Raw genomic sequence first — 69,412 nt, 5'->3', positions numbered from 1 at the left:
CAGACGTTATGAAAGTTTGGCTAGCTCAATATGATGACTACTTGATAGTTTAAGTGCACCATGCTTAACGGCTTAGAATCGGGACTTCAAAGACGTTTTGAACGTCATGGACCATATGAGATGTTCCAGGAGTTGAAGTTAATATTTCAAGCAAATACCCGAGTTGAGAGATATGAAATCTCCAACAAGTTCTATAGCTAAAAGATGGAGGAGAATCGCTCAACTAGTGAGCATGTGCTTAGATTGTCTGGGTACTACAATCGCTTGAATCAAGTGGGAGTTAATCTTCCAGATAAGATAGTGATTGACAGAATTCTCTAGTCACCATCACCAAGTTAGTAGAACTTCGTGATGAACTATAATATGCAAAGGGATAACGGAAACAACTCCCAAGCTCTTCGTGATGCTGAAATCAATGAAGGTAGAAATCAAGAAAAACATCAAGTGTTGATGGTTGACAAGATCACTAGTTTCAAGAAAAGGGCAGAGGGAAGAAGGGGAACTTCAAGAAGAACAGCAAGCAAGTTGCTGCTTAAGTGAAGAAGCCCAAGTCTGGTCCTAAGCCTGAGACTAAGTGCTTCTACTGCAAAGGGACTGGTCACTAGAAGCGGATCTACCCCAAGTGATTGGCGGATAAAAAGGATGGCAAAGTGAACATAAGTATATTTGATATACATGTTATTGATGTGTACTTTACTAGTGTTTATAGCAAACCCTCAGTATTTGATACTAGTTCAGTTGCTAAGATTAGTAACTCGAAACGGGAGTTGCAAAATAAACAGAGACTAGTTAAGGGTGAAGTGACGATGTGTGTTGGAAGTGGTTCCAAGATTGATATGATCATCATCGCACACTCCCTATAATTTCGGGATTAGTGTTGAACCTAAATAAGTGTTATTTGGTGTTTGCGTTGAGCATGAATATGATTTGATCATGTTTATTGTAATACGGTTATTCATTTAAGTAAGTGAATAAATTGTTGTTCTGCTTACATGAATAAAACCTTGTATGGTTACACACCCAATGAAAATAGTTCGTTGGATCTTGATCGTAGTGATACACATAATCATAATATTGAAACCAAAAGATGCAAAGTTAATAATGATAGTGCAACTTATTTGTAGCACTGGCATTTAGGTCATATTGGTGTAAAGCGCATGAAGAAACTCCATGCTGATGGGATTTTGGAATCACTTGATTATGAATCACTTGATGCTTGCGAACCATGCCTTATGGGCAAGATGACTAAAACGCTATTCTTCGGAAATATGGAGCGAGCAACAGATTTGTTGGAAATCATACATACTGATGTATGTGGTCCGATGAATATTGAGGCTCGCGACAGGTATCATTATTTTCTGATCTTCACAGATGATTTGAGCAGATATGAGTATATCTACTTGATGAAACACAAGTCTGAAACATTTGAAAAGTTCAAAGAATTTCAGAGTGAAGTGGGGAATCATCGTAACAAGAAAATAAAAGTTTCTATGATATGATCGCAGAGGTAAAATATTTGAGTTACGAGTTTGGCCTTCAGTTAAAAACAATGTGAAATAGTTTCACTACTCACGCCACCTGGAACACCACAGTGTAATGGTGTGTCCGAATGTCATAACCGTACTTTATTGGATATAGTCCAATCTATGATGTCTCTTACCGATCTACCACTATCGTTTTGGGGTTATGCATTAGAGACAGCTGCATTCACGTTAAATAGGGCACCATCTAAATCCGTTGAGACGACACCGTGTGAACTATGGTTTGGCAAGAAACCTAAGCTGTCGTTTCTTAAAGTTTGGGGTTGCGATGCTTATATGAAAAAGTTTCATCCTGATAAGCTCAAAGTCAAATCGGAGAAGTGCGTCTTCATAGGATATGCAAAGGAAACTATTGGATACACCTTCTATCACAGATCCGAAGGCAAGACTTTTGTTGCTAAATTCGGAAACTTTCTGGAGAAGGAGTTTCTCTCGAAAGAAGTGAGTGGGAGGAAAGTAGAACTTGACGAGGTAACTGTACCTGCTCCCTTATTGGAAAGTAGTACATCACAGAAAACTGTTTCTGTGACACCTACACCAGTTAGTGAGGAAGCTAATGATGATGATCATGAAACTTCAGAACAAGATACTACTGAACCTCGTAGATCAACCAGAGTAAGATCCGCGCCAGAGTGGTACGGTAATATTTTTCTGGAAGTCATGCTACTAGATCATGATGAACCTACGAACTATGAGGAAGCGATGATGAGCCCAGATTCCGCGAAATGGTTTGAGGCCATGAAATCTGAGATATGATCCATGTATGAGAACAAAGTATGGACTTTGATGGATTTGCCCGATGATCGGCAAGCCATAGAAAATAAATGGATCTTCAAGAGGAAGACGGACGCTGATAGTAGTGTTACTATCTACAAAGCTAGAATTGTCGCAAAAGGTTTTCGACAAGTTCAAGGTGTTGACTATGATGAGAGTTTCTCACTCGTATCTATGCTTAAGTCTGTCCGAATCATGTTAGCAATTGCCGCATTTTATGAAATCTGGCAAATGGATAAACAAAACTGCATTCCTTAATAGATTTATTAAAGAAGAGTTGTATATGATACAACCAGAAGGTTTTGTCGATCCTAAAGGTGTTAACAAAATATGCAAGCTCCAGCAATCTATCTATGGACTGGTACAAGCATCTCGGAGTTGGAATATACGCTTTGATGAGTTGATCAAAGCATATAGTGTTATACAGACTTGCGGTGAAGCCTGTATTTATAAGAAAGTGAGTGGGAGCACTACATCATTTCTAATAAGTATATGTGAATGACATGTTGTTGATCGGAGATAATGTAGAATTATTCTGCAAAGCATAAAGGAGTGTTTGAAAGGAGTTTTTCAAAGAAAGACCTCGGTGAAGCTGCTTACATATTGAGCATCAAGATCTATAGAGATAGATCAAGATGCTTGATAAGTTTTTCAATGAGTACATACCTTGACAAGATTTTGAAGTAGTTCAAAATGGAATAGTCAAAGAAAGAGTTCTTGCCTGTGTTACAAGGTGTGAAGTTGAGTAAGACTCAAAACCCGACCAGGGCAGAAGATAGAGAGAGAATCAAAGTCATTCCCTATGCCTCAGCCATAGGTTAGTATGCCATGCTGTGTACCAGACCTATTGTATACCCTGCCCTAAGTTTGGCAAGGGAGTACAATAGTGATCTAGGAGTAGATCACTAGACATTGGTCAAAATTACCCTTAGTGGAATAAGGATATGTTTCTCGATTATGGAGGTGATAAGTATATGTGAATGACATATTTTTGATCGGAAATAATGTAGAATTATTCTGTAAAGCATAAAGGAGTGTTTGAAAGGAGTTTTTCAAAGAAAGACTTCGGTAAAGCTGCTTACATATTGAGCTTCAAGATCTATAGAGATAGATCAAGACGCTTGATAAGTTTTTCAATGAGTACATACCTTGACAAGATTTTGAAGTAGTTCAAAATGGAACAGTCAAAGAAAAAGTTTCTTGCCTGTGTTACAAGGTGTGAAGTTGAGTAAGACTCAAAGCCCGACCACGGCAGAAGATAGAAAAGAATGAAAGTCATTCCCTATGCCTTGGCTATAGGTTCTATAAAGTATGTCATGCTGTGTACCAGATCTATTGTATACCCTGCACTGATTTGACAAGGGAGTACAATAGTGATCTAGGAGTAGATCACTGGACAGTGGTCAGAATTATCCTTAGTGAAATAAGGATATGTTTCTCGATTATGGACGTGACAAAAAGGTTCGTCGTAAAGGGTTACGTCGATGCAAGTTTTTGACACTGATCCAGATGATTCTAAGTCTCAATCTGGATACATATTGAAAGTGGGAGCAATTAGCTAGAGTAGCTCCATGCAGAGCATTGTTGACATAGAAATTCGCAAAATACTTACGGATCTGAATATGACAGACCCGTTGACTACAATTATCTCACAAGCAAAACATGATCACACCTTAGTACTCTTTGGGTGTTAATCACATAGCGATGTGAACTAGATTACTGACTCTAGTAAACCCTTTGGGTGTTGATCACATGTCGATGTGAACTATGGGTGTTAATCACATGGTGATGTGAACTATTGCTGTTAAATCACATGGCGATGTGAACTAGATTATTGACTCTAGTGCAAGTGGGAGACTGAAGGAAATATGCCCTAGAGGCAATAATAAAGTTATTATTTATTTCCTTATTTCATGATAAATGTTTATTATTCATGCTAGAATTGTATTAATCGGAAACGTAATACATGTGTGAATACATAGACAAACAGAGTGTCACTAGTATGCCTCTACTTGACTAGCTCGTTAATCAAAGATGGTTATGTTTCCTAACCATGAACAAAGTGTTGTTATTTGATTAACGATGTCACATCATTAGTTGAATGATCTGATTGACATGACCCATTCCATTAGCTTAGCACACGATCGTTTAGTATGTTGCTATTGCTTTCTTCATGACTTATACATGTTCCTGTGACTATGAGATTATGCAACTCCCGTTTGCCGGAGGAACACTTTGGGTGCTACCAAACGTCACAACGTAACTTGGTGATTATAAAGGAGCATTACAGGTGTCTCCAAAGGTAGATGTTGGGTTGGCGTATTTCGAGATTAGGATTTGTCACTCCGATTGTCGGAGAGGTATCTCTGGGCCCTCTCGGTAATGCACATCACATAAGCCTTGCAAGCATTGCAACTAATGAGTTAGTTGCGAGATGATGTATTACGGAACGAGTAAAGAGAATTGCCGGTAACGAGATTGAACTAGGTATTGGATACCGACGATCGAATCTCGGGCAAGTAACATACCGATGACAAAGGGAACAACGTATGTTGTTATGCGGTCTGACCGATAAAGATCTTCGTAGAATATGTAGGAGCCAATATGGGCATCCAGGTCCCGCTATTGGTTATTGACCGGGGACGTGTCTCGGTCATGTCTACATTGTTCTCGAACCGTAGGGTCCGCACGCTTAAGGTTTCGATGACAGTTATATTATGAGTTTATGAGTTTTGATGTACCGAAGGAGTTCGGAGTCTCGGATGAGATCGAGGACATGACGAGGAGTCTCGAAATGGTCGAGACGTAAAGATCGATATATTGGACGACTATATTCGGACATCGGAAAGGTTCTGAGTGATTCGGGTATTTTTCGGAGTACCGGGTAGTTACGGGAGAAGTAATGGGCCTTGATGGGCTTTAGTGGGAAGAGGAAAAAGGCTGCTGCGCCCCCCCTCCCCTCTAGTCCGAATTGGACTAGGGAAAAGGGGGCCGGCCACCTTTCCTACTCCTCCACTTCCTTCTCCCTTTCTCCCCTCTTGATGGACTCCTACTAGGACTTGGAATCCTAGTAGGACTCCCATCCTGGCCGCACCAAGGGCCTTGGCCGGCCTCCTCCTCCTCCATCCTTTATATACTGAGGCAAGGGGCACCCCATAGACACACAAGTTGATCCACGTGATCGTTCCTTAGCCGTGTGCGGTGCCCCCTGCCACCATATTCCACCTCGGTCATATTGTAGCGGTGCTTAGGCGAAGCCCTGCGACAGTAGAACATCAAGATCGTCACCACGCCGTCGTGCTGACAGAACTCCTCCCCGACGCTTTGCTGGATCGGAGCCCGGGGATTGTCATCGAGCTGTACGTGTGCTAAGAACTCGGAGGTGCCGGAGTAACGGTGCTTGGATCGGTCGGATCGGGAAGAAGACGTACGACTACTTCCTCTACGTTGTGTCAACGCTTCCGTTGCGATCTACAAGGGTACGTAGATCATACTCTCCCCTCGTTGCTATGCATCACCATGATCTTGCGTGTGCGTAGGAATTTTTTTGAAATTACTACGTTCGCCAACAAACACTTCTTGATAATTTAGTGAGAGATCATCTTATAATGCTACCGTCAATCAAAGCAAGATAAGATGCATAAAAGGATAAACATCACATGCAATCAATATAAGTGATATGATATGGCCATCATCATCTTGTGCTTGTGATCTCCATCTTCGAAGCACCGTCATGATCACCATCGTCACCAGCGTGACACCTTGATCTCCATCGCAGCATTGTTGTCGTCTCACCAATCTTATGCTTCCACGACTATCACTATCGCTTAGTAATAAAGTAAAGCATTACATCGCGATTTCATTGCATACAATAAAACGACAACCATAAAGCTCCTGCCAGTTGCCGATAACTCGGTTACAAAACATGATCATCTCATACAATAAAATTCAGCATCATGTCTTGACCATATCACATCACAACATGCCCTGCAAAAACAAGTTAGACGTCCTCTACTTTGTTGTTGCAAGTTTTACGTGGCTGCTACGGGCTTAAGCAAGAACCAATCTCACCTACGCATCAAAGCCACAACGATAGTTTGTCAAATAGACTCCATTTTAACCTTCGCAAGGACCGGGCGTAGCCATACTTGGTTCAACTAAAGTTGGAGAGACAGTCGCCCGCAAGCCACCTATGTGCAAAGCACGTCGGGGGAACCGGTCTCGCGTAAGCGTACACGTAATGTTCGTCCGGGTCGTCTCGTCCAACAATGCCGCCAAACCAAAGTATGACATGCTGGTAGGCAGTATGACTTATATCGCCCACAACTCACTTGTGTTCTACTCGTGCATATAACATCAACATAAATAACCTAGGCTCGGATGCCACTATTGGGTTTCGTAGTAATTTCAAAAAATTTCCTACGCACACGCAAGATCATGTGATGCATAGCAACGAGAGGGGAGAGTGCTGTCTACGTACCCACGCAGACCGACTGCGGAAGCGTTGACACAACGTAGAGGAAGTAGTCGTATGTCTTCACGATCCAACCGATCAAGCACCGAAACTACGGCACCTCCGAGTTCGAGCACACGTTCAGCTCGATGACGATCCCCGGACTCCGATCCAGCAAAGTGTCGGGGAAGAGTTCCGTCAGCACAACGGCGTGGTGACGATCTTGATGTACTACAGCAGCAGGGCTTCGCCTAAACTCCGCTACAGTATTATCGAGGATTGTGATGGCTGGGGGCACCGCACACGGCTAAGGAATAGATCACGTGGATCAACTTGTGTGTTCTAGGGTGCCTCTACCTCAGTATATAAAGGACCAAAGGGGGGAGGCTGGCCGGCCACAAGGGGCGCGCCAGGAGAGTCCTACTCCCTTCGGGAGTAGGATTCCCCCCCAATCCTAGTTGGAATATGATTCCTCGGGGGGGGGGGGGGGAGAGAGAGGGGGCCGGCCACCTCTCCTAGTCCTAATAGGACTAGGGGAGGGGGAGGCGCGCAGCCCACCTTGGGCTGCCCCTTTCTCCTTTCCACTAAAGCCCACTAAGGCCCATATGGTTCCCGGGGGGTTCCGATAACCTCCCGGTACTCCGGTAAAATCCCGATTTCACCCGGAACACTTCCGATATCCAAACATAGGCTTCCAATATATCAATCTTTATGTCTCGACCATTTCGAGACTCCTTGTCATGTCCGTGATCACATCCGGGACTCCGAACTAACTTCGGTACATCAAAATGCATAAACTCATAATATAACTGTCATCGTAACCTTAAGCGTGCGGACCCTACGGGTTCGAGAACAATGTAGACATGACCGAAACACGTCTCCGGTCAATAACCAATAGCGGGACCTGGATGCCCATATTGGCTCCTACATATTCTACGAAGATCTTTATCGGTCAGACCGCATAACAGCATACGTTGTTCCCTTTGTCATCGGTATGTTACTTGCCCGAGATTCGATCGTCGGTATCCAATACCTAGTTCAATCTCGTAACCGGCAAGTCTCTTTACTCGTTCCGTAATACATCATCTCGCAACTAACTCATTAGCTGCAATGCTTGCAAGGCTTAAGTGATGTGCATTACCGAGAGGGCCCAGAGATACCTCTCCGACAATCGGAGTGACAAATCCTAATCTCGAAATACGCCAACCCAACATGTACCTTTGGAGACACCTGTAGAGCTCCTTTATAATCACCCAGTTACGTTGTGACGTTTGGTAGCACACAAAGTGTTCCTCCGGCAAACGGGAGTTGCATAATCTCATAGTCATAGGAACATGTATAAGTCATGAAGAAAGCAATAGCAACATACTAAACGATCGGGTGCTAAGCTAATGGAATGGGTCATGTCAATCAGATCATTCACCTAATGATGTGATCCCGTTAATCAAATAACAACTCTTTGTCCATGGTTAGGAAACATAACCATCTTTGATTAACAAGCTAGTCAAGTAGAGGCATACTAGTGACACTCTGTTTGTCTATGTATTCACACATGTATTATGTTTCCGGTTAATACAATTCTAGCATGAATAATAAACATTTATCATGAAATAAGGAAATAAATAATAACTTTATTATTGCCTCTAGGGCATATTTCCTTCAGTTTCCCCTACGCAACAAATCGGACATCTCCTCTACCCTACAACGCTTTTTCATGTTCATCCACACCCAATACAATGTCACCATCAAAGCCATGCAATGTGACAATGGTGGGGAGTTCATCAACTCCTCCCTCCACTCTTTCTTCTCTGCCAATGACATCGCCTATAGGTTTTCTTGCCGTCACACCTCTCCCCAAAATGGCAAAGAGGAACGTCTCATTCGCAGTACAAATGACGTCGTTCGCTCCCTTCTTATTCAAGCCAACCACCCCCCTTCTGGGTTGAGGCCCTTCACACCGCCACCTACCTCCTAAATCATCGCCCCTCTCGTGCCATCCACGATCACACACCCTACTACCTCCTTCACGGTACCCATCCTACTTATGATCACCTCCGTGTGTTTGGATGCTTATGCTTCCCCAACACATCTGCCACTATGGCTCATAAACTTTCCCCTCGCTCCACCTGGTGCGTTTTGTTAGGTTATCCTCTCGAACATAAGGGGTACAGGTGCTATGATTTATCCACGTGTCGTGTCATTGTCTCTTGGCATGTTGTTTTTGACGAAACTTCGTTTCCCTACATACCGGCCACTCCACCACCTACACCATCCACCTCCGCACTCGATCCGCTGGCCTCGCCCGGATCCCCACCAGATCTCTCGGATCTGCCGCCCGCGCGTACCTCGTACTGGCCTCCCCAACCACCTAACCCAGCTCCACGCGCCTCTCCCGCATGCAACCAATCACCAGCCGGCCCCACCCCCACTACCAGCCCTGCGGGGTGCACCAACCCGCCCGGATCCCACAGTCCAACCGCATCCTCCTTGACTGCTGCGCCCTCCTCCCCACCATCCAGTCCACCCAGATCCACCTCGCACTCTGCGCCTGTCGCCTGCCCCACCTGCTGCAGATTCCTTCACCCGCGTCGCCAGCCCCACCACATCCTCCTCGGGATCTGAGGCATGCACGCCCACTACCCATCCGCCACGTCTACCCCGCCATGCACAATTGGCTGAACCCCCACGTAATTCGCATCAAATGACCACTCGGGCAAAGCATGGGTATTGCATGCCCCGACGCCTCTTTCTTGCTGATTCCACTTCCACATCCCTCTTTCCTCTCCCTCCAACGTATAAATCTGCACTAAAAGACCCTAATTGGCGCCAAGCTATGCAAGCTGAGTATCATGCTTTAATCAATAACTCCACTTGGTCTTTGGTGCCTAAGCCTGCAGGTGTCAACATTGTTACGGGGAAGTGGATTTTTCGCCACAAGTTCAACACGGATGGCTCTTTGGCTCGGTATAAAGCTCGGTGGATTGTCCGGGGATTCACTCAACAAGGGGGTGTGGACTACGACGAGACATTCAGTCCAGTCGTCAAACCGGCCACAATTCGTGTCATGCTCAGTCTTGCCACCTCACACTCGTGGCCTGTTCATCAACTGGATGTCAAAAATGCCTTTCTTCATGGTGATCTCAAGGAAACTGTGTACCGCTCTGAACCGTCTGCCTTTATTGATGCATCACACCCGGATCACGTGTGCCTCCTCAACAAGTCCCTCTATGGTTTGAAACAAGCCCCTCGGACGTGGTTCCTTCGATTCAAGTCCTTCTTGTTGTCCATTGGGTTTTGTGCTTCCAAGAGTGACTCCTCCTTGTTCATACGCCATCATGGATCTAGCATTGCCTACCTTCTGGTGTATGTTGATGATATCATACTTACGGCCAACACTCCTGTCACACTACACTCCATCATTGCCTCCCTCAAGCAGGAGTTCTCCATGTCGGACCTTGGTGAGTTACATCACTTTCTTGGCATAAATGTTACTTCCAACTCCTCCGGCTTGTTTCTCTGCCAGCAACAGTACACACTTGAGATTCTTGACCGTGCCAACATGCTTCATTGCAAACCCGTGTCCACCCCCATCGACACCTCGGCCAAGCTCTCTCTTCACGATGGTCATCTTCTTTCCAACCCTACATACTACTGTAGCTTGGCCGGCGCACTTCAATACCTTACTCTCACCCTCCCGGACATCTCCTATGCCGTCCAACAAGTTTGCCTCTTCATGCATGAGCCGCGTGACACTCATATGCAATTGGTAAAACAGATACTTCGGTACTTACGAGGCACCTCCCACTACGGTATTCAAATATACAAATCACCCTCTCGTGACCTCATTGCCTATACTGATGCTGATTGGGCCAGGTGCCCGGACACCAGCAAGTCCACTTCTGGGTTTTGTGTATTCCTTGGCAACAACATCGTCTCTTGGTCTTCCAAGCGCCAACCTACCGTGTCCCGCTCAAGTGCTGAAGCTGAATACCGGGGTGTCGCAAATTGTGTTGCTGAATCTTGCTGGCTTCGACAACTCTTGCATGATCTCAAGTGTCCACCAACAAGAGCAACTGTGGTATACTATGACAATGTCAGTGCAACTTATCTCGCCTCCAACCCAGTTCAACACCAACGGACAAAGCATATCGAGATTGATCTTCATTTTGTCCGGGATCGTGTGGCTCTTGGCGAGGCTCGTGTGCTTCATGTTCCATCCAGCTCACAGTTTGCTGACTTGTTCACCAAAGGACTCCCTTCTCAGGTGTTCCATGAGTTCCGCGCCAGCCTGAATGTCCTTCCCCATGGAGTTCTGGCTGAGGGGGGGGGGTGTTAAACGTGTGCATGTATATGTGTGTAACGTTGTGTTGTAAACTGAGTCGTCTCCTACATTGTAGGATCCGCTCATGGCCTGCGTGCCTTGTATCTAGGAGCGTTAGCTCTCTCCCTGCAAGGATATATTCTGTAACTTGTAACTCAGTTGTGCAGTGAATACAATTCAATTATCCAACTCTGAGCTCCACAACTCCACAGAGTCGGAGCGGATGGGATGGATTCCGAACACGGCCTAAGCATAACTTTCAATAAATTATGACCATATATAGTAGAAATAGACCTTTGGCAGCATACATGCATAAACTTTTGCGAGCCTACAAATCGAGAGAGGCACCAAACATAGTGGTGGATGGATTCAATCTCTTTGACCATTCGAAGAGCTACTCCATCACTAGAATACATTGAAAAGATAATTCCTGCTTATGTGTTATATTATCCTTCGGGGCACGAACAGAAAAGCAGCAATAAGGCACACAGAAACACTTTACAATTAATATGGATCAGTTTCCACCATGGGAAGAATGACGTACGCCATGGCAAAGCAACACATACATGTGAGCGATAGGCGAACAGAACATCAACATCAGAGATTTTTACTAGTATTCAAAGATAAACGTCCGTTAAATGCAAAAGAATCTTGTCCTGTTGAGCTCTCAGAGGAGAAGGCTCATTGGCACCAAATAGTGCATATGTAAGGCAAATCATTACTAAAACAGATGTTCGTTTACACAGAGAGAAAATGCAAGAAGAAAAAACATGCACCACTAATCACCCATGAGGAAAGCGAAGCAAGCTCTTGAGTAGCATATTACCAAATAACGCACAAAAGGGCAAATATGTACAAAGAACTAATTTCAGTGTGAAGGCAGATCTTTCATGTTGGAAATATGCCCTAGAGGCAATAATAAAATGGTTATTATTATATTTCAGTGTGAAGGCAGATCTTTCATGTTGGAAATATGCCCTAGAGGCAATAATAAAATGGTTATTATTATATTTCTTTGTTCATGATAATTGTCTATTGTCCATGCTATAATTGTGCTATCTGGAAATCGTAATACATGTGTGAATACATAGACCACAACACGTCCCTAGTGAGCCTCTAGTTGACTAGCTCGTTGATCAAAGGATAGTCATGGTTTCCTGACTATGGACATTAGATGTCATTGATAACGGGATCACATCATTAGGAGAATGATGTGATGGACAAGACCCAATCCTAAGCTTAGCTCAAAGATCGTGTAGTTCGTTTGCTGTAACTTTTCTGAATGTCAAGTATCATTTCCTTAGACCATGAGATTGTGCAACTCCCGGATACCGTAGGAGTGCCTTGGGTGTGCCAAACGTCACAACGTAACTGGGTGACTATAAAGGTACATTACAGGTATCTCCGAAAGTGTCTGTTGGGTTGGCACGAATCGAGACTGGGATTTGTCACTCCGTATGACGGAGAGGTATCTCTGGGCCCACTCAGTAATGCATCATCATAATGAGCTCAATGTGATCAAGTGGTTGATCACGGGATCATGCATTACGGTACGAGTAAAGTGACTTGCCGGTAACGAGATTGAACAAGGTATTGGGATACCGACGATCGAGTCTCGGACAAGTAACGTACCGATTGACAAAGGGAATTGTATACGGATTGATTGAATCCTCGACATCGTGGTTCATCCGATGAGATCATCGTGGAGCATGTGGGAGCCAACATGGGTATCCAGATCCTGCTGTTGGTTATTGACCGGAGAGTCGTCTCGGTCATGTCTGCATGTCTCCCGAACCCGTAGGGTCTACACACTTAAGGTTCGATGACGCTAGGGTTGTTAGGAAGACTTGTATGTGATTACCGAATGTTTTTCGGAGTCCCGGATGAGATCTTGGACGTCACGAGGAGTTCCGGAATGGTCCGGAGGTAAAGATTTATATATGGGAAGTTGTCATATGGTCGCCGGAAAGTTTCGGGGGCATATCGGTACTGTACCGGGGCCACCGGAGGGGTTCCGGGGGTCCACCGGGAGGGTCCACCTCTTTCGGAGGGCCTTATGGGCTGTATGAAGAAGGGAACCAGCCCAAGTGGGCTGGGGCGCCACACCCCCCCTAGGGCCCATGCGCCTAGAGTTGGTGGAAACCCTAAGGGGGGGTGCCCCCTTGCTTGGGGGGCAAGCCCCCCTCCCCTTGGCCGCCGCCCCCCCTCTAGATCTCATCTAGAGGGGGCCGACCCCCTTCCCCTTTCCCCTATAAATAGAGGGGTGAGGGGAGGGCTGCAGACAACATCTAAGGCGCAACCCCTCCCCTCCCCAACACCTCTCCTCCTCCATAAGAGCTTGGCGAAGCCCTGCCGGAGTACTGCAGCTTCATCACCACCACACCGTCGTGCTGCTGTTGGAGCCCTCTTCCTCAACCTCTCCCTCCTCCTTACTGGATCAAGGCGCGGGAGACGTTCTCGCTCCGTACGTGTGTTGAACGCGGAGGTGTCGTCCGTTTGGCACTAGGATCTTCGGTGATTTGGATCACGTCGAGTACGACTCCATCAACCCCGTTCTCTTGAACGCTTCTGCTCGTGATCTACAAGGGTATGTAGATGCACTCCTCTCTCCCTCATTGCTAGATGACTCCATAGATTGATCTTGGTGATGCGTAGAAAATTTTAAAATTCTGCTACGTTCCCCAACATTTCACTGACAAAGAACAAGAGAACCAAGTAATGTAGTTGGATCGATCAACAAACCTATGTAATTTGAGGATGCGCCTCGGGAAAGGTGGCGTTTCATGGCAATCTACCAAAACAATGACAAAGCTGGGCAAATATTGGAGGCACACGAGCCTAGATAACTGCTACTCCCTTCGTTCCAGAAAATACTTGGCGTAGTTTGTTTTAGTTCAAATTTGAACTAAAACTACGATAAGCATTTTGGAACGGAGGGAGTACCTTCTTCATGTAAAAACCATACAAGTACCTCATTGGAATACAATAACCCCTACCTTTTTCATGTAAAATGGTAACAGCATAAGAGTTTCAGCATAATTCTTAATTCAACTCAAAGCAATTTTAACATGCTCCCTCTTACCCCCTCTTTTTCATATGGGAGGTAAGAAGGACCAATGTTAACATTCAATTAAGAGGCTTGGATCTATTTTATACTCTTACCTCTCATGTGAAAAGGGGAGGTAAGAGGGAGCATGTTAAAAAACCCTCTTCAATTAATTGGTTCAAGCCCTAGATACCCAAATCTAGAGGCCTTGTATGAAATTGGAGAAATTCCAAAGGAATTCAGAGGATTGTACCTACCAGGTTCTAACTCCTAGATTCGGAACAGGACCAGATGTCCACAGATCAAACCAACTTCAATGGCTGGATAACATAACTGATTTGCTGCTCAACGGATCAGAACGGCCATTCTAGATAATCAGGATTCAGGTATAAGAGCAGCAAAAAGAGTAATAAGGTAAAGACAAAGCTAACATCCCAAGGAACACCTACTGGTACATATTTATCACAAGTTTTGTGATGTAACATCATGGCATTAACTTGCTAGAGAAATGACATGAACTGCAGCTGCCGACTATGATAACAATCAGGTCTAAGTACCTGGCAGCGCCCAGAAGTCTTCTACAAGAGGAATAGTACTACTAAGTATTAACCTTACAACAGTGGTTCACGATAGTAGGTCTTGTCAAAAGGGTCGGATGGCAAAACCGCAGAAGCTTGTCGGACCCCATAAACCGGACGCTCCCCTTCCCTGAGTACGCTCTTGAAAACTTGAAACTTACAAGCTCCGCTGGCCCATTTTGCACAAGTCAGATGCTTCAGTATAGCACGCGCATCAACTCCCGAAGACAACAACCAATCGGACACCACAATAACCATATTCTCCAGCCACCGAGCATTCTCAGCGATGAACTTGAGGAAAGCAGTTTCATTTGTCGACCCTCGGAAGTCACGGAAAATTATCTTCTTCAAGTGCTGCCGGATACACGTAATGGGACCACCCTCGAGCCAAAACTTGAGACCGACCTTGCCAGTAGACTCCCCGCGAGCCTTTTCGGACTGCAACAAAATTGGATCATAAACATTTAGTCTAGCTAAGCCACACTGTGTACATAGATAGTGGCAATGTAAACTGATCTTTGGATACCTTGATATGGAGCGTCTCGACGTTGGGAAAACATCAGAGGAAGCTATGCACCTTCTTTAGGTCATTGCGGACTTGGAATGTGAGTTCCAAGGCCAAGTTCTGGACACTCGGGACAAGGGTGCTGGTGCTCATCTTAGTCCCAGCCTGCAATGCAAATGTGGAAGATGAAGATCATATTTTGGCTGGCATACGTTGTTATTGACAAGACAACTGTATACATATATATGAACTAACTACTGGCTGAAGGTATCCAAATGCAAATGTACAATGTAATGACCTTGATAGGGTGTTGCCAATCTCCAAGGCATGGTCTCCTAGCTCAAGGTACCCAATAGCACACAGGTTGGGTGCATGGCCAATCTTGACCCAACTCCACTGCAAGAGCCTCTCCAGGCGAGGGGCGTCCACCACCAAGATGTCCTCCAAGATGTAATAGCAGAGCTGAACGCACCGCACGCTGTGGCTGGCGAGGCGGAGGCGCACTCCGACCTGAGCCGTGGCCGTGGCCGCGCCCACGCCCCGCCCCGCCGTGGCCGTGGCCACGCCCGCGCCTGGGCTCGTCCCCGCCCCCGCCGTCGTGGCCGTGGCTGCGCATGTGAGGAGGCCGGTGACGGACGCACGTGAGGAGGACGACGGCGGGCGCACACGAGGAGGCCAACGGCGGCTGCGGGCGCACGGGGCACTTTTCACGTGCGTGAGAAGTTCAGCGCACTGGAGCTCACACGCTAAATATACGGCTTGCGATTCAGTTTCGTCCGGCGCGCTGAACACTTTTTACAGCATGCTCTATTATGCAGCGTCCGCTGGAGTGTTGTGTTCAACTCCGCACACACTAAACTTGTGAATTTTTTAGCACGGCGCTAATATTTGGCGTCTGTTGGAGATGCTCTTAGGGTTGGGGCATGTTCTTCTTGGGTTGGGCCAAATGTTGGAAGCGGCCTGGTGAAAGGATCGAGAAGAGGTGTCTAGAGGGGGGTGAATAGACTCTTAGCAAGAAAAGTTGCAGTTTTTAATTTCTTTAAGTTGAAGTGAAGTTTTGGCACAGGTTTAAACATTCACAATACATATCAATCAAGCATGACAAGAGTATATGAGCAGCGGAAAGTAAATCATGCAAGTTGCAAGAATGTAAAGGGATGGAATTGGAGTGTGCAAACGCAATTGGAAACACGGAGATTTTTGGCGTGGTTCCGATAGGTGATGCTATCGTACATCCACATTGATGGAGACTTCAACCCACGAAGGGTAACGGTTGCGCGAGTCCACGGAGGGCACCACCCATGAAGGGTCCACGAAGAAGCAACCTTGTTTATGCCACCATGGCCATCGCCCGTAGGATTTGCCTCACTAGGGTAGATCTTCACGAAGTAGGCGATCTCCTTGCCCGTACAAACTCATTGGTTCAACTCCACAATCTTGACGGAGGCTCCCAAGTGACACCTAACCAATCTAGGAGATACCACTCTCCAAAAGATAATAGATGGTGTGTTGATGATGAACTCCTTGCTCTTGTGTTTCAAGTGATAGTCTTCTCAACACTCAACTCTCTCTCATAAAATTTGATTTGGTAGAAAAATGATTTGAGTGAAAAGCAACTTGAGGAATGCTAGAGATCAAGATTTATGTGGTTGGATTGGAATATCTTGACCTCAACACAAGTGTAGGTGGTTCTCTCTCAGAAAAACTATGTTGTAAGTGTAGGCATATTCTAATGGCTCTCTTTGCGAATGAAGAGTGGGTGGAGGGATATATATAGCCTCCACACAAAATCTAATCGTTACACATAAATCACCAAACTCGGTGGGACTGAATCATATAACTCGGTCAGATCGATTTAGTTCAAAATGTGAACGTTAGGATTTTTGGTGGGACCGACATGATCAACTTGGTGGGATCGATGTGCTAGGGTTAGGGCAAAGCCTTATCTCGGTTGGACCGATTTGGGTAATAAGCAAAACCGAGAGTTGGCCAAGCAAACTCGGTGGGACCGATTTCATATTTCGATGAGACCGAAATTAATGCAATAGGCAACAGAGAGTTTGCAAGCCCATCTCGGTGAGACCAAGATCCCAACGGAGAGACCGAATTGATTAGGGTTTTTGACAATGGCTATGTCAAGAGAACTCGGTGGTGCCGGATAGAAAGTTTTGGTGGGGCCGAGTTTGACTTTTGGTTTTGGACATATGTGGATATGAGAAAATAGTTGAGGGCTTTGGAGCATATCACTAAGCACTTTGAGTAAGCAAGCCATTAAGCAACACTGAAAGGATCGATATGGTTGACTAGAGGGGGGGGGTGAATAGGCAACTACCAATTTTTAGCTTTTCTTTACCAAATTAAACTTTGCATCAAAGTAGGTTGTCTAGATGTGCAACTAGGTGAACAAACTATATGATGCAACAACAACAAGCACACAAGCAAGCAAGGGAACAAACACTAAAGAGTTTGCACAAGTAAAGGTAAGAGATAACCAAGAGTCGATCCGGTGAAGACGAGGATGTGTTACCGAAGTTCCTTCCTTTTGAGGGGAAGTACGTCTCCGTTGGAGCGGTGTGGAGGCACAATGCTCCCCAAGAAGCCACTAGGGCCACCGTATTCTCCTCACGCCCTCACACAATGCGAGATGCCATGATTCCACTATTGGTGCCCTTGAAGGTGGCGACCGAACCTTTACAAGCAAGGTTGGGGCAAACTCCACAACTTAATCGGAGGCTCCCAACAAGACCACGAAGCTTCACCACAATGGAATATGGCTCCGAGGTGACCTCAACCGTCTAGGGTGCTCACACACCCAAGAGTAATAAGATCCGCTAAGGATGAGTGGGGGAATCAAAAATCTCACGGTGGAAGTGTAGATCGGGACCTTCTCAACCATTCCCGAGCAAATCAACAAGTTTGGTTGGCTAGGGAGTGAGATCGGGCAAAAATGGAGCTTGGAGCAATAATGGGGCTTTAATGGTGGAAGAGGTAGGTCAAAGGGGGGAAGAAGACACCCTTTTATAGTGGGGGGAACAATCCACCCGTTACCCCCCACTCAGCCCCGCAGAGAGCGGTACTACCGCGGGGGCAGGGCGGTACTACCGCTCCTAAGTGGTACTACCGCTCCCCCTCAGCGGTACTGCCGCGCTAGAAGAGAAGGGGCTGGGGCTGGGACCCAGAGCGGTACTACCGCGGAGGCAGGGCGGTACTACCGCTCACAAGCAGCACTACCGCCACTACTACCGCAGATAGTACCGTAAAACCCAACACAAGAAAATGCGCACTCGAGTCGAGGCGGTAGGAACACGGAGCCACAACGGTACTGCGGCTGAGGCCAACCAGCGGTACTACCGCTCCGAGGAGCGGTACTACCGCTTACCGAGCTTCAGCCGTACTACCGCTATACTGCAGCTAGTGCCGTAAAACCCGACACGAGAAAATGCGCACTCGAGTCGAGGCGGTAGGAGCACGGAGCCGCAGCGGTACTGCAGCTGAGGCCATAAAGCAGTACTAACGCTCCGAGGAGCGGTACTGCCGCTTAGTGAGCCTCAGCGGTACTACCGCTGTGGCCCGCAGTACTACCACTAGGTCCAGGAAAAGATACAAAGGGGAGAAAAGAGAAGCTCCAGAGAGACGGAAAGAAACGGTGGGTGTGAGAAGAACGTGTACGTGTTGATTCCACCCAAACCATACCGAAGCAGATCCCCTCTTGATAGTACGGTGACTACTATGAAACTTAGTCCACCAACAAAGTCACGAAGGAAGCTACACCGTCTTGAGTAGAGCGCCGAGGGGAAATAATCGTTTCGTGCCGAAGGATGAATATCTGAAAGAACTCAAAGCACCCGATTAGTCCGCAAATGCATTGTCATCAATCACCAAAACACCATAGGGATAAATATGCCCTTACAATCTCCCCCTTTTTGGTGGATTGATGACAGCACGGGATTTGCACAGAAAAGAGTAATGACATAGAATGCAAGAGAACCCACACCTCTAAAAAATAGACAGGCTCCCCCTAGATGTTGTGCACACTAGATAAGTGCTTTGGACTGCACGGCACACATACTAGGATCACGGCTCCCCCTATATTTTAGAGACCAACAACCTAAGCAAGATGTATGAGAACAACATATATGATAGGAAGAGCATGCAAGCTATAAGATACCGAGTGCATAACACATAGATAAGATAACAAAGGTAGCACATGTCTTACACCATATGTCTGGAACTTAGGTCTCACAAGCACAAAACCAAACAAAACCAACAACGAGAAAGCAAACGAACGACACAAAGACACACTCGCAAACACAAATCCCTAAACTCTCTCCCCCTTTGGCATTGAGACACCAAAAGGGTAGAGAGGGACACTACGACTCCAGGTGATGGGCGAGGAAGGTCCTGAACATCACATCTCTGCATCTTCATCGTGGGTTGAAAAGTGCTCGGCATCGGAGTCGGTCCAGTGACAGTTCTGATGAATCCAGTCCTCCTCTTCAGTGATCTGTCCCTCAGACCCACTGACAACCGTGGCTCCCAACTGACGCATGATCTCCTTGTGGCGCGTCCTGGCATTCTTCTCCGCCACATGAGTCATGTACTGACCATGGGACTCCATGCAGAAGAGCTTCTTCATCTTACGCTTGAGCTTCTGGGCCCAAGATGGTTCTGCACTGGAGTGGCTAACGTCCTCATCGGGGGCATCAGGAGCAGCCTCACCCTCAGTTCCCATGGCAGCAGCAGCAGCAGACAGGCCCCCCGTGGCAGCAGTAGCAGAAGGACCACCTGTGTGAGGCGCTGACCAGTTGTCCTTCTTCCTAAGGCGCTTGATCTCATGTGACACCAACTCTCCAGTTTCTAGCAGCACTCTGGGATAGGTCTGTGCCCAGGCCCTCTCAATGAGCCTCATGATGAAGGGACCATAGATAGGACATTTGCGCTCAGACACGGCAGATACAAGTTCAGACCACATGACATGAGAGATATCCAGGCTCTCTCCAGTGTTTGCTTCCTTCTCATGCTGACAGAAAAGGAGCATGTCCACGAGGTAGGAGTGAACCTAATCCAGATTCCCAATGCGAGGGAAGAGAGTCTCACGGAATATGCGATGAAGAATGTCCAGATACAGACACAACTCGTAGGTCTTCTTCTCAGTGACAGGGTGAACCTTCACAGTGCAGTAGGGCCAAAGGGCTTGCTTGTGGGTGGAAGTAACATGGCGGTGAGGACGGAAACCGACAGGAGTCTCAAGCCCGTTATCCACCACATCAAGTAACTCCATGAACGCCCCCCACTTGACAGAAAGCCGCTTGCCATTGGTCATCCAAGTCAGAGTCCTGTCGCTATCTGTTCCAAGATGGACGGTGGCATAGAATTGAGCCAACAAATCCGCATCGAAATCCTTGTTGAACTGCATGATCCTAAGAATGTTCAGCTGAGTGCACATCTGAAAGGCTTCTCCAAAGTACTCTGGATCCTTCTCCATAGCATCGGTGTCAATGGAGCGAACATCAACATAGAGATTCTTCTTGGCCTTGATCACATCAAAGTAGATGGCAAACTGAAAACGGTTCCAGAACGGACGGTTGGCCAAAGTGGGTTCTTGGTCCACAGTATAGGGGTTGCGGCGACGCTTCTCCCAAAACTCCTTGCTGGTCATCTCAATCACAGCCTTCCCTTTTGGCTTGTTGGCGGCTCGCTTCGATTGCTGAGGAGGTGGAGGAATAGTTGCAGAAGCACTTGCTGGAGGCGGTTGGGTGCTCGAGGAACCACCGGCAGGCTCTGAGGTCCGATAGCGCTTGGAGGTGGCACGCCCGGGGTTGATACGGCGACCTTGCTGCTCGGAAATGTCATCACCTGGAGCCAAACACAAAAGGAGGCAAAACAACCAGAAGAAACGAGCATAAGCCAACAAACACAACAGAAGATCAAGGGAAGGTAGGAGAATGATGGAAATTGGCATGCAGCGGTAGTACCGTGACCAGCCCGCGGTAGTACCGCCCTAAGCGGTAGTACCGCCCCAAAGGGAGCGGTAGTACCGCCCTATGCCAAGCGGTAGTACCGCTCCAAAGGGAGCGGTAGTACGGCTTGAGGCGAATACACAGTAGTTTCAAAGCGCGAGGCGGTGAAACAGTGGTTTCCTACTACCGTGGACAGATCCGGCACTACCGGCCTACCAAATTCAAAAATATTCCCACCAAACATCAATCTAGGTGATCTAGTTGCCTTCTCCAACCAACTCAAGCCTAGATTTAGCCAAAAATCTAGAGATGCAACCACCATTGCCCCTAAGCACAAGATCTAAAAGCAAGAACAAAAGAGAGAAGGAACGTGGGCAATACCGGCATCCATGGCAAGAGGACGAGGTGGGGATTGACTCCACCGAAGGAAATGGAGAGGAACGCCCCGGAGGAGGAGATCCACCGGAGCCCTTCCGCGGCGGAACGGTGCTGGAGAGAGGGAGAGGCACGAGGGGGCGAGCGAATGGGTATGGGGGAGAAGAAACCTTCCCCTGCCCCGATAAAAACCCCTGGCCCCGCCCCGCAGCGGTAGTACCGCGCTGGGGAGCGGTAGTACCGCTCATAAGCGGTAGTTCCGCACTGGTGTGGCGGTAGTACCGCTTAGCACGGTAGTACCTTCCATCACCAGCAGTAGTACCGCTTATCAGCGGTAGTACCGCTCGCCAGCAGCGGCAGTACCGCCCAGCACACCGCGGCAGCTAGACTATATGGCTTAGCTAAAAAAAAAACAGAAAACCCGCGACGAAAAGCAAAAGAACACACCAGCAAGAGGCCAAGAGAGGGCGGTGGCCGAAGCCACCTATGTTTGAGTCAAGAGAAATGGCGCCGCGAAGATTTTAACCTTGGGCCCATGATCAAAACTCGTCTTTTGAGCACACGTGCCATCAACGATGGCTAAAGTGAAAGACTTGATCAATTTATGCATAATGGGGGGGAGGGAGAGTTCGTTGAGAGAACAACACTCCCCCTATGTCCATGCCTACACATAAACTAGACAACAAATTGAGCGTGGTAGGGTGTGCACGGGTTCAAGCAACATTGCTCGAATCAATGATATTTAGCTCATGCCTTAACTCGCGAAATCTTGCTTCATCCAAGGGCTTCGTGAAAATATCTTCAAGGTTGTCATGAGTGTTGACATAGTTGAGCTCGATCTCTCCTCGCCTAATGTGATCCCGGATGAAGTGATACCGAATCTAAATATGCTTCGTCTTGAAGTGTTGCACCGGGTTGAGAGAAATCTTGATGGCACTTTCATTGTCACACCAAAGAGGCACTTTGTCACAAGTGACACCGTAATCCTTTAAAGTTTGCCTCATCCATAAGAGTTGTGCACAACAACTACCGACCGCAACATATTCCGCTTCGGTGGACGAGAGAGACACACAACTTTGCTTTTTGGAAGATCAACTTACCAACAAGCAACCAAGGAATTGGCATCCTCCGGAAGTGGACTTCCTATCCACTTTGTCTCCCACCCAATCGGAATCCGAGTACCCTACAAGCTTGAAGTTTGATCCTCTTGGGTACCATAAGCCAAAGTTTGGGTATGAGCCAAATATCGAAAGATTCGTTTGACGGCCACATAGTGACTTTCCTTAGGTGCGGCTTGAAACCGTGCACAAATTCCCACACTCAACATGATGTCCGGTCTAGATGCACAAAGGTAAAGCAAGGATCCAATCATGGAACAGTATACCTTTTGATCCACCACTTTACCATTGGGATCTAAATCAAGTTGACACTTGGTGGGCATTGGGGTGGAAGCCGGCTTGACGTCACTTAGCTTGAATCTCTTGAGCATGTCTTGAGTGTATTTGGATTGATTGATGAAGGTTCCTTCTCTTCTTTTCTTTACTTCAAACCCTAGAAAGAACTTCAACTCCCCCATGGAGGACATCTCGAACTTTGAGGTCATGAGAGCGGCAAATTCCTCATTGAAAGCTTTGTTAGGAGAACCAAAGATAATATCATCAACATATAATTGGCACACAAACAACTCCCCTTTGACCTTCTTAGTAAAAAGAGTGGGGTCGATTATCCCAACTTCAAACCCACGGTCTTGTAACAACTCGGTAAGGTGGTCATACCACGCACGTGGGGCTTGTTTAAGGCCATAGAGTGCCTTATCGAGTTGATACACATGATCGGGAAAGTAGGGATCCTCGAACCCGGGGGGTTTCTTGACGTACACCAATTCATTAATGGGACCATTAAGAAAAGCACTCTTCACATCCATTTGATGTAGCTTAAAGTTATGATGAGAAGCATATGCAATCAACATGCGAATGGATTCAAGACGAGCAACGGGAGCAAAGGTTTCACCGTAGTCGATACCCTCGACTTGGGAGTAGCCTTGTGCTACCAAACGAGCCTTGTTGTGAATGATAATTCCATGGGCATCTTGCTTGTTCTTGAATATCCACTTGGTTCCAATGACATTGTGGTTCCCCGTTGGCCTTGGCACCAATCTCCACACTTTGTTGCGCTCGAAGTTGTTGAGTTCTTCATGCATGGCATTGAGCCAATCCGGATCTTCGAGCGCCTCATAGACCTTGTGAGGTTCCACACAAGAGACAAACGCGTGATGCTCACAATAATTTGCTAATTGTCTACGAGTGCTTACCCCCTTTCTTAAGCTTCCAAGCACGTTCGTCATGAGATGATCCTTGGTGGAGAGCTTGGAAGCAACTTTGGCGGCACGACGCTCTAATTCCTCCTCGTTGGTGAGTTGAGGAGCGGTTACTTGATCATCTTGAGCGTCGTCATGAACTTGTTCTTGGTCTTGAACTTGCTCGGGTGAGAAACTTGACCTTGGGCATCACTTGGTGTGTCAACACCGTCTTGAGTATGATCTTGCCCTAGGTCTTGTTCATGAGGTTGAGGGCCTTCACTTTGTTCTTCGGAAGCGTGTGGGCCTTGGGTTGGTGATGGCTCCACTTGAGTGGAGCATTGTCCTTCTCCTTCGGCCACAAGGGGTTCCTCAATGGGTAGGATGAAACCAACACCCATTCTTCTTATGGCTTGAGGAGGAATTTCATCACCTACATCACAAGTGCCACTTTGCTCCACTTGGGAGCCGTTATTCTCATCAAACTCCACGTTACACGTCTCCTCAATGAGTCCCGTGGATTTATTGAGGACACGGTAAGCATGAGAGTTTGTAGCATAACCAACAAATATGCCCTCATAAGCTCTAGCCTCAAATTTAGACAACCGAACACCTTTCTTGAGAATGAAACACTTACACCCGAATACCCAAAAGTACTTGAGGTTGGGCTTGTTACCGGTGAGTATCTCATAAGGAGTCTTGTTCAAGCCCTTGCGGAGGTAGAGCCGATTTGATGCATGACACGCGGTGTTGATGGCTTCGGCCCAAAGTTGTACGGAGACTTGAACTCCGCCATCATGGTCCTTGCCGCATCCATCAACGTCCGGTTCTTCCTCTCCGCAACACCGTTTTGTTGAGGGGTGTATGGTGCGGAATATTGATGCTTGATTCCCTCATCACTAAGAAATTCATCCAAGGTGTAGTTCTTGAACTCGGTGCCGTTGTCACTTCTAATTGTCAAGATCTTTGCATTGTGTTGCCGTTGTGCTTCATTGGCAAAGTCAATGACGGTTTGTTGGGTCTCGCTCTTCCTCTTGAAGAAATACACCCACGTGTACCTTGAGTAGTCATCCACAATCACCAAGCAATACTTTCTACCTCCAAGACTATCGAAGGATGGAGGCCCAAAGAGATCCATGTGAAGGAGCTCCAAAGGCCTCTTTGAATAAATGATAGTCGTGGGAGGGTGAGCCTTCTCATGTAGCTTTCCTTCGATACAGGCACTGCAAGCACGATCTTTAGCAAAACTAACATTCGTTAGTCCACGGACATGGTCCCCCTTAAGGAGACTTTGCAAAGATCTCATATTGACATGGGCTAAACGGCGATGCCAAAGCCATCCCACATCAACTTTAGCCATTAGGCATGTCGCGGTCTTAGTGGGTCGCTCCGAATAGTTAATCACATATAGACCGTTCTCGACATGCCCAACAAAGGCTACTTTAAGAGTCTTGCTCCACAAGAGGGCCACGGTATCGATATCAAAGAAAGTGGCAAAGCCCATGATTGCAAGTTGACGAACGGAAAGTAAATTGTATGCAAGAGACTCAACAAGCATGACCTTCTCGATCGTGAGATCATGAGAGATGACCACCTTGCCAAGTCCCAATACCTTAGAAGATGAGGCGTCACCCCACTCGACATTGGTGGGCATAGATGGAACCTTGTGCACGTCCACCACCAAGTCCTTGCTTCCGGTCATATGATTTGTAGCTCCGCTATCGAGCAACCATGATCCACCACCGGAAGCAAACACCTACAAGAGATCAATGCTTGGTTTTAGGTACCCATTTTGTAATGGGTCCTTTGATGTTAGTAACAAGGGTCTTAGGAACCCAAATAGACCATTCAATGTGCTCATGAAGAGAACCAAAAAATTTGGCATAAACATGCCCATCACTAGCACGGCACAACACATAAGAAGGATTAAAGTCGCCGGCTTTGTTGGGTGAGGTGACATTGCCCTTCTTGACTTCGTTCTTCTTCTTCTCCTCGGGGACACTTTCTCCCGCCCTCACAAAGGTTTGCATGAGTGGAGGAGGACGTTTGGTCTGGTCATTCTTCTTCTTGTTTTTGGAGTTGGGGACGTACCCAACCCCTTCCTTCGCCACACCTCCCTTTTGGTTGATCAAGAGATCATTGAGGTTCTTCTTGCCTTGTATGCAAGTCGCAAGGCCTCTCTCAAGTTGCTACTTCAACTTAGCATTTTCCTCAACAAGATGTATATGCTCACAATACGGGTTAGTAGCATTTGCATTATCAATTAAAACCATATGAGGAAAAGTTGCTTTCTCCTTAGTTAGCTTCACTTGGAGTTGATCATGAGACTCCTTGAGACTAGCGTGAATACCCTTCAAGGCCTTGTGGGCCTTGTCAAGTATATCAAACTCCTCTTTGAGTCTAGCAAGATCAACTCCGAGTTTGGCCTTCTCGGAATTTAGCACACGAGAAACAACGAGGCCATGATCATAATATTTCTCTAACTTAGCATGATCAACGTTGTATGACTCCTCAAGAGCCAAACGAAGACCACGCTCTTCCTCAAGAGCATTTGAAAGATCCGAAATCTCATCGGCATAGTCACGACTATGCCCTTCCATCTTTGAGATGGTGTCTTCGTGAGCCTCGATCATGTCATTTGCCTCACCAAGTTGTTCCAAGAGAGCAACAAAGTGCTTCTTGGATTTTCCCTTGAGTTTGCCCATAAAGGCCTCAAACTCGTTAGCCTCCACATTAGCTCCCTCAACTTCATTAATGCTCTCCGATGGGGAAGGATGATTAATGATGGTAGTTTTGATGTTGGAGGTTACCTTGTTGGTGGCTTTCGCCATGAGGCACTTGGCGTTGATGCTCTCGTTAGGTGAGTCGAAGAGAGACACTCGTGACGTTGTGGCAATGGCGACGGAGGCCATGGCAACCGACTCATCATCTTCATCATCGTCATCATCCTCATTGTACTCTTCTTGCACAACCAAGGCCTTGGGAGGAGTCTTCTTGGTGAAGTTGTTCTTGTTGTGGAACGACTTGGCCTTGTCCTTTCGGATGAGTTTGCCACCATTGTCTTCCCTCTTCTCATACGGGCATTCCGCAACGAAATGACTCACGTTGACACAATTGTAACAAGTCCTTACACATTGCTTGCCCCTCGTGCCACTCGAGGTGTTTTTGCTAAAGTTGTTCCTCGAGTTTTTCTTGCTCCAAAATTGCCTTGAAGCAAGTGCCATGTGTTCATGATATGCATACTTTGTATCTTCGGGGTTGCTCTCCTCCTCTTCCTCTTCTTCTTCTTCTTCCACGATGAGCTTGTCCTTCAAAGCAAGGTTAGGCTTCTTTCCCCGTTGAGAACGGAGCACCGCATTGTCGGCGGTCTTGTCCAAAATGTTCATGGCCACAAACTCATCCAACACCTCGCTTGAGGTCAAAGTGTGGAAGTCCGGTCTTTGGCGGATGACGGAGGACATGGCCTTGTGGTAGGGCATCATTGTCTTGAGGAATTTGCGCTTGATCCAATTGTCATCCGTGTCCTTGCTCCTCTGATCTCGTAGTGAGACCGCGAGTTTGGTGACTCTCCGATAAAGCTCACGAGGTTCTTCATCTTCCTTCATTGCAAACTCATCGGCCTCATCTTGTACCACTTCATAGTTGGAGCATTGAATGCTTGCGCTTCCCCAGTAGAGAGACACGACACAATGCCATGCATCTTTGGCCAAGGCGAAGGGACGAAGATGAGGTAGGTCTTCGGGTGGAATTGCATCTTGAATGATGAAGAGAGCATTCTCATTGAATTGATTGTCCGCGGCTTCTCGAGGAGTGAAGTTGCTTGGATCATGTGGGTAGAAACCTTCTTCAATGATTCTCCAAAGGTTAGTGTTCACATGATTTAAATGACGTTTAAAGCGGTAAACCCAAGAATCAAAATCCTCATTTTTCACAATCTTAGGAGGAGGGCCGGCATGATTCAAATGAGTAGAAGGAACCGGTCCACCATACACAAGTGGTGGTTCCACATGGGCAAAGATGCCGGTGTCATTCTTGCCACTAGAAGAAGGAGCCTTTTCACTACTAGCTTCCCCCTTGTCGGGGATAGCATCCGACACCTTGTTGGTGGGATCCCCCACTTTCAACGGTGCGGTGGATAGTTTAAGCCCCTCAAGAAATTTAGTAAACATGTTTTCAACTTCGGTCGTCATGGAGGTTTTCAATGTCTCCAAGGCTACATTGAACTCCTCACGAGAGACCGAAGTTCCCCCATCGCCCGTAGACGAGATAGGATTCACACCGGAGTGTTCCTCCGCTCCATCTACGGTATCAACCATACTCTTTGGATGGTAAAGTCCTTAATAAAGAGACGAGGCTCTGATACCAATTGAAAGGATCGATATGGTTGACTAGAGGGGGGGTGAATAGGCAACTACCAATTTTTAGCTTTTCTTTACCAAATTAAACTTTGCATCAAAGTAGGTTGTCTAGATGTGCAACTAGGTGAACAAACTATATGATGCAACAACAACAAGCACACAAGCAAGCAAGGGAACAAACACTAAAGAGCTTGCACAAGTAAAGGTAAAAGATAACCAAGAGTCGATCCGGTGAAGACGACGATGTGTTACCGAAATTCCTTCCTTTTGAGAGGAAGTACGTCTTCGTTGGAGCGGTGTGGAGGCACAATGCTCCCAAGAAGCCACTAGGGCCACCGTATTCTCCTCACGCCCTCACACAATGCGAGATGCCATGATTCCACTATTGGTGCCCTTGAAGGTGGCGACCGAACCTTTACAAGCAAGGTTGGGGCAAACTCCACAACTTAATCGGAGGCTCCCAACAAGACCACGAAGCTTCACCACAATGGAATATGGCTCCGAGGTGACCTCAACCGTCTAGGGTGCTCACACACCCAAGAGTAACAAGATCCGCTAAGGATGAGTGGGGGAATCAAAAATCTCACGGTGGAAGTGTAGATCGGGACCTTCTCAACCACTCCCGAGCAAATCAACAAGTTTGGTTGGCTAGGGAGTGAGATCGGGCAAAAATGGAGCTTGGAGCAATAATGGGGCTTTAATGGTGGAAGAGGTAGGTCAAAGGGGGGAAGAAGACACCCTTTTATAGTGGGGGGAACAATCCACCCGTTACCCCCCACTCAGCCCCGCAGAGAGCGGTACTACCGCGGGGGCAGGGCGGTACTACCGCTCCTAAGCGGTACTACCGCTCCCCCTCAGCGGTACTGCCGCGCTAGAAGAGAAGGGGCTGGGGCTGGGACCCAGAGCGGTACTACCGCGGAGGCAGGGTGGTACTACCGCTCACAAGCAGCAATACCGCCACTACTACCGCAGCTAGTACCGTAAAACCCGACACGAGAAAATGCGCACTCGAGTCGAGGCGGTAAGAACACGGAGCCACAACGGTACTGAGGCTAAGGCCAACCAGCGGTACTACCGCTCCGAGGAGCAGTACTACCGCTTACTGAGCTTCAGCCGTACTACCGCTATACTGCAGCTAGTGCCGTAAAACCCGACACGAGAAAATGCGCACTCGAGTCGAGGTGGTAAGAGCACGGAGCCGCAGCGGTACTGCAGCTGAGGCCATAAAGCGGTACTACCGCTCCGAGGAGCGGTACTGCCGCTTAGTGAGCCTCAGCGGTACTACCGCTGTGGCCCGCGGTACTACCGCTGGGTCCAGGAAAAGACACAAAGGGGAGAAAAGAGAAGCTCCAGAGAAACGGAAAGAAACGGTGGGTGTGAGAAGAACGTGTACGTGTTGATTCCACCCAAACCATACCAAAGCAGATCCCCTCTTGATAGTACGGTGACTACTACGAAACTTAGTCCACCAACAAAGTCACGAAGGAAGCTACACCGTCTTGAGTAGAGCGCCGAGGGGAAATAATCGTTTCGTGCCGAAGGATGAATATCTGAAAGAACTCAAAGCACCCGATTAGTCCGCAAATGCATTGTCATCAATCACCAAAACACCGTAGGGATAAAAATGCCCTTACAAACACCTTATCCCTTCTTAATAGTATTGGCTTTCCTATGGAGTCAATGTGATCTTGGATCACTAAAATAAAAAATGTAGAGTTCTGAGCTTTGAGCTTGAGCCAATCATTTTTCTTCATCATCTTGAAGGGATCCCACATCCTCTAGTCCATGCCACTCCATTATTGGACTTACCTGAAATATGCTAGATGAAAGTATTAGTCCAAAAAAAGATATGTTGACATTAATTACCAAAATCACTTAGAAAGCACTTGTGCTTTCACCTGATCGCGGGCCGATCATGCAGTGCCCCTTGTATTTCAAATGCATTGACACATTCACAGGATCTCTCCCTTCAAAACTTCGAAGTGGCATGCGATTGCAAACCTGTGATTGAATTGAAGACATTAAGGAAGGCCAACGAGGTGCTCAGTAGTCAAAGAAATTTTGCTTCGTAGAACCAATTTTAAAAGTTGTAGTTTTATTTTTGAGAGTAGAGCATCAAATGTGTATCAATAAAATCTCTGTCATGTCTTTAAACCCTAGATAGTTCTAATAAGCAAATGATTGCATTGCGTGACTTGTAGGCATCCTCGGCTTTTTTTTCACAGTTTTTTTATGGGGGCATCCTTGGCTCTAAATATTTATTTAGTCCTCTAAATAAGAGTTTTTCACATTCTTCTGAATTTCTTTGGAACCTCCAATTTTGATGTAAGGCCTCTAGATTAGGGTACTGAGGATTTGCACGGATTGCACAAAGATTTCTGACCAAATCGTCACAGATGAAGAAGATGAGAGTGAGAGGAGGAAGCGATACACCTTTGTGGTGTCACTGATGTATTACTTGAGGCTAAATAGCCTGGGATTACATCAGGGCACACCAGTGTGCGGTTACAATAGGACGTGTAGTGCGCTGGGCATGGTCAATGTGTGGGGTTAGTGCATGAGTTGGACATGCATGCGTGAGAGAGGCGAGATCACAGTCAGCACCCTGCCACAGTCTGAGCATCGGGAGGACGGATGCACATGTTGGACCTGAACTCTTGAAACGTCGCGGTCAGGAGCCTCTTCATCATGACATGAGTGAATGTTGCGTGGTAGGGACATGGAGGACACGCAAGTGGAGCAACGCCACCTTCTCGCGGACAAAGTATATGTCAAGTTCAATATGCTTGATACCGCAGTGGTGCATCGAGTTGGCCGCCATGTAAACCGAGGAGATGTTGTTGCAATTGGTGACTATGGCGGCTCACAGTGGCACACGGAGCTCACCTAGGAGTTGGCGTAGCCAACAACATTAAGCGGCGGTGTTCACCACGGCGTCGTAATATGTATAAAAAGGATGAATCGAAAAAAATATAGAAAAACCCAGTAAAACCATATGTTGTATGGTTTGCTTTTTTGAGCTAACCGTACATAGTACTTATCTCGCGCAAGTTAAACTAGCGATCAGACATGTTGCTGGAATCCTCCACAAAAATAAAGAAAAAAGATATGCTCCTGGAATAAAACATGTATTAACAAAATGTCGTCGGGCCAGCAGATCTCCCTAGGCGACATGCGAGACCTAAGACGCACCCATCCTAGTTTTTCTATTCCCAAGGAAAAATCGTCAAGCCCAAGAACGACCCAGAGACTCTGTTTATTTGAACTTTTGCTTTTGATTTTGCAGCTTTTTCACTTGAAAAAAAAGCCACAAAAGCTTCTACATAGGGCCTTTTTCGACTTTTGGCTCATGAATCAACATTGTTATACGATTATATAAGCCAAAAACCAAAGCAAAAAAACACCTATTTAAGAAATTTTGTACTATCTCGATGTAAATTTTATTTCTAGTGTTCTTTGTACTATCTTGATAGTTGATGAATAGATTGAAAATTTTCTCACAAAAAAGAAAAAGAATTTTTATAGCTCGGTTCAAGGAAAAAGAGTTTTTGTAGCTTTTTTGTCAAAATGGAAAAGCCGCAAAAAGCACGAGAAAAACCCCAACAGGGCTCCCTCTAGGAAGCTACGATCCCACCCCTCAAAAAAGAAAAAGAAAAACTACGATCCCTGTCCCGGCTGAACCGCTGAACTGCAAGTCTAGATAGAGGCGTTCTTGATTCCACGTCTGAAACTTCCCTCGAACCCTAGCGGTAGCGGCGGCAAGCGCACGACGAGCAGTGATGGCGTAGGTCAGGCGGCCGAACGCAGGCCCTAGCTGGGACGCCCGACAGCTGGCGGCGCCGGCCGCGCACAACGCAGGATAAGGATGGAGCACCACCGGCTGACATGTATGTTTTCTCCTCAGTTCAAAGTATGGCATGTTTTCTCCTCCTTAGTTCAAAGTATGCTTTCGATTTTGCTTGTAAGGTTTTTTGCAACTAAGAATTGACTTCCCTAGCCTCCCGGGTCGCTTCACGCGACTCCGGAGGCGCCGTCGCGGCCACCTCGGAAGCCCTCCCACGGAGCGCCGTTCACCACACCGCCGCCGGAGGAGGCCGGCCGCCCGGCGGACGGCGGCGGCGGGGCATCTCGGGCCTCTTCTTTTCCTTCTGTTCTTTCCCTTGGCGGTCAACTTTTGATCTGGCCGCTGGCTTTATGATCTGTCCATGGCTTGCCTCCCGATCTGGCGGCTACCTTGTGATTCTGGCCTTTCGATCTAAATGAAGTCCATGGCCTGGAGTACGGGGCTGGTGCGTGGATGCATCCACACGACTGCTTAAGATGTGCACGTGCATGCAGATGCTCGGCGGCCGTCCAGGCGGCCGGTTACACATGGTCATGGCTGCCTGGAGTCTTGCTGTATAGTGGCATGGTCGGGTCTTCACTGCTAGGCGGAGTTCCTGGCTGAGTGCGCCGGCGGCTAATTGTCGCAGTGTGGCAGATCTGCTTTGATTGCGTCACCGGGAATTGGATCCGGTATGGCGGCGGCCTCGCTGCCGATTGCGGTCACCATCAAAAGATTTTGAGAGTTTCGTCTCCGTAGATCTGGTGGTTGACTTCGGCGGCGAGATGCAAACTATGGACGAAGTCTTGATGCAAAGGGATGGTTGTGCGGCGGTGGTGGTCACATCACATGTAGCTGCTGTGATTGTGGAAAAGTGGTGGTGACAACACATGAATGACTTTGATGGTGGTGCTACTTGAGCACCCGGTTTTAGAGCTCTGGGGTGAAAGCCTAGGTCTGACCCGAGTTGGGTATACCTGGCAATGGCGATGCTTTTACGTCGTTACCTTATTGAAGGCATTGTTCAGAATGCTCAGACTGATTCTTCAGGGTGAAAACCTAGATTGTAGCCTTGGGTGGCTGGATCCGGTGACGGTGGCACTTGAGTGTCGCTCCCTTCTTGAAGGTGTTGCTGTTGAAGAACCTCGTCGTCCGAGTGATGTCATGACATGGTCGGTGCAGATATGGTCATTGTTATAGTTTGTCGATTCAGGATCTGATCGCTTTGGAGTTTTTTTTCCTCGCCTACATGCATAGCTTTGGTCTTATATGACTTTGCTATTTGCAGGCGTGTTTTTGTGTGCGTGCGTTGGTGTTGACTGTGTGCATCCTAGCTATACAGAGGCCAGGTGTGTGCTCATCATGTTTGTATCTTCTTGATGCTCCATTTTGAGTTAATAAAATCCACCCTTTATCGAAAAAGAATTGATGAATTTAAGAGCAACTCCAATGGGGCGACCCAAACGGATGGCGCATTTGTCTGCTTTTTGTCTGTTTGGGTCGGCCGTCCGCCTAGTTTTGCATTTGGCTCGGCAATGCGCCCAACGCGCCGACCCGTTTCATGTCCGCATTCAACTTTTAAATAAAAAAGGCCCGCGGCCGATCATGCTAGCGGCCATGTCTCATGCCGGCACCATGCCAGCGCCGGCATATAATGCCGGCTTCAGAAAACACCACAGTTCATGCTGGCGCACTCGCCAGCCGGCCGGCACACATGCCAGCACACAAAAAATGGTGAGACTTGAGTTCGACCACGCCATCGCCGCTCCCGTGGTCATGCCGGCACACCTGCCGGCATACATAAAAGATGACCCCTCGACGCCATAGATCACTCGTCGTCGAACTTGAGCATGTCGGCCTGCATCTTCTCGAACCACGGCCTCTTTCTTGGCAACAAGGCGTTGAGATCCACCTTCATGATCTCCACCCCGGTCATCATGCTTGCAAGAGCCACTTCTTTCGCCTTTCTCTTGCGTTGGCGGCCTCGATCTCTAGCATCTTGGCTTGCTTCTCCACCTCGAGCTCGAACATCTTGGCTTGCTTCTCGGCGTCAAGATCAAGCCTCCTCCTTTGGATCTCCATGAAAGCATCCATTTTGCTCCGCCTTGAAACGCCGGTGCTCCTCCTCTCTTGAGTCCTTCTTATTCATCATGCCGTCCACGCTTGCGATCAAGGCGTTGGTGGCCGCATCTCGCTTGTCCTTCTTCTTGGAGTTGGTCTTCCCCCGCGGCCGTGCCGGCTCGCCCTCCCCAACATCCTCCACGGCGCCCTTCCCCCCACGTGCCTTGAGCGCGGCATATTGTGCCTTGAACTTCTCTTCGTCCTTGATGACCCGATAGCAATGGGAGAGGTTGAAGCACTTGCCATTGTGTTGAACCTTGAATGCGTCCAAAGCTTGAAATGCCTACAAAATGTTTTCATGCAAGCATACGAGCAAGTGATATTGATGGCACAAAAGAGGGCGGCTTGCTAGCTTACCATGTCTTGCACGCCGATGCCGCTCACGGGGCGGGCCTTGACGCTCTCAAGGGTGGCACAAAACTTGTTGTACTCTTGTTGGATCACCCTCCACCGCTTGGAAATGGAGACCCACCCGCGCGTGCTCACAAATTGGTAAGGTGGAAACTTCTTGCGCTCATGAAACTCGCAGTGCACACGAGCCGAAAAGGTCGAATACTTTTGCTCGGCGCCTGTCTTTGGGTCTTGTTCAATGTCTCGCCAACACTCGCAAAGAAGTTTGTCCTCGGCAGCTGTGTACGCCTTCGTGCGCTTGCTCTTGCGCTTCGGCTTAGGACCGGCGGTTTGGTTGGCGAGCTCGTCCTCGAACAAAGGCTCCACTTCGATGTCGCACTCGTCCTCTTCCTCTAGCCCATAGTCCTCCGGAAACTCGTGGTCGAGGGGGAAGCCGTCCAGGTCGATGCCGATCTGATCACGCATGAAGGCCGCCTAACCGGATCATAGCCAGCGGCCGGCGTGAACGCCTCACGGCCGTCCTGGCTTTGCGTCTCCTCGGGATCGTAGCCAACGCCCGGCGCACCACCCTCGAAGATGAGGTGTTGCATGTAGTCCTCGTCGACGGCGGACGGCGTTTCCTTGAACAGGTTACGGGCGTCCGGGAGACCGCCGGCCGGCGTCTGTCGCGCGCGTTTCCTCATGCCGCCGGACGACGAGCCACCGACCACCGGGGTGGAGTTGAGGTCGATGGGCGCGGGCGTGGAAGGCGCGACCACGCTCACGTCGGGTGAGCACTCCCCGGAGAGGCGGGAGGCCTGCGGGTAGACGTGGAAGCTGGGGACCGGGTTGCAAGCCGATGCGCGGGGTGAGTCGGGCATCACCATCTGAGGAAACGCCGACGAGCCGGTGCTGGCCGCGGCGACGACGGCTTGGATGAGGCTGTGCTGGCTAGGGTTTACCCCAAGCATGTAGAGCGCCTCCCTCGTTGTCGCGGCGACGCGGGCGTTGGTGAACTCCTGCTGCGCGGCGGCGACGGCGGCCGCCTGCGCAGCGGCCTCATCCCTCGCGTCCGCGGCGTGCCTCCGGCCCTTCCTCTTGGCCGACTCCCTTGCCCGCTGTTCGGGCATCAGCGCTTTCTTCGGCTCGGTCGCCGCGGCGGTCTTGCGCGGGGCACGAGGCTTGCCTTTCCCGGAGGGAGCGACGGCGCCGGACGAGGCGAGGGAGGCGAGGCCGGCGGCGGCGTCGAGGTCGAGGTCAATGGCGTCCTCCATGGCTGGTTGGGGGGCGGGGGCGCGCGCGGGCGGGAGCGTTTTTGGGGAAAATGGGAGAAAATGATGGTGGCTGCCACCGACAGGCGGGCCCAGGAAGAAGAGTAGGCGCGCGCGCGTTCGTCTTGTGTCCGCGCCGATGCAAATCCGGCTCAAAATTGGGCGTGGAATGGGTCGCCCGCGGACGAAAAACGGACGCGCGTCTGTTTGGGTCGGCGCGTTGGGCCGCCACTTTTGTACGCGTCGACCCAAATGAACGCGGGCGGACGAAATGGATCGCTCCATTGGAATTGCTCTAACTGACTAATTTTTATTAGTTCATTTCAACTAAGAATTGATAAACAATGTTGTGTTTGTGGGGATTTTTATTTGTCAATTGGACCACCTGGTTTGAAATCCTAGCTCGATTGAGACATTTAATTTCATAGGGGTCATCAATAGGACCGAAACAATTGCGGGCACAACACATGATATACCATCTTCAGCTCATACTAGTGATAGAAAAACTCCAGCTAAATGGGTTGAATGAAATCTTGGAATTAATCTCCGCGGATCATATGCCTATCTCACACTGGCTTCTCCTCGACCTTTCTCAAGATCAATCACCGACAGTGACATATTTTTTAGGACTTGGTGTTCGGAGTACAGAGTGCAGGTTGCTCAAGCCACCTCCTGGAGAAATTTCCATCCCTGAATCCCTCCCAAGTCTTGAAGCAGAAAATTGGCCATTCCTCTCATTGACTACATGCCAGACGACCGGTTTGCTATTTTTACAATCGAGACTTTGTATCTACATGAACTTTGACCTGGAAAGAAGTTATTGAAACACCTCCTAACTTTTGTGTAAATAGCTTGTTAATTTATGCACCACAGACTTGATAACTTCTGTATACACACCACGATAACTTTGACCATGTGAAAAAAGTTGTTAAAAACATAACAATGGTAATTTGTGTGTAATTAAGATGATAATTTACCATCACAGACATAATAACTTACATACAAACACTGCGGTAAATTACGTACAAGTATACTTTGGCCGCATTACGGACATGAAGGTTTAAATACCTGATATATATTTTTGAACACGATGAACTTTTTTTAGTAGATAAACGATTTGACAACAGAATAAACCTTTTTATATGAATTTAGTAAAATAGAAATATTTTTCCAAACATACTTTTAAAAAAATCGGAATGTACATAAAAAGGTTGAAACGATAAAAAAACCAGTAAAACTGTACACTTGCACAAGCTCAGACAATTGTTTCTTTGAGACAAGCACAAGCTCAGACATATTCCTGGAATAAAACCGATATTTACGTAATGTAGTCTATATCGGCCGGGCCGAACAGATTTCCCTAGGCGAGACCTAAGAGCATCTCCACCCATCTCCTTAGGAAGGCCCCAAGAGCATTTTTTTAGGCCTGGCGGTAAAAAATGTTTCACTCACGCCTCCAAAGGCTCGTTTTTCGCCGGATTTGACAAAAGTTAGCTCCAGCGCTCGCACCCCAAACCCAGCCCCCCGGGGGGCAGCTGGGGACGCCGGCGTCACCTTTTTTTGTCTCTTGTGGCCCACCTGCAGCCACTCTTCCCCTCCATAATCTCTCCCCCCGTCGTTTTCTTCTTGTAGAGCCCCCGTCTTCTCTCTCCCCGTGCCAGCTCCGCCCGCGTCCTGGCCGCCCGACCTGCCTTGGCGCTTCCGCACAGCGTTGCCTGGCCTCCCGCGCCGCCCCGCCAGCCCTCTGTGGCCGCGCGCCCTCGTCGGGCCGCCACGCCCGACCTCCCGCGCCCGCCAAACGGGGAGCTTGCGGGCTTGGCGAGGCTGCGCTCGAGCGGCTGCTGCTGCTACTTCGCGCTCGTCTCCAAGTGCGGGCCGCGGTGCGATGAGCAGGCGGCATTCCGCGGCCACGCGCAGCTGCTGGAGAAGGCCGGCGGGCGCGGCCTCGGACGGAGGCGGCGCGGCGCGGCCAGGCATGGGCGCAGGCGCGAGCAGCAGCAGGCGCGGCCTCGGACGGGGCGGCGCGGCGCGGCTGACCACGGACCGGCTCAGCGAGCCCGGGTCGCCGAAGAACATCCTCTACTACCACATGATCCCGGAGTACCAGACGGAGGAGAGCATGTACAACGCTGTCCGCCGGTTCGGCAAGGTGCAGTACGACACGCTGCGGCTGCCGCACAAGGTGGTGGTGCAGGAGGAGGATGGCTCCGTCAAGTTCGGGCAGGGCGAGGGGTCCGCCTACCTCTTCGACCCGGACATCTACACGGGCAGGACGACAAGAAGCCAGCCACGTCGGTGTCCGCCCCGGACAGGAAGGCGCCGCTGTCACCGGCTCCAGAAAGAGCATGCTCCGGCGAGGCCAGGCGCGGGCGGGTTCAGCACCGTGTACCTGGCGTCGCTCACCTCCTCCCGCCATGGCGCCGTCAAGGTGCAGCGGAGCAGCGAGCGCCTCCACCGCGTCTTCCGCCAGGAGCTCGACGTGCTCATGTCCGTGCGGTCTTCTGCCAGGCCTCCGTCGACGCTCGCGCTCCTCCGCTGGCTGGAGGTCGTCGACGCCGCCGTGGTCAAGGTGCTTGACGAAATGTCGCTCCGTTTATGGAAATCCAACGCTGCTCATGGGAAGGCAACGAGTGAAAGTGGTTTGCCCCCCAAGACCTAAGTTCTCGCCGGCAGCTCCTCAGGAGGCGAAAAAATTGTCTCTGGAGGCAAACGGCTGGAGATGCTCTAAGACGCACCCTAGTTTCTTCTGTTCCCAAGAAGAAATCGTCAAGCCCACGAACGAGAGTGTGGTTTCCTCTAGGAAGCTACGACGAGATCCCTGTCCCGGCTGAACCGCTGAACTGCAAGTCTAGATAGAGGGGTTCCTGATTCCACATCTGAAACTTCCCTGGAACCCTAGCGACGGCAAGCGCACGACGAGCAGTGATGGCGTGAGTCAGCCGGCAGTGGCGCCCGACAGCCGGCGGCGCCCGCCGCGAACAACCTAGGGTGAGGCGGCAGCACCACCGGCCGACATGTATGTTTTCGTCTCTTTGTTAGTTCAAAAGTATGCTTTCGATTTTCCATTAAGTTTTTTTTTGCAACTAAGAATTGATAAATTGAACTCATCAATTATTACCAGTTCACCCTGGTTTGAAATCCTAGCTACGCCACTGTCGCCATTGAAACAATTGCGGGTACATTACATCATACACCATCCTCAGCTCATACCAGCGACAGAAAAACTCCAGCTTAATGGGTTGAATGAAATCTTGGAATCAATCTACGCGGATCATATATGCCTATCTCACACTGGCTTCTCCTTGACCTTTCTCAAGATCAATCACCGCCGGAGACATATTTTTTAGGACATGGTGTTCAGAGTACGGGTGCAGGTTGCTCATGCCACGTCCTGGAGAAATCTCCATCCTGAATCCCTCCCAAGTCTTGAAGCAGAAAATTGGCCTTTCCTCTCATTGGCTACATGTCAGACGACCGGTTTGCGTATTCTTGAACCAATGCTCCAAAGAGTGACGGTCTTTCGATCAGGGCGGCAGGCCGGTCAAACTCCTTTGCTAGTCCTGATAACAGTGATTCACAGTTTAGAAAATGCTATTCAGAAAAAAGAAGAAGCTATTTTTGGTGCCAAGTTTCTGAAACTGTAAACATAGTGTATGCAAACAAGGTTTCAGTTGTATGGTTCCTGAAAGAAAGGGTATGCTAAATTTTAAGTGGTTACCTGCATCAACTACCAGGACTCTGTCGCAGTCCATGACCGTCGGTATCCTGTGCGCAATGCTGATGATGGTACACTCCGCAAAGTCTTCCCGGATAATCCTCTGAATCACAGCATCGGTTTGGGAATCCACCGACGCAGTGGCCTCATCCATGAACAGTATTTTACTGTGTTTCAGCATCACCCGGCCTAGGCAGAGCAGTTGCCGCTGTCCCACGCTCCAGTTCTCGCCGTTGTCAACAACTAGGTAAGCAAACATTCGAAAAAACAAAACAAAAATCATTAAAAATGTTTAAAAAAACATATTTTGGCATGTCAATGCACAAAATCCGGTTAGTTTGTTCATGCTGAACATCATGTAGAATCGAAAGAGTGAGCACTAAACTATAACTAGGGTACCTGATGCGTCAAGCTTTTCAGGTTTTGATGTCACGGCTTCCTTCAGCTGACAACGGTCCAAGGCCTAAAAATGAAACAAGTTTAGATTCTGAAGACAGAATATTTTTGGGGAGACAAAATGAATTAGTACTGTTTGTCAAATACCTGCCAAATTTCAACATCAGAGTACTCCTCGAGCGGGTCGATGTTGCTTCGGATTGTACCTTCAAAGAGCACGGGCTCTTGAGGGATGATGCCGAACCGAGACCTCAGATCATGGAGTCCTAAGGTGCAGATGTCGACACCGTCGATGATGATCTTCCCCTCGGAAGGCTCCACTATTCTGAACAAGGCCTGGATTAGTGTTGATTTCCCACTGCCAGTCCTACCAACAACTCCGATCTTCTCTCCTCCGTGTATGCTTAGTGTGATGCCCTTCAACACTAGTGGAGTGTTATGCCGGTACCTAACCTGCATATATGCAAGTTCTTGTCCAGGTCATGTTTTTTGTTTCAGGATAAGGTAAGTAATTCCTTAATAAAGATTTACCTTGAGATCAATGACTTCGATATCGCCTCTTGTTGGCCAGTTTGCAATAGGTAGACAGTCCTTGATCCTCCATTCTGCCTCACACGGGATGTTTACGAATTGCTTTATCCTCTCGACTGACACCATTTTGTTCTCAATGAAGCAACTCATCCATACGGCCCAGAACAAGACTGAGTTCAGGGATAGACCATACGAGAGCGATAGACCAACAAATTCTGCACCAATACAAGACATTAAAAGCATCAATATAACTGGCCGATAACAGGGTAACATGACTTTTTTTCTTCCAAAAAGGAGGTTGAACCCCTGGCCTCTGCATCGAGGAACCTGCATCGAGTGATGCACGCGGCCATTGGGTTGCATGGCTCATGGTTGGTACACTATAACAGTAAAGCTTTTCACATGTTACAGTTACTACTAGAGTGCGTTCACAGTACATAGTTATATAAAGAGTAGGCAAAGGAAGAGCTAGAGAAGAAGCTTAATTACCTGGCTGGATGAAGCTTTTGGGCAGAGTGACCATGAGCAAGGCAGTGAAGCAAAGAACAAAGCTCCCAGCCAGCTCTAGCCGGAAACCGAGCCACTCGTTGGCGCCATTGTTGTGGAAGTCCATCCTCAGGCTAGAATTGACCCGGTTGAGGTTCTCCTGGAAGAAGCCATCGCCCTTCCTGAAGCACCTGATGGTCATGACACCCTGCACCGTTTCCGAGAAGTGGTGGATCACCGGAGCCTTGGTGATGGACTCGAGCCGCGTCAGCTCCCTCGACGTCGCAAGGTAGTAGCCCTGCAAATCAAATTGGAATCAACGTTAAGGTGAGGCCCTGAAGGTTCTTGCATTGCATTGCACTGCACGTTGGACTGAGGTGGTCGACTAGATCATAACTTACCCGGTACCACAAGTTGAGTATGAGCAGAGGGATGATGGCGATGACAGACGGCCACGCGACCTGGCATGTGACGATCAGCACGCTGATGACGGTGATGTACATGGAGATGCTGAGCCACACGAAGAATGGCAGGAAGAGGTCGACGTTGGTCTGGTCGGACGACGCCCTGCTCAGTATCCTTCCGGACGGGGTGGTGTCGAAGAAGGACATGGGCGCGTGGAGGATGCTGTTGAGGATCTGCTTGAAGAAGGAGTTGGCGGTCTGGAGGCCGATGAAGGCCACCAGGAAGGACCGCCCCGACACGAGCACTACCGACGCGACGGCGATGATGGCGTACACCTCGATGAACAGCGCCGGCTGGAACGACGCGGCGTTCTCGGCGTCGGTCTCGTAGGCGAGCCAGTAGTCGCTGGCCAGCACGGACCCCTGCCACGCCACCGACACGGCCACCACCAGCGCCACGCCCCACCACCCCCACGCCTCCGTCATGTACTGCTTGTACACGGCCAGGCTCACGTGCCCGCTCGCGCGCTCCTCCTCCTTGATCAGCCGCGCCGACGCCTTCTCCGCCACCACCCCGTGCGCCTCCCCGCTCGACGACCTTCTGCCACTGCCGCTTCTGGACGGCTGCCGGGAGACGGCTAGCGTCTCCCCCTTCTCGTCAGACACTGGCGCCGCGCCCTCCACGAGCTCCATGGAGCTGTCGTGCGCCGCAACGAGCGCCGCGAAGTCAGAGCCGCGCTGGATGAGCTCGTCGTACTTGCCGGATTGCACTATCGTGCCCTCCTTCATCACCTGGACACAAGTGAACATCATTCATTAATTTCATCTCAATGCAAAGAGAGAAACAATGCATGCGCTACTGCTTGAGAATGTGCCGACATGCTTACATATATGATATCAGCGTTGTGCAAGAAATCGACTTGGTGAGTCACAAGTACCACGGTCTTGTTCTTCAGAGCACCTCTAACGCATTCCTGCAAAAAACATAATCCGTTAAGCAACTACTACCGTATTATCAAACACTCAGTTCAGTCTAGTCTAGATAAGTATAGATAGTAAAATGTACATACCTTGAAGATCTCGCTGCCGGTGTGCGCGTCGACGGCGCTGAAGACGTCGTCGAGGAGGTAGATGTCGCAGTCCTGGTAGACGGCGCGGGCGAGCTGGATGCGCTGCTTCTGGCCGCCGCTGAGGTTGATCCCGCGCTCGCCGATCTCCGTCTGGTCGCCGAACTCCATCATCTCCATGTCCTTCTCCAGGCAGCACACCCTGATCACCTCCTTGTACCGCTCCGCGTGCATCGGCTGCCCGAACAAGATGTTCTCCTCGATGGTGCCGTTCTGGATCCACGCCGTCTGTGCCACATACGCAGTCGTGCCGCACACCTTGACCTGCAATGCAAAGAGATTCAGAATCGATCATTCAGTGTCTGTCAAAGCATCGTTCAGTTGCAGCACACATTACAAACAGATTGTTTCCACTCTCCTAAAAGAAAATGATAAGCAGCAGTTGAAGTATGTCTTGAATTCATTGCTAAAAAATGTTGAAAAAAGTCGGAATGAAACAGATTTTATTCAACTTGCATACATGAAACAATCACTAAAAAGTAAACAGCAAGGGCATCTGTCTGAATGCCATACTACTCCAACAGAGTCACAAGTCAGCATCAGAGAAATGCAACATACAGATAATCGTGCAACATCGGAGAAATTTTGTTTCTTTACGCTGCAGTTTGCACATTTGCGTATGAAAACAAGAGACAAAATCAATCTATCTTCTTTCTTTTGCGGGGGTCCAACAAAATCCGTGTGATCTGAGATTTCAGTTTGCCTTTGTCGATAAGTACAAAAACAAGGGTGTCTGGGTGTGGTTGTCCGTAGGCCTGCCAACTGACCTGACAAGATTGTGAATAGACGGCACTTTTGTTCCTTTGCCGTCGTTTAGATCGATCATGGCAAATCCAATACCAACCCCCACATCGGCGAGGCATTTTTTATGGCAGCCATTGATCTAGAAATGTTCAGTCCTCGTAAAAAAAGCACATTATTTAAGGCTTCTTGCTTGTGGGGGAAATGATGATATCTCTAGCTGTATTCTCGTATGTCGTTTTCATCGCACTAATAAGCTAGCTGGTGGCCGGTACTACAAAAATGGCACATTCATTAAAAAAAGACACCTTCATCATCAAGACGGAAAAATCATAATGAGTTCCAATCAGGGCAGAGTGATGAGTAATAAACTCATGAGCCATCATACGAGTGACCGGCCGTCTTAAAGGCTGAATGGACCTGTTGTGGTGTCGAGATCCAATCATCCAGTTCCGCCCAACAGACACCATGATGCGTCTCTTTAACTAGACAACAGAAGATGAAACAATATTTCATGTGGTAGTGGACTGTCAGGCACTAGCCATTTCGTCAGACCATCGGGTTGTCGACTACTACGTGACTGCTTCTGGAAAGTTGATGCCGCCGATGACAAGCTCATACAGCAGCAGCAGTGGCCGCCGCCTCAATCATGCAACCGAAGGCAGATTCACTCTTCTCCCACGTGGTCTATTAAGCATCGCACGCTGCAATCGTAGGTGCCCTGGCCGCAGCGGCGAGTGAGAGAGAAAGCTTCCATCGAGATCGGCAGTAGTAGTACGGAGTACATTATTATTCATGCATATGCATATGCAGTACCAGCGAGGGGACAGACTTCAACAAGAGCAAGAGCGGCCATGATCGGCAGTAGACGGCGTACAGTATTATTCATGCATATGCATATGCAGTACCAACAGGGCAACATGCGTGACAGCAGACGATGCAACCACTCATGCATTATATTATTATTAACTGCAAGAGATCGACGAATATTAGGAGCACGTCGTACCTTGCCGGAGACCTTGCGCATCTCGCCGAGGATGCAGCCCAGCAGCGACGACTTGCCGGACCCGACCATGCCGACCACGGCGGCCAGCTTGCCGCTGCGGATCTCCAGGTCGATCCCGCGCAGCACCTCCTTCCCGGCCTCCGTCTCCTCGTCGTCCCACGTGAACACCCCGTCCCTAGCCTGCACGGCCACCCCGCCGTCCCGCGACGCCGCCGCCGGCTCCCTCTCCACCGCGCCCTCGTCCAGCTCCGGGCTCGTCATGTACCTGCCACACCACACCACATGCACGATCAATCAATTCTCTTTAAACCCACGAAGAAGTAGACGTGCTCGCGCGCGATCATATATGCAACGTAAAACGTACGAGTCGAGGCGCTGGAGCGAGATCATGGCCTGCGAGGCCTGGATCATGGCCTGGGGGAAGTTGCGCATGGGCTCCTGGAGGATCTTGAAGAGGGAGGTGGCGGTGAAGACGAGGCCGGCGTCGAGGGGCACGCCGACGGCGACGCAGGTGCCGAAGACGAGCGCCGACACCACGGTGGGCGCGCTCCAGAGCACCACGATGTTGCCGGAGATGGAGTACATGAAGCGGGTGAGCCACCCGAACTCGAGGCGCCGGAAGCGGCCGATGCGGGCGTTGAAGTGCTCCTCCCACGCCTGGAACTTGATCACGCGCATGTAGCTCAGCATCTCGTTGGTCGCCTTCATCCGCTTGTCCCGCTCGCCGGAGAGGGAGAACTGGTACCGGTTGTTCCGGCGGGTGCCCAGCAGCACGAACGCCATCACGCCGAACACGCCCACCAGCGCCGACGTCACCGGCGGGCCCAGGTAGATGTACAGCAGGCCAAGCGCCACGCCCACCTGCAGTGCAATTCACGGTGCATCGCCGGTCAGAATCCATTTTGTAATAACGTGTAAGGTTTCTTCACAAAATAAAGCAATATTGTGGAAAGTTACAAAAAAAATATATTTAAAAGGTCAGAACAATTGAAAAAAAGTGTAACAAAAATGATTCAGTGCTATAAGCACATGTAAAATTTTGCAAAGAAATAACTACCATGGTGATCGGTGCAAAAAAAGGATCTTTATAAAGGTTGCTATTCAAGGTTTTTGAATTATTATTTTTTTGCTTGGAATTAACCAGATGTCATTTCTTCGCGAAACTTCAAACTTGGCTAAAACACTTGATGGCCTTCACTACAAAAAGTTTTAGATTTTATTTCAGTTTTTGCTGCTTCTTTAGTGAATGTTTTAGCAGATGCGCCTAGACCCAGGTTCCAAAGATATGCGCCCTTTTCATCACCTAGGGTGCAGAATAAGTTATTCTTCACCCGAGGTAATCTTACGATCATTTCATAATAAAATTACGTTTGGAATTCAAATAGTTACATTCATATTGATTCGTTACGTAAAATTTAGCATAAGAAAATAAGAATATAGGTCATAAGACAAGAAAATTTACAGTTTATGTGTATTTTCAACTATGTTTTTACGTTTGTAATTTTAAATAACATGAAATATTTTTTACGATGATTATATATTTTCTTAGGGTCTTTTTTTACGTCGAAAATAAGATAAAACTTACGGAACGTAAGATTACGTTGTATTGATGGTAAAATAGATGGGGTGAAGAATAACTATTCCTCATCCAGAGTGACGAATAGCGCGAAAGTATCCCCAAAACGAGACTTGCGCTAATAAAACGCTACTCCTGCCTGCACCAATGCGTCGCCTCACGTGCGCAATATACAATTGAGTGCCTTGATCCGCAAGATTATTCTACTAGCGGTTCCTATCGAGAGGATCAATCGAAGAAAACACAAAGTGGGGACAGATCCTACTAGACTCATTGCATCTCAACCACTACCGGGCCACGACGAACATGAATTGTAGCTCACACAGAGAAATCAGTACTGTACGTATTAAGTAATGTATGCATGACCGACGACATGGCACCGGGGACTGGTCGCATGTATAGTGATCTAAACCTCTCGTATATTTCTTTACAGAGAGAGTAAGAATTAAGCAATGTAGAATTTTAACGAAGAAATGACTTAGGCCATTTACAATGCCGACCATCAGATTGCCCGCGTGTGTTCAAGTCAGAACGTGTTGTGTCATCTAATGCGGGTTTGTATCAGCAGTCCGGATGCGCGCTTTCCGGCCTATACATAAAGCCAAAGAGCGAGAGTTGGTGATCACTAAATAATACGCCTACTCCCGCCTGCACCAATGCGTCGGCTCACGTGCACAATAGACAATTCGGGGCCGTGGTCCGCAATCTTCTTCTAGAAGCGGGACCTATGGGTAGAGGATCACTCCAAAGAAAAACAACAAGGGACAGATCCTACTGTGCTCAATGCATCTCAACCACTAGCGGGCACACATCAATTGAAGCTCACACAGAGAAATCAGTACTGTACGTAGTATATTAACTAATGTATGCCAGACGCTGACAGTGCCGATCGAGATGGCCCCGGGGGCGGGTCGCATGTCGTGGCCCAATTAAACCTGCAGGCCCAGCCCAACCGATTTCTGACCCACAGCGGCAGCAAGCCTAGTATAGCATACGGGTAGGTGCATCCGGCTCAAAACAACAAAAAGTATGGCCATAGCCTATACGCATACGCATACGCATACGCATGGCATGGCGCAGCGCTGACTGACACGTGTCCTGGCATACGTATGAAATGGACGATTGAAAGTGAAAGTAAACCAACTGTATGGGATTTTTTTATCAATGAGATCAATTCGGGTAATTAATGGGCTTTCCGGAAAAGAAAAGTAGGTAATGGGCTTGGGAAAAAAACACCGAAGCACGGATCCCATGAGCGATTTGGACGTGCGACCCATAGTGCATAATTTTAGTGCGATGGTCGCTGTCTTGGAGGAAACGCAAGAGAGGCTTCCGTTTACGAAATCATTCGTCGCGATTGACGTCGACGAGTACCTCCATGCGTATCACGGAGGAATTTTCTATGAGGACTCTTGCTCCTCACGGTTACTACTTACTACGTGATGGCTGCTGCCACCGTGACCGGGTCGACTCGACCGCAGTAATAAGAGCCAGAGGTGGCCGTCGTCCCTGCGCCGCTCCTTCCATCGCCAGCAACAAAAACGCAATCAATGCGTCTCATCGCCAACGAACGAACAAAACGAACCGCATGGGTATGGCTCGTCTTGACCGGAGGAGATAGGGCCTGTGTGAACCGTATGCCGTGAGGCCGCCAAAGCCAGCGACCAGAGCTACGTTCACTCACGCGACCAAAACAAAAGCGATGTGAATCGTGCCATGTCTTGGCAGGTAGGCGTGGTACAATCATGAATGAGTGACCGTGCCATGCCTGCTGGATGACAAAAACAAGAAGGACAATTCACCCTTTTCTATCTCACAAGCAACGAAAAATGCCATCGGCGAATCTACCCCGTCAGCCGATCCTTGTTCTCTTGCGTTGACGTCAGTGAATACCTCATCGGCCGCCCGATTCTTCTTTCCAACGTACAGCATGATTGGGGCAGAAACAAAGTTGCGCGAAATTGCCAACAATCATGCATGCATGCATGCATGCACCGCAGCCAGTCAATGGAGTCAATGGACGTACTACGTACCTGGAGCGGCATGAGCCAGAGGTAGTGGATCTGGAGCATCATGTCGGAGAGCTGCTGCGCGTCGACGGCCATGTAGTTGACGATCATGCCCAGCCCGTGCTTCTGCCGCGCCGAGCACGACAGCCGGAGGCCCTTGCGGTAGAGCGCCGTGATGAGCGCGCCCCGGATCTGCATCCCCAGCTTCTGGCAGTGGAAGTTGTACTGGTGGCTGCACAGCGCCTCCATCGCCTTGGCCCCCAGCAGCGCCACCACCAGCCGCGCCCCCTCCCACAGCGGCCGCCGCTCCGCCGCCGACGTGAAGCTCACGAAGCTCTGGATCAGCGTCGGCCCCACGTACATCACCGTCAGCCGCAGCAGCGCCAGCCCCGCGTTCAGCAGGAACAGCGGCCAGAAGCACCGGAGCAGCGCGTGCCGCACCGGGTTGTTGTCCTTGCGCGCCCACGAGGACGGCCAGTGCGAGAGGAACAGCGCGTGCATGCGCTCCGGCCGGTGCGCTGGGGCGAGGGTGGGTACGTCTGACAGGTCTAGTGGCGAGCGGTAGCCCCGCTGGATCAGCGGGTTCATCCACGCCCACGACATGCGCGACGGCCATGACGCGCTCGCGTACGGCGTCGTGTTCTTCTCCTTGCTGGCTTCTTCTTCTTCTTCTTCGGACCGATCGTTGTCATCGGCTTGTTCTTTTACGGAGATTCCCGTGGCGCCCAGGACGGCGACGACGGGGAGCGGGAGGGACAAGACGAGCGCCGCGATCGCGAGCGCATCGTCCGGGAGAGCGCCGGCGCCGGACGCGAGGCGCGCGACGGCCGCGCCGGCGAGGAGCGCGGTGAGCGCGGACGCGGCGAGCCAGAAGAGGCGGAGCGTGAGCGGGTGCGCCGCCGCGCGGAACCGCTTCTCGTGACCCACCAGGGCGGCGGCGGCGAGGTGCGCCGCGCACTGCAGCGCCAGGAACACCGCCTCCTGGGCCTCGCCCGCGCCGCCCCGCATCACGACCGAGAGAACGAAGAGCACGGCGTAGAACCCCGCGAGGACCGCGGAGGCGGCCAGCGCCAGGACGAACCCCGCGCCGACCCGCACCGCCCGGGGCCGCCCCCGGTCGAGCAGCGGCTTGTCGGCGCCGTTGCCGTTAACGGCGCCGTCCCGCCGGCGGGACAGGACCTTACCAACCGCGAGGCAGAGCACGGCGACCAGGAACGCCGCGGCGGCCGCGGACAGCATGAGCCGCTGCGAGCAGGTGGAGACCAAGAGGAAGGCGGCCCATTCGAGGACGCCCGTGGAGGGGAGGTCGCATGTCCTCGTGGTGAGCCACCACGGGGCCGTGGACGCGAGCTCCATGGGCGGATCGGATCAGCGGCGACGCATGCAGATACAGGGACGTACGGGGAGATGGAGAGGGAGAGCAGAGGAGCTCCGCGGCGCGCTGGGGTTCGCCGTCTGGTCCTCGGGAGGAGAGGAGAGGGGAGGGGAGGGACGAGGCTTCTTTGGTTTTGACGGGCCGCGGCTTATTTTTGGGCAGTATTAACGAGCCACGCTCGTCACCTACGACGTGGCGATCGTTCTCCAGCAGAGTGCCAGCGCGAGTAGTTTATTGCCGGAGCGGAGCGCCGTCCAGAGTCCGGAGTGGTGCGAGTATCTTGGTCACCGAGGATTAGGAAGGAAGCGACTCCATCCACTAGCTGGCGTCGTGGCATGGCTGCGAGCCACACTTGGCGCCCGCTGCTGCTGTGGCTGCCCGCCTGGCCGTACGATTGATTCGAGGACCGGGGAGGAGACTTGTTTAGTTTCCACGAGGAGAGGGGAGGACGGACGAGATGGGCACGGCCGCCCGTGGGTAGTAAATAAATTTGGTTATCTTGCCAGGATCCCTGCCAATGTTTTTGTCAGAAGCATCTAATGTGTAAATTATAGAGGCAAATACTACAGTCCCACGGGCACATGCTTGGGCCGTAAATTCAGTGTCCTGACAATGCACGAAATTTTAACTGCTAGTATATCATCAGCCTATCTATCTAAAGTAATTACTGCTCGTGCTAGCCTGCCACACACACCTTTCGTTCCACGTGAATCGAGCGAATCTCTCGAGAAATTTCCTTTCGTATCAACCACGTCCATGCAAATTATTCCCTCCGATCACAAATACAGATGTTTTGGATTATCGACTTGCGGACTGAATTGAGTGAACTAAACCCACTAAAAAGGTGTTTATATACATTTGATTCATAAAAATACTCATATTTGTGAACGAAGAGAGTACATAGGTACGAGTGAAAAAAAACAAGTATACATGAAACAGACTTCCACCCATCTTTATATAAGAAATAAATAAAGACACAAACGACCGAATAATAGAAAGTGGTAAGAAAACCCTTAAACAATGGTTCAAAAAAAAAAACCTCAAACAAGCTTGTACATTCTAGCAACATTACTTGACATGCCCAAAAGCAAAAATAAAAAAGCGAGACACGATTTGTCAGAGACGAGGAGTCAACCGCAAGGAGGCTAATCGAGTTGGTGATCCACCACCTGAAAACCATTCAGCATGTCGTCTAGCCGTTCTCTGTCCCGTCGCCTATATACCGGACCGACTTTTATAAATATGCTAAATTTAATACATTGTTATGAAGTCGCTGCAAGAAGATCTTCTCAATATTTTCTACTGTAACTAGCTAATCGCACATGCATTGCAACGGATGTATGCTCTAGTGGTTCAACATCAATCTTTTTTGACATATACCTTGCATCAATTTTGATAACATTTATTTTGATGGGAATATGGGTAGGGGAAGGCAAAAAAGTTTGGAAATGATAAACACCAAACGTTCGGGATTTGACCATGGCGAATCAAATGTTCGATGGCAAGTTTAGTTGACACGCGCGGCAATTTCTTGGTAAAAAATACACTGAGCGGCGTATGCTGCAAAATTTGCGGGCCGACAGATTACATCCACGGCAGAGTTTACGTGAAAAACACGAGCCGTTGCAGTGTCGCCTCTTCGTGTGGTTAGCCGCATGGGATCGATGCTAGACATCGAATAGACTGACCGGGAGGGGACTCCCACATCAAGATTCTTGCCCACCATGCACCCAAGAGGACAAATCAATGAATCACATTATTCTTGGGTGCGTCTTTGCAAGAACTTTTTGGGTGCAGGTGTGCACGGCGTTGGGCAAGCCGGAGTGGACACCCACTATGGAGGACGAATTGCCGGCATGGGTCTTAAATAACACAGTGGTTGGACTGCAGCAAAAGGACGCGCATGCCATCCTTACACTAGGATTGTGGGAGTTGTGGAAGCACCGTAATGTCATTGTGTTTGATATAGAGTCTCCATCTTTAGGGAGGTTGTTCGGTAGGTTTGTGAGTGAGGGCCGGGCTTGCCAGATGACGGGCTTGCTCAAGAGTGACCTAACTTCTTCGGAACGCAAGGGGGGTGGAGAATGCGGGAGGAAAAAACCAAGAAGGTGGAGGCCACGCTACCAACTTCCCTTTAAATTTCTCATGTGTGCCTCCGAGATAATTGAATAAAAGTTAACTTCTAGTACAACATTAGTACCTGATAAAATCTTTGAATCACTCTTGTTTTATAGGTAACTCCGTTGACACTTTCTTCTAAAACTTTTTGTGCTTAAGCTTCATGCCGAGGTGCACTGATCAAAAGCTCACCCGACTTAACCATCTGAGGTAGGGGATGCAGCCATGCAGGTACTCACCTTCAGACTTAACCAGCAAGTATGCAGAAAACTGCGCAGTTGTGTGCTTCACCCTATAGTCCCGATCTAGAGGCGCAGAGATAGATTTACGTGTCTCACCGTGAGGTAGTGTGAATAAGGCATGCGCCAAACGCCTCATGGTTTCGCAATGCACTTGTTTAATTAGTGTGATCAGTCATATGGTTTTGCAACCACTTCATTTGTAATATGTAAGAGCATCTCCAATACTTGCCCTATAAAAGACCACACATACTTTTCTTTTGACATTATGAAGCCAAAAGACATCTCCAACAATTGCGGGAAAACGAAAAATGGAGCAATTTTTTTGGGATTGCCTTGCCCAAAAATTGGGTTGCAAGAAAAGAGCATTGAAACCAGAGAACAAAAATCTTCAGCAGCGACGTTTAATCCAAACGCACATCTCAACAGCCAAAAAGTCGAAATACAAGAACGTGCAAACCCGCAATGCATAAATAAAAAACAACGAATGCAAGAGTAGGAACACGTGGTGGTGGTGGTGGAACGGACACTGCGTTAGGTGTGTGCGGGTTAGCGGAGCTGCTGTCGGCCTTTGCCGGCTGCGTGGAGGTGATGGTCTGCACTGCTACAGGTGATAGCCTTGCCGGTGCCTGTGGGCGTGGTGTTTCTTCTTGGAGGCGTTGTTGTGTTCATGTGCATCTTCTACTTCCGGATCAAGCTCTTCGGGCGAAGCGAGCCGACGGTCGGCCACCTGTCACTGCTAAAAATATACTAAAATTATACTTAGTCACAAAGTCGCTGCGAGAAGACCCTCTCGATAAGTATATTGTTATTGTAACTAGTTAATTGCACATGCATTACAACGGACGCAGACTCTAGTGGTTCAACACTAATCTTGTCAAACATATACCTTACATCAATTTTGGTACTCCCTCTGTTTTTATTTACTCTGCATATTAGAGTTGACTGAAGTCAAACTTCTTAAAGTTTGACCAAGTTTATAGAAACGGATATAAATTGATATCATAACAAATTTATATGATGTGAAAGTACATTCAATAATGAATCTAATGGTACTGAATTGTTATTGTATATGTTAATATTTTTGTCTATAAATTTAGTCAAAGCTTACAAAGCTTGACTTTGACCAAAGCTAATATGCGGAGTAAATAAAAACGGAGGGAGTAACATTTAATTTAATGGGAATATGGGTAGGGGAAGGCAAAAAAGTTTTGATTTAGTCGAGATTTTGATAAGATTGATTTGATTGAATTAATGCAGGAGAAGATTTTGAAAAATATCGATTTGTTTTAGATTATTGCACGTTAATATGTTTACGTTGATTCTATTTTGTGCGACATCGATTGGCGTTTACCAAAAAATCACCATGAAACAGAGAGAGGGGGGGGGAGAAAGCGGGAGGAAAAAATCGAGTAGAATGTGGAGACGACGTTATCAACTCCCCTCATATGTCCATCGTCGGAGATAACTGAATAAAAGTTAACACTCTACAACATTATGTCCTCACGTGAATCTTTTAGGATCTGACAAAATCTTTTAATCACTCTTGTTTCGTAGGTAACTCTGTTGACACTGACTTTTAAAACTCTTTGTACTTAATCTTTATGCTGAGGTGCACTGATCAGAAGCTCACCGGACTTAACCATCTGAGGTAGGAGATGCAGCCATGCAGGTATTCACCTTCAGACTTAACCAACAGGCATGCAGAAAACTGCGCAGTTGTGTGCTTCACCCTGTAGTCACGGTCTGGAGGCGCAGGGATAGATTTACGCATCTCACCTCAGTGAGGAAGTGTCGTTGTAGTGTACGCGCGTCAGGTCGTTGACGGACAAGTAATGACCATTGTTGTAGTGTGAATAAGGCATGCGCCAAACTCCTAATGGGTTTGCAATGCACTTGTTTAATTAGTGTGACCAGTCCTATGATTTTGCAACCGCTTCATTTGTAATATGTAAGAGCATCTCCAATAGTTGCCCTATAATAGAGCACACATACTTTTTCTTTTGACATTTTGAGGCCAAAAGACATCTCCAGCAACTGCGGGAAAACGAAAAATGGAGCAAATCTTTTTGGAATTGCCCAAAAATTGGGTTGCAAGAAAAGAGCATTGAAACCAGAGAGCAAAAATCTTCAGCAACGACGTTTGATCCAAACGCACATCTCAACAGCCAAAAATTCAAAACACAAGAACATGCAGACCGGCAATGCATAAATAAAAAACAACGAATGCAAGAGTAGGAACACGTGGTGGTGGTGGCGCGGCCACTGCGTTAGGTGTGTGTGGGTCAGTGGAGGTGCTGCCGGCCTTTGTCGGCTGCGTGGAGGTGATGGTCTGCACTGCTACAGGCGATAACCTTTCCGGTGCCTGTGGGCGTGGTGTTTCTTCTTGGAGGCGTTGTTGTGTTCATGTGCATCTTCTACTTCCGGATCAAGCTCTTCGGGTGAAGCGAGCCGACGGTCGTCCACCTGTCACTGCTACAAATATGCTAAACATTATACTTAGTCAGAAAGTCGCTGCAAGAAGACCCTCCCGATAACTATATATTGTTATTGTAACTAGTTAATTGCCCATGCATTGCAACGAACGCAGACTCTAGTGGTTCAACACTAATCTTGTCAAACATATACCTTACGTCAATTTTGGTAATGTTTAATTTAATGGGAATATGGGTAGGGGAAGGCAAAAAAAGTTTTGATTTAGTTGAGATTTTGATAAGATTTATTTGATTGAATTAATGCGGGAGAAGATTTTGAGAAATATCGATTTGATTTAGATTATTGCACATTAATATGTTTACGTTGATTCTATTTTGTGCGACATTGATTGGGGTTACCAAAAAATCAACATGAAACAGAGGGGGGTGGGGAGAAGAAAGCGGGAGGAAAAAATCGAGTACAATTTGGAGACGACGCTATCAACTCCCCTTTAATTTCTCATATGTCCGTTGTTGGAGATAACTGAATAAAAGTTAACACTCTACAACATTATGTACTCACCTGAATCTTTTAGGATCTGACATAATCTTTTAATCACTCTTGTTTCGTAGGTAAATCTGTTGACACTGACTTTTAAAACTTTTTGTGCTTAAGCTTCATGTCGAGGTGCACTGATCAGAAACTCACCGGACTTAACCATCTGAGGTAGGAGATGCAGCCATGCAGGTATTCACTTTCAAACTTAACCAGCAGGCATGCAGAAAACTGCGCAGTTGTGTGCTTCACCCTGTAGTCACGATCTGAAGGCGCAGGGATATATTTACGCGTCTCACCTCAGTGAGGAAGTGTCGTTGTAGTGTACGCGCGTCAGGTCGTTGACAGACAAGTAATGACAATTAATGTAGTGTGAATAAGGCATGCGCCAAACTCCTCATGGTTTTGCAATGCACTTGTTTAATTAGTGTGATCAGTCCTATGGTTTTGCAACCACTTCGTTTGTAATATGTAAGAGCATCTCCAACAATTGCCCTATAAATAGAGCACAAGTACTCTTTCTTTTGACTTTTTGAGGCCAAAAGACATCTCCAACAATTGCGGGAAAACGAAAAATGGAGCAATTTTTTGGGGGGATTGCCCAAAAATTGGGTTGCAAGAAAAGAGCATTGAAACCAAAGAACAAAAATCTTCTGCAGCGATGTTTGATCCAAACGCACATCTAAACATCCAAATAGTCAAAACACAAGAACGCGCATACCCGCAATGCATAAATAAAAAGACAACGAATGCATGAGTAGGAACACGTGCTGGTGGTGGCGCGGCCACCGCGTCAGGTGTGTGCGGGTCACGGAGGTGCTGTCGGCCTTTGCCGGCTGCATGGAGGTGATGGTCTGCACTGCTACAGGCGATAGCCTTGCCGGTGCCTGTGGGCGTGGTGTTTCTTCTTGGAGGTGTTGTTGTGTTCATGTGCATCTTTTACTTCTGGATCAAGCTCTTCGGGCGAAACCCTAGACCCGGCTGGGTCAGGCAACGACCTCGTCCCTACGACGTTTCCTCCTTTGGGGCGTTGCTTTGAAGACTCTTGATCCTTCTTCGTGCCTCCTTTGGGTTGGACATGCACGGTATCATGGTTGGCAGGTGCCCAACCGGTGATGTGAGTGGTTGGCGCTGATTCTTGTGTGGCAACGATGGCGGCTTCGGGTGGAGTTGATTTGCAGCTGAGTTTTGATAGTCGGTCTCATTTGGCGTGTTCGAGGGGTTGTCGTGCTTCACTCTGTTTTTTGGAGTCGGAGTTGCTGAGGAGGGCCCTTGCGGCAACGATGACACGAGGCGGGTGGTTGGTTTTGGTGCAGGCTCAGCGCTTTTTTCCTGCAATGCTCGTTGACAAAGTCAGAGCTGCCTAGTAGCCGGTGTGTACGGTTGATTGTTTGGCATCGGCCGGCGCAGGCCTCGGCGTTTGCTTGCGGTGAGGGCTACATCGATGGTTGTCGATTGTGGGGTCGGAGTCGCCCTCATGGAGGTGTGATGACGATGACACTAGGTTGCAACCTTGAGGGCGTTCTCTCCTTAGTGACGTGTGTGCGTTCTTGTGTTGGTTGCTAGGTCGCCGTGTGTGTCCTGTGTGGACGTGTTGTAACAGTTTTCGCTTGATTTTTCATTGATTAATCAGGCAATTCTTCTCTTCTTTATTAATAAGATGAGGCAAAGCTTTTGCCTCCGTATAAAAAAAGTAGAAACACAAGAATGCACTGATTTCGAGATTTAAACCGAACATTTGAAAAGAAAAAGAAAAAGATAAAAGAAGCAATGGTCTCTAGAGCTCTCTAAAAATACAAGCACACTAGTTGCTCTTTGCTCCCAGCATCATGTAGGCACGCACAACGAGCTCCCTAAAACGTCTCGAGCTTCATCCAGCAGCAGAACATGATAAACAAGACCAGAGGATTCAGCCTTCATCGAGACCATTACGACATATATAGCGAATTAAGGTAGCAACAGAACACAGCTTCCGGCAATTAGAAGTTGAGTTTAATTACAGTAGCAAATATAGCATTGTCAGACTAGTCACCAAGAAGTATCAAGGACATCCTCTAATTTCCTCAAAAAGAATAACAGCCTCTTACAATGCAGTCAAGCAGAAATCACGGTTGATCAAGCAAGGGTAGTCATCAGTCAAGCAGAATGTGCGCAGATAACATCAAGTAGGAGTAGGAGGAGTGGTAGTACTAGATTCAGATTCAAATTACCATCTGTTAGATGATTCTTTTTTTTCTTGGGCAGAAGATCATCAGACCATCCAGTGTGGCTCGGGCAGAACTTGGCGGCAAACAGGGAAGGCATGACGGGACGGAAACCTTCGGAAGGCTGGTCTTTGTCTCGCCACTTGGGTGAGAAGCCATCTTTGATCGGACGATGGCTGCAGGACAGGAGAGATTTTGTGCGCATGTTGATGCTGATCACACACTCAATCTCCCTGCATAGCCGAGCCCTTCTCTCCCAATCGAGGTAGTAGTCTCCCAGCAAGAGGTAGAGGACACCATCCTCGTCGGCCTTGAGGACTGGGCACTGCGGCATGGCCTGCGGCAGCCTCTCACGCTTGTAGGCCTCCGACTGCCAGAGCAGCGGCAAGGGCAGCTCCATGTCTTCATCTCTCGTCCATGAGTGAAGGTCTGGCGACAGAGTCCAGCTCCGCAGCACAACGTCGGCAGGGGGCGTGTTGTCACGGGGGTTGTCGCCACTGATGGTGACAATGGAGATGAGCTTTATGGAGTTCCCGACAGGGCCCATGGTCCGACGATCCTTGGGGTAACTGCGGGAGAAGTCACGGCCTTGGCACTCCTCGGGAAGATGAATGAAGTCCAGCTCCACGTGGTCAAGGTCTTCGCTGGTAGTGGTACCGGTGGATGGCATGTCACAGACAATGGCGCCAAGCATGAGATCGGCTCAGAAAACCTTCCCTTTGAAAGTGAAGGCCGCGTCTACTTTGTACGCCGGCTGGCGCGGCACCTGGGTATGCGGGCTGAAGCGCGCCTCCTGCTTCGTCCACTTCTTGCCAGCGGCATGGCTCGACCACCGGAAGATGATGCCCGACGACCCCTGCAACACTCTGTCGCGTGTAGCGAAACGGAACCCCAGATTGAACAGATCGTAGGAACCGTCGTCGCGTGGCAGGACGGCAGGTTGCCTCAGGAAGAAGAAGGGCACAGAATCAACTCTCGACGCGAAGTCGTAGCCCTCGAAGGAATCCATGGTGGCGGGGAGCAGCGAGAGCGAGTTCTTGGCTGCGTCGTAGACGAGCCCGTACCACCTGTCGCAGAACCCCAGAGTCATGACGAGGTAGTTCTCCACGACGGAGTCGAGGACGCACCCGATGCCTCGCTCCTGCGTCTCGATCTTGGCGCGCACAGACAAGGTGGGGAGCTCCGGCGGCTCGACGAGGTGCGCGTCGAGCGAGAACTGGTCCAGTATCCAGGACCCTTTCTCGATGTCCCCCCAATCTTTGCTCGCCTTGGCCATGATCTTGTCTTCCTGATCCTTCTCCTCGGCGTCGAAGACCGGGACGTGCTTCCTCAGTACGACCCAGGAAAGCCTCCTCGGTGAAGACATGGCGAAAGATCGCCGGAGATGTGGCTGGGATTGGGAGCCCTCATTGATTGATCGTTTTTAGCAGCCGAGTTTGAGTCTAGAAAAATATTTTGAGTTATTTAAGAATTATATATCGGAGAGTTTAGAAATTTTTTTTACTCCCCAGTCTCCTTATCGCTCTGGTAAGGCATCCTGGCGTAGAGTTTTGACTCTTCTCTTCTCAAATTTCACTAAAAAAAATTTAGGATGACGCGGGTATCTTGGAATCGTTCCGATGGTTTTGTGACGAGAACATTGTTCTTGGTGCCTCCTGTCTTTAGGGGTTGTGGCAGTGTTCCAGGGAGTTGAGCTCCGAGGTGTTGCCGTCACAATTTTATCGTTGCAGTTCTGGAATATCTGAGTTTAGTATGCCGACATCGAAAATCTCTTTTATGCAGTTCGTTGGTGAGATAACCTCGACGCCAGCCAGTACTGGGGCGGGAGTTCGGGAGTATCGCCATAACTTGTATAACGGATGCTTTTCGAAGGTTGAGGTAGATGGTTTTCGAAGTTTTTCTCGGTTATGTGTTGAAGGATGGATACGGCATGATGTAACGCCCCGGACACACCCGCCGGTGATCGTTACTCCTGGCGGGATCTAGACTAGCCCCACAGATCAATACTAGTCTTTTCTGCGCACTTTGTCCTCACTCATGCGCACCCGGGAGCAACTTCCCGGTCGGTCACCCATCCTGATACTACTCCAAACTGAGCATGCTTAACTTTGGAGTTCTGTCTGAATGGGCTACCGGAAAAGAAGGAATTCCTTATTTATATGAGTAGTCTATCATCCCTAATAAGCCAGGCCATCACATACACCCCCACTCAGAGGAACCGACGTCCTCGTCGGGCCACAGGAACGTTCCCTCTTGGCACATACGTCTGTGCTTCCAGTCCAGTACATGTGCCATGCCGTGTGCCACGACGGGTCACAACCGTCATGAAAAACATGACCACGCACCTGTCCGCAACCATCCGTGTAACCGCGAGGGTCGGCTCTGATACCAACTTGTAATGCCCCGGACACACCCGCCGGTGGTCGTTACTCCTGGCGGGATCTAGACTAGCCCCACAGATCAATACTAGTCTTTTCTGCGCACTTTGTCCTCACTCATGCGCACCCGGGAGCAACTTTCCGGTTGGTCACCCATCCTGATACTACTCTAAGCTGAGCACGCTTAACTTTGGAGTTCTGTCCGAATGGGCTACCGGAAAAGAAGGAATTCCTTATTTATATGAGTAGTCTATCATTCCTAATAAGCCAGGCCATCACATAATGGTATCAGAGCCTCCCGAGTCCCGATCCCCGACTCGAAATCCATAAGTTTAGGCTTTAGGCCGTTTGCTGATGCCTGTGGACGGTGGAGATGCGGCCATACCCAAATAACTTTTTTTAGGGGACCATACCAAACAACCGGAAGGAACCCTATTGGGCTTCATTCTGTTGGGCTTCTAGAAGCCTGGGTGGCTTCTGGCTGGCCACGGTTATTGTTCCCTCAAAAAAAGAAAACTAGGGTTATTACAGTCAATAAGTGGGTCTAGGTGAGGGCCTGGTTTGATCTAGTTTTCAGGTGAGCATCAAAATTAGTTTTCTGCCCGAAGAAGTTTGATATCTGCCATTTAAATGTAGTGTGGTGGAACATGCTGATTTTTGTTGCGGTGCTGTTTAATATGATGGTGAGTATGTATGCAAACTTTGATGGCAATGGATGCTTGTAGATGTCACTTAATGTACAAGTTGAGTTTATGTCCAGAAACTTTGTGAAGAAACTTTGTGAACTTGCTGTGGTCAAATGGTGTGATGGACGTTAATGAAAATTGGGTGGGAGTGGTGTTTTGTCATGGTTAATCAGCATGACAAGTTTGAGCTTAAATGGATGGATGGAAAATACTCCTTCCTTCACAAAGTGGTTAGGTGGATGCAAATTTGGAAAATTGTGGAGGGAGTTGTGATGGGTTGTTTATGCTCAAAGCTTGTGTGATAGTCATGATATGATGGTATGATGGTGTGCACAAAGTTTCAGCTTCATAGGATGAAGGCACAATGTACTTGCTTCACAAACTGACAAATCTAGCCGAAACCCTAAATGGATGCTCTGGTCAAAACTTGGTTTGGTTGTGGGTATTTGTGGATGAAAATGGTGAATATATTTGTAGGAGAAGGCCTACAAATAATTTGGTGATTTCTGGTGCAAGGAAAATTGGTGGTGTAGTCCAATGGTGGTCTCTGGGGTTTAATAACAGAAATGACAATTAGGTTTTTGGAGGCAAAATCCTAATTCCAAGTAGCTAGGCAAGACACTTACTCTCAAATAAATACAAGAGTGCAAATAAAATTCAAGAACACCAACATAAAAAGACAAAAGCCAAATCTCTGAAAAAGAATTTTCCAGAAGTGAAAATCTAGGGTGTTACAATACAAATAGCCATGATGCGCGGGAAGAACTACATATCTGAAGCAGAATATAGCAGATTTAGTCAGAATAGAGACATGGTTGTCATTAGGTGGGGAAGATACAAACCTTACAGTAGAGTAGGAAGAGTGTGGACGGAAGGCAAAAGGTGAACAGAGCTTTCATCGTGATGTTGTGAACGAGCATGCGATAGGAGCCGTTGGATTCGATGTCTACGCCAACGATGAAGCTTGACAGTGAATCGATGAGAACTAGCCCATCCAGTAGCCAGAGACCTCCAAGAGGATGTCGCTGCACCAGCATGGTTGCAATTACGAAAAGTGACTGATAGAGTCTGTGGTGTGCTACTGTATCAGGTTATGTGGATGGGAAGATGAAAACCGAGTCCAAAAAAGGCCTAAAAATAATGTTGGGGACATATTAGCGACCGAGGAATGACCACGATCGTTTGAAAGAACTCCAGACCCAAATGAGAACTGAATAGATTATTCGGTGAGGAAGAATTGAATCCAACCTGAGAGAATCCGTCACCGAGGAAGAGGAGGGACGCCACTTCGACCTAGGAAACACACTGGTATCACCAAATCTGGTGGCCCGATGAGACGAAACCCCAAAACGCCATATAAGATGAAGATAAACAAACTACTTGTACTATCAGACTAGACAAAAGGGATGGGTGCCTCACCAAACTCTCTGTCGGCAACGGCCAGCGAGGGGACGAAGGAGGAATATTGGGGAGGCTTGGGAGAAGGCGTGCGAAGGGAAATGGAGAGGACCAATTTTGTGTTATTTTTCATCGTGTGTTGTGTTGTGTGAGTATACGCTTTTACCACGGAACTGCTTCACCGTTTTGCTGGCTTCGAAGAATATATCTAACTATAATCCCTAATTATAGTAACTTTGCTTCATTGCCAGGTCGTCTTGCAACCCACGCATGCTTGAGGTTGTAGGCGGCTAGTTTTCAAGAAGAAAACTATCAAATAAGTTGACTCGGCGGTGGCCTTCGAGGGAGCAACTTATGTACTCATTGACGGTTGAGCTAAATCTTTGCCTTCGGCAATTCCCCTAGGTAAATGAATATATACTATTCGGCCTTTCTCAAATATGTTGCTCGCATTCTTCCGTCTTGCATTTGAAGTAAATCTTTGGCTTCAAGTTGGCCTTCAATGGCTACAGTGTGCTCCTGTGAAAGTAATTCTCAAATTTGTTGCTTCATTTGTGATGTCTTTTGTATTAATTTTTTTTGAGAATCACCGGGGGGAGCTCCCCACCTGAATATATTACTCAAAGGACTGCCGTGGCAGTAAGTACAGAATTACATAGGCACGGTGCAACATGCAGAGAGGTAGGAGCGCCACGAGAAAACGTCCTCCTTGTCTTGTGGAAGCACAAGACGATGAGAGCATAGATCCAGAGCAGAAATAAGGTTTCTAAGGGTTATTACAGAGGTTTGATCGACCGTCCTAAATACCATGTCATTACGAGCTGTCCATATCATCCACATCAAGGCCAAGAGGACCGAAGGCCATGCCGTGCTGGAGAGGTGAGGAGGAGTAGTGACATCCCAAAGGTCTGTGATGTCGTCGGATTGGGGCAGAAGCCCAATTCGTTGCCAGATCCTATTAGCAAGAGGGCGTGTGATGAATAGGTGGCTAGAGTCTTCGGGTAGTTTAGCACACCAGGGGCATATATCTGAGTCGATTATATGCTTGTGTGCAAGGTTGACCCTGGTGTTGAGGCGGTCTTTGAAGAGCAGCCAGGCGAAGACTTTGAGCTTTCGAGGAACCTTTGCGCTCCAAATGAGAGGAGCATTGAGATCGTTATCTGGCCGATCCATGAGGGCGCCTTATGCATGCTTGGTGGAGAAGGCAATGCCATGTCGTAGGAATCGTTGATCTTCCCCCACCGAAGGCATAAAATCCTGCAAAACAGCCACAAGAGACACAAGTTCTTGTTCTGCCGTGAGAGAGAGACGGTTACGGAGGTTAGCTTGGATACCGAAATGCAGAATGTTAGCCACTTTTACTAGCTGTAGAGTGGAGTGTGAGAATAGGTGGGGGAAGGTGATGGCAAGGGGTTGTGGAGTCAACCAAGTATCTAGCCAAAAATAAGTATGTGAGCCACTGTTTGTTAACACAAAAGTGATATTTTGTACAGTAGTGAGTTGCTGTGAAATTATGCGGTAGAGGAAAGAGGTTTGCGGGGGTGGGGAGACTAGAGTGTTTGAGTGTTGGAGATCAAGCCAATCTAGCCAGGGTGTTTGTGCAGTGGAGAGTGCTTTGGCAGCAAATTTCATAAGAAGGCAGTTGTTTTGAACATGTAGGTTTTTTAGCCCAAGACCACCGATTTTTTTGGGTAAGCATACATTTTTCCAAGCAATTAGACATTGAGCACCTAAGCAAGCATCCTCTCCTGCCCAAAAAAATCCCTTCTCAAAGAGTCTAGTGTTTTGATTGTTTTCTTTGGGATGCGGAACACAAACATGAAGTAGGTGAGGATTGAGTCCAGAACTGCAGAGATGAGAATGAGCTGATCACCTTTATCTAAAAGTTTGGCATGCCAGCTGGTAAGTAATTTCCTAGTTCGTTCTATTAGAGGGTTGAAGATATTTGTGAGGGGCTTGGTGGGGGCGAGAGGGAGACCGAGGTAAGTTTGCGGGAAGGAGGCGCATGAGCACCGCATGGCGAGGGCGATGTTAGTAGTCCTGGATTCGTCCGTGTGTAGGGTGGTTTTGGAGAAGTTGATGGCGAGGCCTGTGGCGTGTGCAAAGTTGTTTAGGATTTCCTTAAGGGTTGAGGTGGCGGCAGGAGAGGCAGCTACAACGATGAGCGTGTCATCAGCGTATTGGAGGACAGTGGGAGGCAGGTGGGAGAAGATTGGGGTGGTGGAGAGCACGGAGAGAATTCTGGAGGATGAGCTGCTGAAGAAGATCGGCGACGATGAGGAAGAGGTAAGGAGAAACCAGATCACCTTGTCTCTAGCCATTTTTGCATTGAATCCATTTGCCCGGAACTCCGTTCAGGAGAATGGCCGCTTTGCTTGTGTGGAGAATGTTTTAGGTCCAGCGGTGGAAGGTTGAAGAAAACCCACGTACGGCCAGAATTTTTTCAAGAGCAGGCCAAGCCACAGAGTCGAAAGCCTTTCTGAAGTCCAACTTAAATTCCATAGTGTGTTTTTTTACGTGAGTGGCAAGAACTAATGAGATCGGCTGCGAAGACAAAGTTTTCAGCGATGTTTCTGGCAGAAATGAAGCCCTTTTGATTGCCATGAACTAGCAGAGGGATGAACGGCTTAAGTCGAGAAGTGATGACTTATGCAACAGCTTTGATTGGACAGTTTTGCAGAGAGATAGGCCTAAAGGCGTCAGGTATGGTTAGCGCGTCCTTCTTATGGAGGAGGACAATGTGGGCATGGTTTAAGCGTTCAGTGTCTGATGTACCTTGGTGGAAATGAGAGAAGAAAGATAGAACAATATTTTTAACTAGAGACCGGAAGGATCTATAGAAAGTAGGTCCAAAGCCGTCCGGTCTAGGGCTGGCCTGGGGGTTCATTGTGAAGAAATCAAGCTTAATTTCCTCTTCGGAGAATGACTCATCGAAGACGTGGAGTCCGGGCACCAGTTGTGGGTAGATAGACTTCAGATCAAATGCCAAATTTTTCGGAATTGGAGTGCCAATTAGTGAGACAAAGAAGTCACGAAGGATTTCAGCTTTCTGTGGATGCGCAGAATATTCGGATCCGTCGCGTGTGAGGGTGAAGATTTTATTTTTACGTAGATGTTGGGAAGCAGACATGTGGAAAAACTTGGTATTTTCCCCGCCGTGGATGGCGCGTGAAACCTTACCACTCCATCGCCAGTACGTCATTTTCTCCTGTATGGTGCACTTGAGTATGGAGACGATGATTTTATGAGTGAGGGATTCTGGTCAAGAAAGGGGCCTGTTTTCCTCGACGAGGTCTAAGGCGGTGATTGCGGCTTGGCAACGAGCTTCACAGAGGGGGTGGGAATATGAGAACGTGCCCAATTTTTGATATAGATACGAGATTTTTTGAGTGCGGTAACGAGGGAGGCAGCTGCATTGGATGGCAAGGAGGACTTTGCGGCCCAGACTTGTCTAACAATGTCTCTACAGGGCTGGAAGTTGGCCCAGCCAGCCTCAAAATTGAAAAGGTTGGATCGTGGGATGGAGGTGGTGACGTGGATGAGGAGTGGAACGTGATCGGACATGAAACGGGTACGAGAGGAGAGCGATGTGTTAGGGAAAGCATCTGCCCACGCTAGGTTAAAGAAAACGCGATCTAGCCATTCTAAGGTGGGGGTGGCACGGTTATTTGACCAGGTGAACCTGCGGTCCAGTAGGGGCAATTCGATGAGCACAAGATCATCTAAGCTTTGGTTAAGCGCGTTGGCTTCGACGGGGCGGAAGGCGGGATTGTTTTTGTCAGAAGGGAAGCGGATAAGGTTAAAGTCACCGGCAATAAGCTAGGAGGTATCATCCGGTAGTGAAATTGATGCGAGCTCATTTAAAAAAGCTTACTTAAGTGAGCGTGATGAAGGGAGCATAGATGTTTGTGATGGCAATGTGTTGGGCGCACGCAGTGGATTGTAGGATTAGGGTGGAAGAGAAGGTTAGGTGAGAGTAGGAAACTACTTGGAAAGAGGCAGAGTTGGTGGCAGAGATGGTGCCACCCGCTGATCCGACAACTGGCAAGGAGAAAACTTGGTTAACTTGACGTGGCAGGAAGGATTTTATTTTGATGTTAGGGAGAGATTCGAGTTTTGATTCTTGCAAGAGGGTGATGACCCACAAGTGTAGGGGATCTATCGTAGCCTTTTCGATAAGTAAGAGTGTCGAACCCAACGAGGAGCAGAAGGAAATGATAAGCGGTTTTCAGCAAGGTATTCTCTGCAAGCATTGAAATTATCGGTAAGAGATAGTTTTGTGATAAGGTAATTTGTAACGGGTAACAAGTAATAAAAGTAAATAAGGTGCAGCAATATGGCCCAATCCTTTTTGTAGAAAAGGACAAGCCTGGACAAACTCTTATATAAAGGAAAGCACTCCCGAGGACACATGGGAATTATCGTCAAGCTAGTTTTCATCATGTTCATATGATTCGCGTTTGGTACTTTGATAATTTGATATGTGGGTGGACCGGTGCTTGGGTACTGCCCTTACTTGGACAAGCATCCCACTTATGATTAACCCCTATTGCAAGCATCCGCAACTACAACAGAATTATTAAGGTAAACCTAACCATAGCATGAGACATATGGATCCAAATCAGCCCCTTACGAAGCAATGCATAAACTAGGGTTTAAGCTTCTGTCACTCTAGCAACCCATCATCTACTTATTACTTCCCAATGCCTGCCTCTAGGCCCAAACAATGGTGAAGTGTCATGTAGTCGACGTTCATATGACACCACTAGAGGGATGACAACATACATCTCATCAAAATATCGAACGAATACCAAATTCACACGACTACTTATAGCAAGACTTCTCCCATGTCCTCAGGAACAAACGTAACTACTCACAAAGCATATTCATGTTCATAATTAGAGGGGTATTAATATGCATAATGGGTCTGAACATATGATCTTCCACCAAGTAAACCAACTAGCATCAACTACAAGGAGTAATCAACACTACTAGCAACCCACAGATACCAATCTGAGGTTTGGATACAAAGATTGGATACAAGAGATGAACTAGGGTTTGAGATGAGATGGTGCTGGTGAAGATGTTGATGGAGATTGACCCCCTCCCGATGAGAGGATCGTGGGTGATGACGATGGTGATGGTTTCCCCTCCCGAAGGGAAGTTTCCCCGGTAGAACAGCTCCGCCGGAGCCCTAGATTGGTTCTGCCAAGGTTCTACCTCGTGGCGGCAGAGTTTCGTCCCGTGAGCTAGCTTATGATTTTTTCCTCGATGAAATACTCCATATAGCCAAAGATGGGCATCAGAGGGCCACCAGGGGGCCCACAAGGCAGGGGGCGCGCCCAGGGGGTAGGGCGCGCCCCCACCCTCGTGGACGGTGGGTGGCCCCCTCTGGTACTTTTTTCGCCCAATACTTTTTATATATTCTGAAAATAATTCCCGTGGAGTTTCAGGACTTTTGGAGATGTGCAGAATAGGTCTCTAATATTTGTTCCTTTTTCAGCCCAGAATTCCAGCTGCCGGCATTCCCCCTCTTCATGTAAACCTTGTAAAATAAGAGAGAATAGGCATAAGTATTGTGACATAATGTGTAATAGCAGCCCATAATGCAATAAATATCAATATAAAAGCATGATGCAAAATGGACGTATTAGAGAGTAATGTGCGGTTTAGTCGCGATTAGTTCAGATAGCACATCGGTGCATTTTTCATTATCACCAAGACCTCGTACATTCCAGGAGCAAATTAAGAAGGCGTCATTACTCATTAAACTCGTTTGAACACCAGCGGGCAGAAGCGGGGTACAACTGACATACAAACTCAAAAGCTACAGGTGGGGCGAAGAGTAGCAATGGTACAAGCGACAAAGGGTGCGGCAACCAAAAGTACAGCATGGCAGTAGCGACATGCGGCAAAGCTAAGGGAGGTCGGGGTCGGGCCACAATTCCAAGGAGGCGAGGAGAGCTGATCATGGAGCCTCGTCTTCACCAGAGGCAGAGGCCTCGGATCCAAGGATGGCATCCAGCTGCCCGTCGTCAGCTCCACAGAGCAGCGCAATGGCCGCAAGATCTTCTGTGGAGGCAAGGGGCATCGGCCTCGTGTAGGCGGGCCTCCTGGATAGCACGGCCAATGGCCGTGTCGACGTCCGCAGTGGAGAGACAAGCTGCCTTGGCCTTGACAGCTTTGACAAGCATGGGGAGTAGATGGCCTCCTTGCCAGCCAACCTCGCGCTCCGTCTTAGTTTGTCCTTGGAGACGGACTGGTCGCGCACCATCTTACGGCGCGCCTTGCAAATGGTGCACTCGTGGGTGTCCAGATCCTGTAGAGGGAGAGCTGCGTCCATGGTGACATCGGTCAGTGGCAGAGAAGCAGAGGGCAAAAGATTAGATCGATTGAGCGTAGGAGGGGGTGAGGGGTTACTGATAACCCACAAGTATAGGGGATCAATTGTAGCCTCTTTCGATAAGTAAGAGTGTCGAACCCAACGAGGAGCTAAAGGTAGAACAAATATTCCCTCAAGTTCTATCGACCACCGATACAACTCTACGCACGCTTGATGTTCTCTTTACCTAGAACAAGTATGAAACTAGAAGTACTTTGTAGGTGTTTTTGGGTAAGCTTGCAAGAAAGTAAAGAACACGAAAATAAAACTAGGGGCTGTTTAGATGAAGACACAACTAAATTAGTTTTAGTAAAGAGCTTTTGTCAACAAGAAGGTTATTTGTCCCTAGGCAATCGATAACTAGACCGGTAATCATTATTGCAATTTTATTTGAGGGAGAGGCATAAGTAACATACTTTCTCTACTTGGATCATATGCACTTATGATTGGAACTCTAGCAAGCATCCGCAACTACTAAAGATTCATTAAGTTAAAACCCAACCATAGCATTAAAGCATCAAGTCCCCTTTATCCCATACGCAAACAACCTACTTACTCGGGTCTGTGCTTCTGTCACTCACGCCACCCACCATAAGCAAATCATAAGCATATTGCAAACCCTACAGCGGGAATCCCTCACGCTTGCGCGACACGGAGAGCACCATAGGACAACACCAATAATAAAACATACAACTCAAACCAATCACGATCATCAAATAGCCATTAGGACAAAACAGATCTACTCAAACATCATAGGATAGCCATACATCATTGGGAAATAATATATAGCGTTGAGCACCATGTTTAAGTAGAGATTACAGCGGGTAAGAGAGAGGTTACACCGCTGCATAGAGGGGGGAAGAGTTGGTGATGATGGCGGTGAAGTTGTTGGTGAAGATCGCGGTGATGATGATGGCCCCCGGTGGCACTCCGGTGCCACCAGAAGCGAGGGGGGGAGAGAGCCCCCCTCCTTCTTCTTCTTCCTTGACCTCCTCCCTAGATGGGAGAAGGGTTTCCCCTTTGGTCCTTGGCTCCCATGGCGTGGGAGGGGTAAGAGCCCCTCCGAGATTGGATCTATCTCTCTATCTCTCTCTGTTTCTGCGTTCTGTTCTGGCTCTGTTTCACCGTTTCACGTATATATGGAGATCCATAACTCCGATTGGCCTGAAACCTTCGCCGTGATTTTTTTCCAAATATTAGCTTTCTTGCGGCAAAAGAAGAGCGTCAACCGCCTTATGGTGGGCTCACGAGGGTAGGGGGCACGCCCTAGGGGGGGCACCCCCTGCCTCGTGACCACCTCGGGCACTAGTTCGTGTTGATTTTCCTTCTGAATTTTCCATATTTTCCAAAAATAAGCTCTGTCCGTTTTTATCCCGTTTGGACTCCGTTTGATATGGATATTCTGCGAAACCAAAAACATGCAACAGACAGGAACTGGCACTGGGCACTGGATCAATATGTTAGTCCCAAAAATAATATAAAAAGTTGCCAAAAAGGATATGAAAGTTGAATAATATTGGCATGGAACAATCAAAAATTAAAGATACAGCGGAGACGTATCAGCATCCCCAAGCTTAATTCCTGCTCGTCCTCGAGTAGGTAAATGATAAAAAAGATAATTTTTGATGTGGAATGCTACCTAGCATAATCTTGATCATATGTCTAATCATGGCATGAATATTAAGACACGAGTGATTCAAAGCAATAATCTATCCTTTGACATAAAAACAATAATACTTCAAGCATACCAACCAAGCAATTATGTCTTATTGAAATAACATAGCCAAAGAAAGCTTATCCCTACAAAATCATATAGTCTGGCTATGCTCCATCTTCACCACACAAAGCATTCACATCATGCACAACCCCGATGACAAGCCAAGCAATTGTTTCATACTTTTGACGTTCTCAAACCTTTT

At 48.3% G+C, this 69,412-nt stretch overlaps 1 protein-coding gene and 2 pseudogenes across 1 annotated transcript; all 3 read right to left on the bottom strand.

Annotated features, from left to right (window-relative positions):
* Window positions 1-14,746: 14,746 nt before the first annotated feature.
* Window positions 14,747-19,950, bottom strand: LOC147973438 (uncharacterized; annotated as a pseudogene).
* An 18,892-nt stretch (window positions 19,951-38,842) lies between these two features.
* On the bottom strand, window positions 38,843-49,362 carry LOC125511117 (ABC transporter C family member 4). Its single transcript, XM_048676405.2, has 12 exons — window positions 47,768-49,362; window positions 44,523-45,019; window positions 44,159-44,423; window positions 42,355-42,675; window positions 42,172-42,258; window positions 41,282-42,076; window positions 40,884-41,178; window positions 40,395-40,609; window positions 40,011-40,316; window positions 39,867-39,930; window positions 39,471-39,710; window positions 38,843-39,312 (listed from the first exon to the last, which is right to left on the bottom strand). The coding sequence occupies exons 1-12, from the start codon at window positions 49,097-49,099 to the stop codon at window positions 39,212-39,214; spliced, it is 4,518 nt and encodes a 1,505-aa protein (XP_048532362.1). The 5' UTR covers window positions 49,100-49,362; the 3' UTR covers window positions 38,843-39,211.
* A 7,219-nt stretch (window positions 49,363-56,581) lies between these two features.
* On the bottom strand, window positions 56,582-58,015 carry LOC125507517 (uncharacterized; annotated as a pseudogene).
* Between the last annotated feature and the right edge of the window lie 11,397 nt (window positions 58,016-69,412).

This window comes from Triticum urartu, chromosome 5A (assembly GCF_056163025.1).
Source record: "Triticum urartu cultivar PI428250 chromosome 5A, HENAU_Tu73, whole genome shotgun sequence".
Classification (NCBI taxonomy): Eukaryota; Viridiplantae; Streptophyta; class Magnoliopsida; order Poales; family Poaceae; genus Triticum; species Triticum urartu.
Note: the sequence above shows the minus strand (reverse complement) of the source record. Positions and strands in the feature narration are given on the sequence as shown.

Bases quoted from the DNA above. Each gene is read 5' to 3' on its own strand.
- LOC125511117 (XM_048676405.2), bottom strand. From the start codon at position 49,099: ATGGAGCTCGCGTCCACGGCCCCGTGGTGGCTCACCACGAGGACATGC. The intron at 40,610-40,883 runs GTAATTAAGCTT...GTATTGGTGCAG, and splicing joins CAAAAGCTTCATCCAGCCAG to AATTTGTTGGTCTATCGCTC. The intron at 39,931-40,010 runs GTATTTGACAAA...TTTCATTTTTAG, and splicing joins CTGATGTTGAAATTTGGCAG to GCCTTGGACCGTTGTCAGCT.